Genomic DNA, 72,089 nt, shown 5'->3' with positions numbered 1-72,089 from the left:
AGCCCAGGGCCACTGCCAGGTTTAAGGATTCTGGGGGAAGGACCAAGGGCCCAGGGAGAGCAAAGGGCCCATGTCAGGGACAGGGCTCTCTTTCCAATAAGGCGCACTGGCACAGATGAGAATCCAGGCCAGGGACCAGGCCAAGGGATCCTGGCAAGCTAAAGGGGCCAGGAGGAGTGTGATGGGAAGGCACAGATGGGGGTCGCGGTGGGTGTGGAGAGAGGCAAGAGCCAAGACCCAATCCAGGAGCCCAGGCAAGGGACCCACATGACCGACTGAGGATGACGAACCCAAGGATCATGAGACCTGCGAGCACCATAGGAAAGCACAAGGGGAAGAGTATTAAGGAGCAGAACAAAGATGATGACACAGAGCAAGGGACATCCAGGGGGCACTCTAGGGGGCCCAAGCAAGGGGCCCCCGGTGAGACCCAACACGGAGTGATGCCATGCTAATACACGTGACACTGAGAAACACTGTCGGGGATCAGGTGAGCAGTAAGGCTCAGGGACTGGAGCACAAAGGGTATGGCTTAAGGAGGGCTAGGTTATGGTAGGGGCAGCATGTAAGGCGAGAGAGCAGGGTGGGAAGGGAGGGGATAACTCAGGGCTAGGTCGGTGCAAGTCCCACGTCCACTGCCAGGCGTCAAGGTTCTGGCGTCCAAGGGAACCCAGGAGAGAGGCAGGTCTGTGTTTCCCATAGGGAGCCTTTAGGGCATAGAGGGCAGCCAATACCACTCTGCTGCCCCAGAAGAATAGATCCTCAGAAGGACCTGGACTAAATGAAGGCCAAATGAGGGCACTGTGCAGGTATACTTGGCGTGTGGAGGTGGGGGTGTCTGTGGGGAGCCAGGACCCATTCAAGGAGCTCAGGCTAAAGAGAAGCCATGGGAGCAGAGGGTCTGGGCAGTGCCAGGATACCACAGCACAAGGAGAACAGAGAGTAGGCTCAGGAGGGGGCTGGGAAAAGGGGCCTGAAATTAAGCGAAAGGGACAGGGTCCTGGAGAAGGGCAGCCAGGAGCTCAAGCAAGGAGCCAGGCCCAGGAATGGAGAGCCAAGTGTTGGGACCTAGGCCAGTGTGCATGAAAAGGGATAGGGCTGGGGAGGGGAGAGAGGGGTAAAAGGGGTGTGGGCGGCACAGGGAGAGGTAGGCTCAAGGCCCAGGTCCACTGCTGGGTGTCAGGGTTCAGGAGCAGGGCCCTCGCTGATTGAGGGCAAAGGGCCCAGACAAGGGACAGGGCTAGGTTTTCCCAAAGGAAGCCCACAGGGCCAAGAGTCCAGGGCCAGTCTTCTGGCCTCAGTGAGTATCCTGAGAAAGAAATCAGGAAAAGCGGCCTGGCAGGGACAGGGATGCCAGGAGGGCCAAAGGAGGGCACATCTTGAAGGGCTAGAGATGTGGGTGGAATGTGGGCCAGAATACAAGCAAGGAGCCCAGGAAGGGACCTAGAGGAGGGCCCAGGCCAGGGGAGAACAGGGAAGGGTGGGGCTGGTAAGACGGGCTGCAGTAGGGTATTGCAGTACAGGAAAGCCAAGGGGAGCAGGGAAGCAACCCTAGAGAGGGGCCCGCACACCAAGCCCAGGGAAACCCTGAGTAAGAAGGGCCACTAGAGGCTCAAGCAAGGAGCCAGGCCAGGGAATGGAGAGTCAAGGGCCAGTGCTGGGGCAGGGGGCTCAGGAAAATGGACAAGGCTAGGGAGGGAAGGCAGGGGATCTGGCAGGGGGGAGGCAGGCTCCAGGCCTAAGGCCACTGCCAGGTGTCAGGGTTCCAGGGGCAGGACCAAGTGACCAGCGAGAGCAAGAGGCCCAGGTGAGGGACAGGGCTCTGTTTCCTATAAGGCGCCCTTGCCCAGAAGAGAATTCAAGGCCAGGGGACTGGGCAAAGGCGGCTGGCAAGGGAAGGGGGCCAGGATGAGGGGGATGGGAGGGCACGTCTGGGGGTCGTGATGCGTGTGGAGAGGGCAAGAGCCAGGACCCAAGCCAGGAGCCCAGGCAAGGGAACAACCCGACCAACCAAGGATGAAGGACCCAAGGAGAAGGAGACCCACGAGCACCAGGAAAAAGCGCAAGGGGAAGGGGAGTAAGGAGCGCGCGAGGATGAAGAGATAGCCGGCTTCGTAAGAATCACTGAGGGGAGAGTGCTAGGGGACCCAAGCAAGGTGCCCCCAGGTCAGACCCGACACTGAGCGATGCCACGCTAAACCACATGACACTGAGGATTGCGGTCAGAGGCTCAGGCGAGCGGCCAGGCCCGGGGACTGTAGCACAGAGTCAGGTTTTGGGAGGGCTAGCTTGGGGTAGGTGTAGCATGCAAGGCGAGAGGTCAGAGGAGGGAAGAGGGATAGGTCAGCCCAAGTCCCAATTCCACTGCCAGTCATCAAGGTTCAGGCAGCAAAGGGGACTCAGGCAAGGGGCAGGGCTTCACAGCCCTGCCCATAGCCCATAGGGAGCATTCAGGGTGCTGAGGCCGGCCAAATCCACTCCTCTGTTCTAGGTGAGTAGATCCTCAGAAGGACCTGGACTAAAGGAGGGGCAAAAGGATGCATAGTGAGAGGATACCTGGTGTGCAGAAGTGGGGAGCTCGTTTGGGAGCCGGAACCCATTTGAGGAGCCCAGGCTAGGGAGAAGTAGAGGAAGCAGAGGGTTCCGTCAGTGCCAGGAAACCACAGGACAAGGGAACAGAGGGGGCACAGGAGTGGGCAAGAAAAAGGAGCCTAAAACCAAGGGACAGGGACAGAGTCCTCGAGAAGGGCAGCTAGGGCCTCAAGCAAGGAGTCAGCCCAGTATTAGAGAGCCAAGTGCTAGCACCTGGGGCTGGGTGAATGAAAAGAAACAGGGCTGGGAAGGGGAGGGAGGGGAGAAAGGGGAGTGGGTGGTTCAGGGAGACAAGGGCTCAAGGCCCAGGTTCACTGCTGGGTGTCAGGGTTGAGAAGCAGGGGCCAGATTGAGGGAGGCCAAAGGGCCCAGACAAGGGGCAGGCTTCCATTTTCCCAAAGGGAGCCCACAGTGCCAAATGCCCAGGTCCAGTCCCTTTGCCCTGTTGAGCATCCTAGGAAAGGGATCTGGAAAAGGGGCCCAGCAGGGACATGGATGACAGGAGAGCAGAAGGAGGGCACATCGTGAAGGGCCAGAGGAAAAGGGTTGGTGGGGTGAGAGCCAGGACCCCAGAAAAGAGCCCAGGCTAGGGACATAGAGGAGGGCCCAGGCCAGGAGAGAATAGGGCAGGGAGGGGCCAGACAGGTGGGCAGCACTAGGGTTCTGAGATTCAGGGAAACCACCAGGAGCCGGAAGATGCTCAAGCCAGGGGACCTCAGTCTAAGCCCAGGGAACCACGGAGCAAGAAGGGCCCCAGAGGCTCAAGCCAAGAGCCAGGCCAGGGAATGGAGAGCCAAGGGCCAGTGCTGGGGCAGGAGGCTCAGGACAGTGGACAGGGATGCGGAGGGAAGATAGGATCCTCGCGCCACCCCATTCTCTCCTTCCCCTCGCACTTTCCCCTGGTGCTCGGGGTCTCCTGCTCTTTGGGTCCCTCATTCTCGGTCAGTTGGGTTGGTCCCTTGCCTGGACTCCTGGCTTGGATTCTGGCTCTAGACCCTCTCCACACCCACTGCAACCACACCCGTGCCATCCTGTCGCCCTCCTACTGGCCCCCTTCCCTTTCCAGGCCCCATTTTCCTGGTCCCTGGTTCTGGTTTCTCATCTGGGACAGGGCCACTTATGGGAAACAGAGCCCTGTCCCTCACCTGAGCCCCTTGCTCTCCCTGGGCCCTTGGTCCTGCCCCTGGAAACCTGACACCTGGCAGTGGCCCTGAGCCTGGAGCCTAGCTCCCCGCTGCCGCTCCCCCTGCCTTCCCTCCCCAGCCCTGTCCAATGTCCTGATCCCCCTGCCCAAGCCCTGGCCCTTGGCTGTCCATTCCCTGGCCTGGCTCCTTGCTTGAACCTCTGGTGGTTCTTCTTGCTCCATGTGAGTCCCTGGCTATGACAGCAGGCTCCTCACTGAGGCCCCTTCCCTGCTCCCCTTGGCTTCCCTGAACTGCAGTACCCTTGTGCAGCCCCGCCTTCTTGGTCCTGCCCTTCCCTTCTATCCCTTGGCATGGGCTCTCCTCTAGGTCCCTAACCTGGGCTCCTTGCTGAGGTCCTGGCCCCCATCCCACCCACACCCCTTTTCCTGTCCTTCATGCTGTGCCCTTCTTAGGCCCTCCTATCGTCCCTGTTCCTGACAGGGCCCTTTTCCACATCCCCTTCCCAGGATTCTTACCAGGGCCACAGGACTAGACCTAGACTCCTGGCACTTCTGGCTCCCTTGGAAAAAACATAGCCCTGCCCCTTGTCTGGGCCCTTTGGCATCCCTCAACAGGGCCCTGCTTCCGAACCCTAACACCCAGCAGTGGGCCTGGTTCTTGAGCCTTCCTCCCCTGCGTCACCTGCTCCCCATTCTCCCCTCCCTCCCCTGCCCTGCCCTGTCCATTTCATGCACCATGGCCCAGGCCCTCGCACTTGGCTTTGCATTCCTGGGCCTGGCTCCTTGCTTGGGCTCCTGGCCGCACTTTTTTTGGAGGACCTTATAACCGTCTCTTGATTTCATGCCACTTTTCCAGCCCCCTCCTGTGCCTCCCCTCTGTTCTTTGTGTGCTGTAGTATCCTGGCACTGCCAGGACCCTCCATTCCCCCTGCTTCTCCCTAGCCTGGGCTCCTCCAGTGGGCCCTGGCTTCCCACAGACTCCCCGCCTACTTCCAAAGGCTAAGTATCCCCTCACTGTGTTGGCCCTCCTTTGGCCCAGGTCCCTCTCTGAGGATCTACTCACCTAGGGCACAGAAGTGGAATTGGCTTGCCTCTGCACCTTGAATGCTCTCTGTTAGAAACACAGCCCTGCCCCTACCCTAGGTCCCTATCATAGCTATAAATTTGACACCTGGCAGTGGAGGTGGGACTTGCACCTACCTAGCCCTGAGCGATTGCCTCCCTTCCCTCCTCTGCCTTCTCACCTGGCATGCTGCCCCTACCCGAACCCAGCCCTCCCTAACCTTGACCCTTTGCGCTCCAGTCCCTGGGCCTGGCCACCCTTCTGAGGCCCTGACTGCATTCCATGTGTCCTTTGGCGTAGTGTGGCGTCTCTTGGTGTCGGCTCTGAGCTGGAGGCTTCTTGTTTGGGCCCCCTATCGCGCTCCCCTTGGTGGTCCTTGTGCAGCACCTTCCTCCCCTTCCCCTCTAGCTTTTCCCTGATTCTTGCATGTATCCTGTGCTTTGGGTCCCTCATACTGTGGGTTGGTTGTTCCCTTGCCTGGGCTCCTGGCTTGGGTCCTGGCATTCGCCCCTTTGTGCACCCAACGTGACTCCCCTCATTGGCCTCCCCTCATCCTCCTCCTGGCCCCCTTCCCTTGCCTCCTTTGCCAGGTCCCCGGCCCTGGATTCTCATCTGGGCCAGGATGCCTCATGGCAAACTGAGCCCTGCCCCTCGCCTGGGCCCCATTCTCTCCCTGGGCCCTTGGTCCTATACCCAGAACACAGACACCTGGCAGTGGCCCTCGGACTAGGGCCTGCCTCCCCACTGCTGGATCCCCAGCCTTCCCTCCCAAGTCCTATTCACTGTCCTGAGCCCCCTGTCCCAGCCCTGACCCTTGGCTCTCCATTCTCTACCCAGTCTCCTTGCTTGAGCCTCTGGTTGCCCTCCCTCTGCCATGCTCTGTGAATATGTCTCTGGGGTTTTTCTGAGGGTCCCTTACTGGGGACAATTCTCTGCTCCCCTTGGCTTCCCTGTAGTGCAGTACCCTAGTGCCTCCCAGCCTGCCCGGCCCTGACCTTCCCTGCACTCTCCCCTGGCCTGGCCCCTCCTCTAGGTACCTAACCTGGGCTGCTGGGTCCTGCCTCCAACCCCATCCACACCCATCCTGCAGACCTTTAGGCTATGCCTTCCATCAACCCTTCTGTCATCGTTGTCCCTGCCAGGCCAGCTTTCCTGATCCCATTTTCAGGATGCTCACCCAGGCCAGGGGACTTAACCTGGCCTGTTGGCCTTGCGGGCTCCCTTTTGGAAAATGTAGCCCTGCCCCTTGCCTGGGCCCTTTGGCACCCCTCAGCCCAGGCCCTGCTCTTGAACCCTGACACCCTGCAGTGGACCTGGGCCTTAAGCCTTCCTCCCCCGGTGCCACCTGCTCCCGTTTGTCCCCTCCCACCCCTCCCCATCCATGTCCCTTTTCATTCACCCAAACCCAGGCTCTCCATTACTTGGCCTGGCTCCTGCTTGAGACCCTGACCGCCCTTCTCGAGGACCTGTCCCTGTCCCTTGGTTACAGGCCCTGTTTACTGGCCCCCTCCTGTGCCTCCCCTCTGTTCCCCTCATGCTGTGGTATCCTGGCACTGCCCGGACCCTCTGCTCCCCCTGCTTCTCCCTAGCCTAGGCTCCTTGAATGGATACTGGCAGCCAACCGACTGTTGAGAGCCACAGCCAAAGGGGCCCCAGCAAACTTCCAGCTGCCAGCAAACTTCCAGCTGCCGGCTGATGATTGGCTCACAGCAGCCCCAGCAACATCTAGCTGATTGGCTCCTCTGAGGTGATGTTCATTGGGCTGTTTCCCTGCCCTTCAGACTGCCAGCTGATGATTGGCTCACAGAGGCCCCAGCAACATCTAGCTGATTGGCTCCTCCACGGAGCTGCTCACTGGGGGACTTCTTTGGCTCCGCCCATGCAACCCAGCCAATCGGCCTCAAGAACAGGAGGATTGTGGGAGGGGGTGAGGGTTGTGTCGGGGTGAGAGGCTTGTGGGAAGCCGGTGGTGGCAGTTGGGCTCTGAGGGTTTTTTCCTGAGGAGCTGTTTTGTTTGGCGTTTGTGGTTCTAAAAATAAAGTTAGTTTCTTTTGACAAGTGGCTCCTGAATTGTGCCCAGCCAGACTGCAGCAACCGACCCCCCCCCCCCCCGCTGCGACCTCTGCACGCCAAGTATTCCCTCACAGTACCCTCTTTTGTCCCTCCTTTGGTCCAGGTCCCTCTCTGAGGATCTATTCACCTGGGGCCAAGGAGCAGAATTGGCTGGCCTCTGTGCCCTGAATGCTCCCTATGGGAAACACAGCCCTGCCCCTTGCAGCCTGAACCTTGGGGCCTGGCAGTTAACATGGGACTTGCTCCAACCCAGCCCTGAACTATCCCCTCCCTTCCCTCCCCTGCGCCCTTGCCTTGCATGGTGTCCCTACCCCAACCCAGCCCTCCCTAATCCTATCCCTTTGTGCTCCAGTCCCTGGGCCTGGGCGCTTGCCTGAGCCCCTGACCATATTCCTCATGTCCCTTGGCATGGCATGGAGTCTCTTCGTGTTGGGTCTGACCTGGGGGTCCCTTGCTTAGGCCCCCCAGTGGGCTTCCTTCTGTCTCCTGGTCCTCGTGCAGCCCCTTCCTACCCTTCCCCTCATGTTCTCTCCTGGCGCTCATGCATCAGGTCTCCTGCTTCTTCTCATCACCATAGGTTGGGTGGGTCTCTTGCCTCGGCTCCTGGCTTGGGTCCTGGCTCTCGTTCCTCCACACACCCATCCTGACCCCCGACCGTGCCCTCCCGTCCCCCTCCTCCTGGCCCCCTTCCCTTGCCAGGCCTCCTTTACCAGGTCCCTGGCCCTGGATTCTCATCTGAGCCAGAGCACCTTATGAGAAACAGAGCCCTGCCTCTAGCCTGGGCCTCTTGCTCTCCCTGAGTGCTTAATCCTGCACCAGGAACCCTGACACCTAGAGGTGACCCAGGTCCTGGAGCCTGATTGCCCCCTGCTGGATCCCCTGCCCTCCCTCCCACGTCTTGCTCACTGTCCTGAGCCTCCTGCCCAAGTCCTGGCCCTTGGTTCTCCTTTTCTTGGCCTGGCTCCTTGCTTGAGCCTCTGCTGGCCCTTCTTGCTCCATGCTTTTCTGGGCTTTTTCTGAAGGCCCCTCCCTTGGGCCGCTTCCCTGCTCCCCTTGGCTTCCCTGTACTGCAGGACTCTAGCGCAGCCCAGACCTTCCCTGCTCTCCCCTGGCCTGGGCCCTCCTCTAGGTCTCCTGCCTGGGCTCCTTCCTCGGGTCCTGACCCCCACCATCCCCACACCCGTCCTGGGGCCCTTCAGGCTGTGCCCTCCTTTAGCCCTCCTGTTGTTTCTGTCTCTGCCTGGCTCACTTTCCTCATACCCTTCCCAGGATACAAACTCGGGCCAGGGGACTTGACCTGGCCTCTTGGCCTTGCAGGCTCCCTTTGGGAAAACGAAACCCTGCCCCTTGCCTGGGCCCTTTGGCTTCCCTCAGCCTGGCTCATCCTGACACCCTGCAGTGGACCTGGGCCTTGGGCCCTCCTCCCCTTGTGCCACCTGCTCCTCTTTCTCCCCTCCCGCCCCTCCCCATCCATGTCCCTTTTCATTCACTCAGGCCCAGGTGCTAGCACTTGGCTCTCCATTACTGGGCCCAGCTCCTTGCTTAAGCCCCTGGCCACCCTTCTCGAGGACCCTGTCACTATCCCTTGGTTTCAGACCCCTTTTGCTGGCCCACTCCTGTGCCTCCCCTTTGTTCCCCTCATCCTGTGGTATCCTGGCACTGCCCAGACCCTCCGCTCCCCCTGCTTCTCCCTAGCCTAGGCTCCTAGAATGGGTCTTGGTAGTCCACCCTACCTCCGCACTCCAGGTATCCCCTCACAGTACCCCCTTTTGCCCCTACTTTGGTTCAGGTCCCTCTCTGAGGATCTACTCACCTGGGGCAGAGGAGCGGAATTGGCTGGCCTCTGTGCTCTGAATGCTCCCTATGGGAAACACAGCCCTGCCACTTACCTGCATCCCCTTCGCAGCCCGAACCTTGAGGCCTGGAAGTTAACATGAGACTTGCTCCAATTCAGTCCTGAGAGATCCCCTTTTTTCCCTCCCCTTGCCATCTCACCTTGCATGGTGTCCCTTCCCCAACCCAGCCCTCCCTAACCGTGACTCTTTGCACTCCAGTCCCTGTGCCTGGGCACTTGCCTGAGTCCCTGACCATGTCCCTCATGTCCCTTGGCATACCATGGAGTATCTTTGTGTTGTTGCCAATGCTACAAATATGGTGCCTATACTTCAAATGAGAACTAGAGTGGAGTAATGAGCTGACCCTAGCAAAACTTCAGGAGATCTATACCAGAGTGGTACTATCTTATGTGTATATACCCTAATAGGTATTCTAAAAGGTCTGGAAAGCCAAAATCAGCTAGTTTCATTGTTCTTCATCATAAATAAGAGGTTTTAAGTCTCTGTAAAGAACTTCTAGAGTGACAAAACACAATACCCTGAAGGATTTGATACAAGTAACTCTTAACAAGTGAAGAATCTTTGAACTGACCAGGAGGAATAGAATCCAAGTATTTCTTGAGATCCATAGAAAGGAATTCAATAGAGAAATTTCCTGACTTGCAGTACTAGGAAGCCCTACCTCTTCACTTGCTAGTCTGATTTTCTTTATGGCTACCACTTGACCTGTTGTTTTGTGTCTACCCTTATATACAACTCCATAAGTACCTTCCCCAATTTTCTCTATTTTGGTATGGTCTTCCACAGTTACTCTATAGGTAGGGTAGATCCCAGCTTATTGTCCCATGATGACTACAGTGGCAGCTACCATGTTCATAACTCCACACTCAACTTCCAAGCACCAGCTTTGCAGCCAAGTGCCCAAGGTCAGTAGTTTTAATGTAAAATACAATGATGACCAAAACAGACTTCACTCACTTAGACTTTCCTATTTCTGATAGTAAGTCATCCCTTGAACCCCCTACTAGGGATGCTGCATTTAGATCACCACATAAAATTTCTTCACCATATGCAGGATATTGAATTTCTTCAAGCTATATGTTTGTCAGTCCCAGCTGTCCTGGAGCTCTTGGGCCTTTCATATACCTCCCATGATGTCCCTGGAATGATGGCCATTCCCAGGACTACTAATGGCATACTTGCATACTTGTTATATGTGTCATCAATGTCACATTGTGTGTGTGTGTGTGTGTGTGTGTGTGTGTGTGTTGCTGTGGATTGAACCTAGGGCTTCATTTATGCAAGGCAAGCATTCCACTACTGAGCTATATCCCCAAGCCCCATATCATGAATCTTGGTACTGATCTTAACATACCACATAGGCGTTTTATCCTATTTTGAGTATATGGTAATATACATCACATAAATATTGAGTTTAATAAGAAAGAAACTGCCTTGGTTTGGTGGCAAATGCAAATTAAGCTCAGCTAACAATAAAACCAACTAAGTGTTCAGAGACTTTATGGAAAAGTGCTTCATGCTACACTGTCCAAACATCAAGCAGTTTAGCTTCCGTGAGAGGGGCAAGACTAAGTTCTAAAGATCTCAGTAATATCCTCTGAATAGCATTAAAATGCCTGGCTCTAAAAATGTCTAAAATATCTTTCCTCCATCATCCACTCTGAATCTTCCCAACATTTCTCCTTCCATTATAGTGGAAGATATGAAGTTGGATGTTAGTAAAGCCTTTTGAATTCTTTCAGAAAGATCACAAAATTCTGTTTATTTGATTTATTCTTTATTGCCTCTATAATTCCATCCCTATCATGATTCCATAATTTGTCTCAATTGTTTTCTCTGAGAGGGAGCTCCTATTTCTCATTTTCTGTCTCTCTCTATATTAGGCTGCTTCATTCTACACTTCCATTCCAGGGGTGGTGGCACACACCTGTAATCCCAGCTAGTTGGGAGGCTGAGGCAGGAAGATGGCAAGTTGGAGCCCAGTCTGGGCAAACTTAGTGAGAAATTGTCTCAAAATAAAAATAAAGGGCTGGGGCTGTAGCTCAGTGGTAAAGTGCTTGCCTGGCACATGTGAGGCACTGGGTTTGATCCTCAACACCACATAAAAAATAAATATATTGTGTGTCCACCTGCCGCGTACAAATATTTTTAAAATAAACAAATAAATAGAAAGGGCTGTTGCTATAGCTTAGTGGTAGAGTGCTCCTGGGTTCAATCCCCAGTACTGCAAACAAAAACTATACTTTCATTAGGCAATTAATATCTCCCACCTGTCCCTATACCTATTACTAGCATCTCTTGAACTTATTTAATTACTTTTTTTTTTTCCACTGCCCGCCCATGTATTTCCTTTGAAGCTGTGCGCTCAGATCAGGGCATTCCTCCCAGGTACAGGGTGATGATCTCCTCAACCACCTCCCATTATGGGTTTTCTCCTTTCAAATCTTCTCATCTTCAATTTCTTTTTCCATTTATACTTGATCTCTTTTCTCTTGGCATTCCAATGTCATTTATTCTTATCTTAGTTTTTTCACTTTTTTGCTGCCTTTTATAATGATTGCTTTATTCAACCAACATATGTGGAAGAGGGCTGGAAATGAGGGTAGTGAAAGTCTGAATTTTAAGTACAAATGTAATTTTGAAAGTTTCACTTTATTGATTCATTGTGACAACCTCGAAAGAGCTCCCTCATAAAGAGGAATGAACAGAGTTTGGAGATGTTAGGTTACTTGGTCAAGCCCAGACAACTGGAAACAGATGGAACTGAACTTGAAATAAAGTATTCTTGGCATCATCTTCTGTGTTCTTTCCACTACCATGTTAACTTCTTTCAAGGTGAGCAAATAAGAGCCCTTCCTGCTGAATCTGTCTTATTTGTTTGGTACACATAGCAGCTGCTAGTTTGGTTTTTACATCTACATTTAAATGCCTTTTTTTTTTAGAGAGAGAGAGAGAGAGAGAGAGAGAGAGAGAGAGAGAGAATTTTAATATTTATTTTTTAGTTATTGGCGGTCACAACATCTTTGTTTGTATGTGGTGCTGAGGATCGAACCCGGGCTGCACGCATGCCAGGCGAGCGCGCTACCGCTTGAGCCACATCCCCAGCCCTTAAATGCCTTTTTATTGGGCCCACATTTGTCAATCTTCCAATGTTCCCTCTAACCCCTGTGGTCACCTTGAAACAAAGAATAAAACAAAGAATAAAAACTATTTCTTGACTTAGCTGCAGTTCCAAGGAAGCTAAAACTGGTATGTCCTCTGGCTAGCACAGCCCAGCTAAATCTACATATGTATATCACCTGGCTTTTGTTTCTATAAATTGTAACTGTTTCTGTGGGACCATGATAAACCCAGCCTAATTCCCTCTTAAGATTGGGAGCCATTTCATCACAAAAGCATGAAAAGTTGATTTCAGCTTTAGTATAAATTACTGTGATCTCTAAACTTGCTTGAAATGCCTGCCCATGCTTTGAACTCACCCATGCCTGGCTTTCCCTGGCCAGATAACGACCCTCTCTGAAATTCTAGTGGCGCCTCATAAATTCTGATGTTGGGATCTAAATTTACTCCCTACGTGCTGGACCATTAACCTACTACCTGCCTTTGTGTTATGCTTGTCAAAATCCTGTAATCTGTAAGTTCTTAAGACACCCCCGCCCCTTTTTGCAACTTTCTGTGCTTTAAAGCTGCGCTCCTAGAAAGCTGTGGGGCTGTTTTGTTCCCATGGGTTTTGGGAGAGACAGCCCCAGCTGGTAGGAATTACAAGCTTGCTTTAATTTGATTTCAATTGGAGTCGGTGGTCTTTTCTTTGTGACATGGTTTAACAACCAGCAGAGAAAAAAATCTTGCTGTTTCCCCCCAGTTTGATAAAACTGCATAAAATTCATTTTTGTTTTTTCATTGTTTGTTTATTTCTTACATGGGCAGATGGTAGGCAGGTCCCTTGGCTTGGCAGCCAGTAACAACGTCATATATATGTACACGTGTGTATGTGTGTGTATGTATATGTGTGTGCGTGTTGCAAGGAGGCAAAATTGCAACATAATGCAGTCAAGGAGAGAAATAAAGAATGTCTACATGCTTCTGCCCCTTTCAATGCTTTATTCACTCAAATTGCTAAATACAATTTCACTCTATAGGTTCTTAAGAAAAGGACAATCCTTAATACTAGGCGCTGCAATAGACATAATCAATTCACAGCAAACAATTCTAGATTAACTCTAAGCATCTGCAAACACACTTAATCATGACAGGCTAATGTCAGACATTCCCTCTGCATGCTAATTTCAAAAATCTTTAGCCTTAGGCTTTAAGTCCAGCAGATGCACACTCACTGAGACCATGGTGATCATGTCTGAGTGAACCAAGGCAGGCTTTTTCTAGTGTGGAGTGGACAACCAGTTGAGGAGGGGGTCGTAAGGAGGAGTTGTGGCTCTCACCATGGTCCAGATGAGGTTGTTGAGTTTGAGAGCAGTGAGGATGGAAAGAGGATCAGGAAGCGATGACAAGTGACAGGATGTCAGGTCCTCATCAGGCTCTCCAGCTTGATTGCATCCTTGTTTCGGCTGGCTGAATTCCTGTTCATCAGCTCTATTATTTATACTAAATTTTGGGCCTTTTGACCCCCACCCTTTCAATCTTTATCAGCTACCTCTGGATTTCTCCTTGACATCATTTATCCTGGGGTCAGAAACATCCAGCCTGCCAGAGGCTTCACTCTGTTTATCAGGGTGAGGGGAAGTAACTTGCTTGAGGCCATACTGGAGGGATCTGTTGGATGTGCCTGGTGAGACTGCAGGTTTCAAACTGGAGTTTAAAAACTGAAGTTGCTTAGGCTCAGGCCTAAGGCCATCCTCAGAGAGAGAGACAAACAGACAGACAGACAAACTTACTTTCCTGGCTCTTAAGCCCTGAAAGTTCCTTCAAACTCAGTATGGAATATCCGCTCCAAAAAGAAAAAAAAAGCTGAGCTAAAAAGTCATAGCTAGGGAGTGCACTAATTTTACTATAAGGTTAAAAAGAAGAAAAATGATTGAAGCTTTCCCTACTGTCAAAAGGATAAAAGGATGAGATATTTTTCCTTCTTCCTTTACTTTGAGGATTTTCTTGGGGGGAAAAATCTGTAATTACATTACTTCCTCTGTGTCTCTCTCTATATATAAAAGTTAAATAAGCTTCTGTCAGATACAAACATGGGATCTTTTTCTTAAGGTTCTGGGACACAACTTTGAAACGTCAATATCAAGAAAGATGGTTCTCCATCTCCTGTCACCAAGGAAGTTATCCAAAGTGGCTTGTGCCAAGATCTAAGAATCTTCTTGTCAAAAGGGAGGGGGGAGAGCGGGTGGAGAGGAGAGGGGGAGCCGGGGGGGAGGGGGAGAGGAGGGTGGGGGGAAAGCAGGGATGGGGGTGAAGGGGGGGAAGTGGGGGGGGAGCAGTGGGAAGCAGGGGGAAGGGGAGGGGGGAGCGCGGGGGGGGGATGGAGATAGTTTTGTTTTTCCTTTGGGTAAAGGCAAACAATTAACACGGCCAGCCACCCCAAGGGTGAACTACCAAAGAATGAGTGGCAAACGGTGCCCTCTTACAGGAGAACATGCACGTAATGGATTGCATCTGCTTGGCTACATAAAAGGTATGATTTCCGTCCTCCTTTGCAATCTCATTAATAGATCATTTGTGATGTTCATCCTAGTTTGGACGGATACTTATAGATTAATAAAACCCCTTCCTTTCTACATTTTTCTACATTTGTGATTTCCTGAGATGGCAGGAAATTTAATTTTAAAAATCTCCTCGACAAAATCCATTTATTTAAGTCCCCCACCAGTACAAGCCTGCCTCCGCTCCCATCTTCCCATCTGCTCTCACACTCACGCCGGGTCGTTGGGGCTGGGACCCACCTTGAGGCTCGCTGGGAAAAGGCGGTGAGATCACGCGAGAGCCACAATTCCCTGCGTTCCCTGCGCCCTCGGCCCGGCAGCGGCTTCTTCCGGTCTGCAGGCTTCGGAAACCGAAAGGACTGTGCCGGGGACACCGCGCCGAGACCGATTCACCTTCACCTGTGCAGAGCGCCAGCTGACCCGAGGAGGAAGCCAGGCGAGCAGTGGAACATGAACGGAAGGGTGGATTATTTGGTCACTGAGGAAGAGATCAATCTTACGAGAGGACCCTCAGGTATGTGCGGGACTTGACTCGGAGCAGGGGACTTGAGGGTGTAATTGCAGAGCAGACATTTGTTTTGCTAACCCGGGTTTACCTGGCCTCGGAGCAGGCAGGCCCTAACCTCGAAGTTTCCTGTAAGCTTTCAGGCACGTAGGAAAAATCTTGGCATCCTTCGTTAGTCAGATAACGGGTCTGAGGACTCGGCTTCATAATCCAGTCGGTTTACCACATGCGTTCACAGCCAGGAAGGGATTCTGTCAGCTAATGGTGCTAGATGAAACGAGAAAAGTCCTGTTTCTAAGCCAGCATATCGCGGATACCATCCCCTTCCTACCTTTGTGTGCTCGATCCCTGTTTCTGAGGGACCGGTTAGTTTTTTGCAAAACATCCAAACTTGGTACTACTCCAGAATTGTTCAGGGTTTTTAATTTTTTGCTCTTTCATTTACAAAAACCAAAACGCTATTTCCTAGGCCCCATCTTCAGAGTATTGGATTCAGTATGGATTTTGGTTTTTGTCTTTTAAACTGAACACCTCATGTGGTTCAGATATAGCCAGATGCTCACTTACCTCTTTTCCGTGACACTTTATTATGCTGTGCTTTTGACATGATTACAACTGCCTTTTTTGAAGTTGGTTGCCTTTTCTATAAGGCGGTTTAATTTTTCCATTAGGAGTTTTAGATTTAGGATTACACTACCTAAGGCCAAATCTTTTATCTAGCCTCTTACTAGCTTTGTAACTGATGCAAGCCTTAATTTCTCCTCTGTAAAATGGGAATGGTTATAGAATATACTCCTCTGTAAACTGGGAATGGTTATAGAATATACTCAGAGTGTTGTGAGAGTGAAATGAGTTAATCTCTGTAAAATATTTAGAATATTGTCTGACATATGTAAAGCAGTGTTTTTGCTACTGTTGTTATTGTTAATGGATGCATGGCTAGGTGACAGTTAAGTCTTGCCAAATACTGTATTTCAAGTACCTCTAATCAAGTACTCTGAGTTCTCTGAAATGTCCTTTCATTCTTTTCTCTTCTCATTGCCACTACCTAGAACCACCCGTCACCTTCTCTTATGTGGAATTTTGCAATAGTTTACTCACTACTAATAGATCATTCTTTATGAAACATGACTTTCAGAGTTATCCATATTTGTGTCTTCCATCCTGTTGTTTAAAAAAAAAGGGGGGGGGCAACAGGCAGTTGATCTTACATATAAGATCATATCATAACTTAATGCTTCTCCCAGATTAGATCCTTCCTAATCATTCAACATTCTACACAATTATAGATTGTATCTCATATATTGCCAAGGTCTTTGTTTTATCTCATATCAATGAAAAGATGGAATGGCTATTATCCCTTGTTTTACAAATAAGGAAATCTTGACTTTTACATCATACAGCTCTTATGGGACAGATTTAAGAATTGGATCCAGGTCTGCATGACTTAAAAATCAAACTCTGAAACACTAGAGATAATTTTATTTTGTTTTGTTTTTGTTTTCTCACTGAAATCTCCTCTCTCTACTAGGAGGTTTTCTTATTTTTTAACAAAAATGTATATTTCAGCCAGGTATGTTAGTTTTAGGGTGTGGTGGCACACACATGTAATCCCGGTGTCTCTGGATTCTGAGACAGGAGGATCACAAGTTCAAAGCCAACCTAAGCAACTCAGTGAGGCCCTGTCTCTAATAAAATACAAAATTGGGCTGAGGATGTGGCTCAGTGGTTGAGTGCCCCTGAATTCAATCCCTGGTGCCCCCCCCCATAAAATATATATTTTCTTTCTTTCTTTCTTTCTTTCTTTCTTTCTTTCTTTCTTTCTTTCTTTCTTTCTTTTTCTTTTCTTTTTTTTTTTTTGGCTAATGCTTTGTCTAGTGCATGACAAAATAATCAGTAAATGACCAAACTGATATATTAGAATAATAACATAATAGAATGTGTTTCAGTAAAAAGAACCAGCAAGAAGGTTTGTTTAAGCTTTTGCAAAGTCATAAACAGAATTCTCCAGTAGATAACACTTTGACAAAAAAAGGATGAGGTTGGACATAATGTGTTATAGTGATGGCTAGGAAATTAGCTTAGATACAATAAATAAGGGGAAGAAATAGGTGGAAAAACTCCACGGAACAGAAGAGCTCTGAAGATTAGTCTAAAGGTCAGACAGAGCATGGTGGTGCATGCCTATAATCCCAGCAGCCTAGGAGGCTGAGCAGGAGGACCAGAAGTTCAAGTCAGCCTCAGCAACTTAGGCCCTAAGCAACTTAGCAAGAACTTGTCTCAAAATAAAATATAAAAAGGGCTGGGGGTGGGGTGGGGAGAAGAATTACTCTAAAGGTCTTTTCAGAACAATCCTTAAGAATATCTAGCCATTATTTGGGGGAAACAGAAACGAAAGATAAGCAGACAGGTGCATCCCACTTTGTGGAGCCGTATGACTAAGTGGATTATATTCGAATAATTGTGAAATTATTTATTGAGGGAAAGACAACTAAGATGATAGAAATGTTAGTTTTAGAAGACACAAAATTAAAGTAAAACTTTAAAATTTATTTACTGTTTGTTACATGTCTACATATGATTAGGAATTTTTGATACTGAAGGACAAGAAATAATCCCTGTACAATAGGATATTTGTTAGTTAAAAGAAAATGAGGGGCTGGGGTTGTGGCTCAGTGGTAGAGTGCCTGCCTAGCACGATTTGTGAGGCCCTTGGTTTGATCCTCAGCACCACATAAAAATAAATGAATAAATAAATAAAGGTATTGTGTCTAACTGCAACTAAAAAATAAATATTTTTTTTAAAAAAGAAAGAAAATGAGACTAAGCCAGGCAGGGCAGGCCTGTAATCTAAGAGGTTTGGGAGGTGGAGACAGGAGGATTGCCAGTTAGAGCTAGCCTCACAAAAGTTAAATGCTAAACAACTCAGTGAGACCCTGTCTCAAAATAAAATACAGAATAGGGCTGGGGATGTGACTCAGTAGTTGAGTGTCTGAGTTCAATCCTCACTACAAAAAAAAAAAAAAAAAAAAAAAAGAAAGAAAGAAAGTGAGAATAAAAGTGTCACTGAAAAACAAAAATCAACTAAAGGTAAAAAAAAACCCTGTATGGATGAAGTATTGTTAATTACTTAAATTGCAAGCATTAAATGTTTCAATCAATAGGCAGAATGGAATAAAAAAGATCCAATGATATTCTGTTTGCAACAGATTCACATTAGAACTAGAGACACAAATAGATTTATAATGAAAGAATGAAAAAGAATATTCCATTCAAAAGATTGCTGGAATGACTGTACTAATTTCACACAAAATAGATTTAATGTGAAAAAATTACAAGACACTCAGGGGCATTACATAGTAAAATTTTTATTGGTTCTTTTTAGTTATACATGACAATAGAATTCATTTTGTTATAATTATACAAGCGTGAAATATATCTTATTCTAGTTAGGATGTACATGTGTGATGTGCATGATGGTGGGATTGATAATGGTGTATTCATATAAGTACATAGGAAATTTGTTTTGGATTTATTGCACTGTCTTTTCCTTTTATCCCCTCTCTTCCCTTTCTCCCTCTTTACCTTATCTACTGAACTTCTGTTTTCTCCTCTTCCCCCTTATTGTGGTTAGTATACACATATCAGCAAAAACATTCAACCTTTGGTTTTTGGGGACTGGTTTATTTTACTTAGAATAGTTGTCTCCAGGTCCATCCATTTACTTAGAAATGTCATAAAGTCATTCTTCTTTATAACTGAGTAATACTCCATTGTGTATTTATACCACATTTTCTTTGTCCATTATCTGTTGAAGAGCATCTAGGTTGGTTCCATAGCTTAGTATTGTGAATTGTGTTGCTATAAACATTGATATAAACATCACTGTAATATGCTGATTTTAAATCTTTTGGATTTAAACCAGGTGTGAGATAAATGGGTCAAATGGTGGTTCTATTCCTAGGTTTTGAGGAATCTCCATACTGCTTTCCAGAGTGGTTGTACCAATTTGCAGTCTCACTCAATGTGTGAGTGTACCTTTTTCCCCACATCCTTGCCAATATTTATTGTTACTTGTATTCTTGATAATTGCCATTCTGATTGGAGTGAGATAGAATCTCAGCGTAGTTTTAATATGCATTTCTCCAATTTCTAGAGATGTTGAACATTTTTTCATGTATTTATTGACCATCTGTATTTCTTCTTTTGGAAGTATCTGTTTAGTACTTTGCCCATTTATTGATTGGGTTATTTGGTTGTTTTAGTTTGAGCTTTTTGAGTTCTTTGTATATCCTGGAAATTAATACTCTATCTGAGGTACAGGTGGCAAAGATTTTCTCTCATTCTGTAGGCTCTCTCTTCACACTCTTGATTGTTTCCTTTGCTGTGGAGAAGCTTTCTATTTTGATATCATCCCATTTATTGATTATTGATTTTACTTCTTGCACTTTAGGAGTATTGTTAAGAAAGTCAGTTCTGAGCTGACATGTTGGAGTGTGGGCCTACATTTTCTTCTAGTAGGTACAGGGTTTCTGGTCTAATTTCTAGGTCTTTGATCTACTTTGAGTTGAGTTTTGTGCAGGGTGAGAGATAGGGGTTAAATTTCATTTATGTAGGAATTTCTAGTTTTATCAGCACCGTTTTTTGAAGAGGCTATTTTTTTTTCCAATATGTTTTTGGCGCCTTTATCAAGTTTGAGGTAACTGTATTCTTGTGGGTTTGTCTCTGTGTCTTCTATTCTGTTCCATTGGTCATCTTATCTGTTTTGGTACCAATGTCATACTGTTTTGTTACTATAGCTCTGTACTATAATTTAAGGTCTAGTACTGTGATGCCTCCTGCTTTGCTTTTCCTCACTAAGGATTGCTTTGGCTACTCTGGGCCTCTTAATTTTCCAGATCAGTTTCATGACTGCTTTTTTTTTTTTTTATTTATATGAGGAATGTCATTGGAATTTTGATGAGAATTGCATTGAATCTGTAAAGCACTTTTGATAGTATGGCCATTTTGATATATTAATTCTGCTTCTTCAAGAATGTGGAGGGTCTTTCCATCTTCTGAGGTCTTCCTCAATTTCTTTCTTTGCTATTCTGAAGTTTTCATTGTAGAAGTTCTTTACCTCTTTTGTTAGAGTAATTCCCATGGGACTATTGTGAATGGAATAGTTTTCCTAATTTCTCTTTCAGCTATTTGTTGTAATATAGGAATGCAGTTGATTTTGGGGTGTTAATTTTGTATCCTGCTACTTTGCTGAATTCATTTATAAGTTCTAAAAGTTTTCTGGTGGAGTTTTTTGGGTCTTCTAAATATAAGATCATGTTGTCCACAAACACATATAGTTTGAGCTCTTCTTTTCTTACTTGTGTCCCTTTAATTTCTTTCTTTTGCCTGATTGTTTCAGCTAGAGTTTCAAGGACTACATTGAATGGAAGTGGTAAAAGTGACCACCCTGTCTTGTTGCAGTTTTTAGAGGGAATGTGTTCAATTTTTCTCTGTTTAGAATGATGTCGATCTTGGATTTGTTGTATATAGCTTCTACAGTGTTTAACTATGTTCCTTTTTTTAAAAAAAAAGTTTATTTTTTAGTTCTAAGTGGACACAGTTTCTTTATTTCATTTTTTTATGTGGTGCTGAGGATCAAACCCAGTGCCTCACACATATTAGGGGAGTGCCCTACCACTGAGCCACAACCCCAGCCCATGTTCCTTTTTCCCTATTTTTACATAATAATTATTAAAAAATCAGTTCATCAGAAAGAATAATAACTGTAAACTTACATGCACTAAACAACAGAGTCCCAAAATACATGAAGCAAATGTTGAAGAATTGAAGGGAAAACAGATGATTTTACAGTAATAGTTAAATTTTAGTACTCCAGTTTTCAGTAATAGGACTATCAACAGATGAATAAAGAAATAGAGGACTGAACAACATTATCAACAAATAACAGACATACAGAACATTCCATCAAATAATGGCAGAATACCATTTCTCAATATATGATATTGGATTAACTAGACATTCATTTGCATAAGAATGAGTTTTATTCTTGCCTTATGCAATATATAAAAATTAAAAATTTATGAATACCTAAGTCCCTCTCTGATCTTATTTTCACCCTTCAAACCTAACCTCCACCTTGTATGTTCTTCCCTTTGAATATCTACTCTGATATGTCTTTACATGCACTTTGTAAACAGGTAATAGTTTTGTATTTACTTATGGGAAGATATTATGCTGTGAATATCACTATAAAACTCATAGAAGAAGAGATAGGAAAAATCTTCATGATTGGATTTGGTGATGATTTGTTGGGTATGACAGCAATTGCAAAGACAACAAAAAAAGAATAAGAAATAGGGCTTCATCAAACTTAAAAATGTTGTGCATCAAAGGCCATTATCAGGAGTATTAAAGATAATCTACAGAATCAGAGAAGATATTTATTATTTCTGATAATAATTAACAAGCAGAATATGTAAAGAACTCAAACTCAACAACAACAAAACAAATTAAAAATGAGCTAAGGACTTGAATAGACTTTCTCCATAGAAGATGTACAAGTGGCTGATAATCACATGAAAAACATAATCAACATAACTAGGCATTTGGGAAATGCAGATCAAAACCACAGTGGGATGCTACTTTACACCCACTGGGATGACTATTATAAAATAAATAACAAATCTTAAGAAAAATGTGGAGAAACTAGAACCCTATGCTTGCTAATAGGAATGTAAAATGGTACAACCACTGTGAAAAACAGTTTGGCAATTCCTCGTATCATAAAACATAGGATTACCCTGTTTTCTAATACTTCCACTTCTGTGTATACCCAAAATAATTGAAAGCAGAGACTCAAACAGATGATTGCATACCAGTATTCATAGGAGTATTATTCATAGTAGCTAAAATGTGGAAGTACTCCTAATGTCCCTTGACAAATTTTTAAAATTTGGTATATTTAATCAGTAGAATAATATTCAGCCATTAAAGGAAAGAGATTCTGATACATGCTATAATGTGGATGAACCTTAAAGACATTCTACTAAGTGAAATTAGACACAAAAGAGAATTATATTATTCCACTTATGAGATATATAGACAGAATACATAATAGAGGTTGCCAAGATGTGGAAGGAGGAGAGAATGAGGAGTTATTGTCTGATGGGTATAGAGGTGGGTATTTTTGTTTATTGGTTTTGTGAGTGTGTGTGTGTCTTTGTGAAAATTCTGGATATGAATAGTGATGGTTGTACAATATTGTGAATGTACTTAATGCCACAGAATTATATAATTAAAAGCCATTAAAACTATAAATTTTACATTAAGCATGTTTTACCATAATAAAGATTTTGTACCCAATAGTTTATTTGATGTCTGATGAAAATTAGTGGGATTGATTTTGTGGTAGAAAAAGTTTCCATGTAGACAGAAGGACAAACACAGTGTTTGTCAATCTAGTGCTCATAACTCAATTAGTGATTACAGTCCTTGATGTTAATTGACTATTTTGTTTCATATAAATTATTTCTAGATTATATCCAGAACAACAGGTTGAACGGTTATTTTACTTTATAACTTTAAGACTTTATAGTCAAGAATCTGAATGAAATGCAGGGTTTTTCCTTCTCTGACCTAAAGATAAGCAGTAGGGACCTACTACTATGACAAAACTCCAGTCTTTCTTCTGGAATATATTACTGATGGGGACTGTTCTCAACCACTATCTTAACATTGTTTTTTTTCAGAGCTAGCTCAAAGACCAGCTGGCTCCCAAGATAGCAAGCAGTGCTTAAAAGACTTTTCTCTAAAATAGTACATTTTTCCATAAGGATACAGTATGGCAAAATGGTTAAAAGCTTAGACCTTGGCATCAAACACTCTTACTTGGAGTTTTGGCTTCACCAAAAGCTTTGTGACCTTGTGACCTTTTGTAAAGTTGCCTAATCACTCCAAAACTCTTTTTTTTTTTTTTGGGGGGGGGTACTGGGAATTGAACCCAGGGGCACTTAACCACTGAGCCACATCCCCAGTTATCTACCCTCACCTCCTGACCCTCACCCCTCTCTGTTTTTTTTCTCTATTTTATTAGAGACAGGGTCTTGCTGAGTTGCTTAGGCCCCTGCTAAATTGCCTAGGCTGGCTTTGAATCCTCCTGCCTCAGCCTCCTGAGCCACTGGGATTACAGGTGTGTGCCAGTTGCACCAGCCTTCATAACTCATTTTTAAAATTCATCTGTATGGAAGTATAATGTATACTATATTACTTCATAGATATTAAATACTCAGCAAATATTAACTGTTGCTGTTGCTGTTGCCTTTACTTATAAATGGGCTCAAGGTCCAGACCTGTAGTCAGGAGGAGTCTAGAAGAATGTGTTTCTCATTTAGCTTTCCAAGGTTCTTCTACTAAACACACTTTCTTTTCCTCTCAATCCTCTAATGGTATCATTCTGTATCACCTGCAACCTTTCCTTTTTTGGACTGCTCATCAAAATTAGAGACTGAGCAACCCATTTTAATTTTGTTATATTTAAAAATTTATTAGCATATTATAACTAGAGTTCACTAAGCAATATTTTTCATTCACTCGGTTTTTTAAAACATTTGCTGAATCCCAGTCTTTTCTTTCTCCCATTGGCCTTCATCCTTTTTGGACCTTAGATGTTGAGAGTAGATTAATTATATCCTTCAGCTTCACAGCATACTATTGTCATCAGTATATCCGTCTCTGGTCTTATTTTTACCCCTCAAACCTAACCTCCACCTTGTATGTGCTTCCCTTTGAGTATCTACTCTGATATGTCTTTACATGCACTTTGTAAACAGGTAATAGTTTTGTATTTACTTATGGGAAGATATTATGCTGTGAATATCAACATGACATTTTAAAACTCTACCCATGTTTTTTTAAAATTATTTTTTAGCTGTTTTGTTTATATGTGGTGCTGAGGATCTAACCCAGGGTCTCACGCATGCCAGGCAAGCACTCTACCACTGAGCCACAACTCCAGCCCCCTATCCATGTTATTTTAATATGATTATTAGTGCTTCTAACTTTTAACTGTATTTTAATCTGTTTTCCAAAAGGTGAACATTTAGATTACTGCCAGTTCCACAGTACCACAAAATGTCCTGCAGTAAACATAGTTTTACATTAATATTTGTAGATGGGATGATAATATGTGTCCAAACTGGGATGATTTTGAAATTGAAAAGGAACACTTAATAACACTGGGGCAGAAGGTGTATACCACAACTTCCAGACAAACTAGAGTATGTGAACACCCTATTCATGAAAGATTTTTCTAGAGTATAGCTAATAATTAGAAGATATGAATTGGATAGGCTTTCTCCTTCCAGTTGTTTCAGATTGGCATCTGTTCCAGTTTGTTGATAAAATGTGCTGGATGATTGTTGTAAATTTAAAAATATCACCCTTGCCAGAAAATACTCCTAAAGGGGATTTCTAGGTCACAGGTTATAGACTACTTAATTTCTTTTTTTTTTTAAATATTTATTATTTTTTAGTTCTCAGCGGACACAACATCTTTGTTGGTATGTGGTGCTGAGAATCGAACCCGGGCCGCACGCATGCCAGGCGAGCGCGCTACCGCTTGAGCCACATCCCGGGCCCATAGACTACTTAATTTCAATAGTTTAAGTTCTAATGTAGTCTTTTCCTGTTTATAGGTGGGTGGACTTTTAAATCTGTCTAACCATTTTTCAGGAGTTCTCACATTTGTACTGTGTATTTATTCCTCCTCTTGCAGCAAAACTATATAGTTTTGGTAAGTAGCCATTACTAGTTTATTGATAACTACTCCTAGAACCTTACTCTAATATAACAACTACTGTGTGTTTTATAAAGAATTGTTTTCATATTTTATGTTATTGGGTCCTAGTACTACTCTTTGAGGTAGAGGGGGCAGAATTTTTAATCCTTGTTTTACAGAAAAGGAAGCTGAGGATCAGAGATAAACTGACTCACATTTCTGGTAAGTTATGGAGTTGAACTTGGAATCGTTTCTTTTATTTGCTTCTACGGTATTTAAAAGGGACAGGCAAAAAGATAAACTTCTGTTTGTGATTAAAAAAGGGATTGTCCAGTTTAGCTTTGCCTTATTCAGAACCTAACACAGTACTTGACATGTGATAAATAACTCCTAGTTTTTATTGAACAAATAAACTGGGGATTATCTAGGGATACTCAGGGTCCGAGTTTAAATTTTTATTTTAATTTTAATACTGGGAATTGAACCCAGGGACTCCTGTGCATTTGTATGCTAGGCAAATGCTGTCCTATTGAAGTATATCTTGAACCCCAGGTTTGAGTTGAAACACTGTTACTCAATGTTGTGGAGACTTCCATTTATAGTAGCAAGGCTTTGAGTTATAGATGAGCTAAGTTCTGTAAACGTGGATGAAGAGGGCTTTACATCAGCCCAAGAGTTCTCATTTTAAGTGGTTTGGTTCATTTATGACAGATGTTAGCAGTGAGTTATAAATGTACCTATATAATGTGATATTAAGGGGTGGGTAGTAGAATGTGCTTGTTTATAATAAGTCTCAGTAAGATTTCTTCTACTTATCTTCTTTTGGATACTGTTTTATTGCTTTAAATAACCTGTGGCAGAGTTCCTTCTCTTGCTAACTGTTGTAATGCATTTGGCTACTTAATACTTGCTTTCTTTTCCCAAGATCCCCAGAGACAACAGCATTTTGGTGAGACTCCAACCATACTGAGGATGTTGGATTTCATTGAAAGATTTTCTATAAATAGTTTGTCCCAGGATTGGGACAGGCTGATTGGCCTCATCCCCCTTACCCAAACCTGCCATTGTTTTGAAGTCATTTCAGAGCCTTCCATAATCTGGATCTGTCTACATTTTCACTTCATCTCAAGTTATCAGAACCTCCCTAATGCCCCCATCTTCTATGATACAAATTAAGAGTGCATCTTTCATCCTACCAACAGGGAAAACTTTTTAGAAAGCCCACGTATTTTCTCTTTTTAAGTATGTGTTTTTACATTTTCTTTATCCATTAATCTGTTATCTTAAACAGATACTTAAAGAGAGGCTAGTAGTATAAAGGTGTCTATGCCTATTCCTTCCAGTTGTACCAATGCATTTGTTTTTTAATTGTTTCCAAATTATTTCCTTTCTCTTTCTCTCTGTACTGTGGCCCTGAATTGTACCAACCAGTAGTAGTTAACATAAAGAAGCCCCTAAAGGAGTTTCAGAGTTTCTTTTTCCTATTTATTTTTTTTCCTTCCACTTTTTTTTTTTTTTTTTTTTTTTTGGTACTGAGGATTGAACCCAGCGGTGCTTAACCACTGAGCCACATCCCCTACCCCCCATCCCCGCTTTTTTAAAATTCTAAGTTGCTGAGGCTTGCTTTGAACTCATGATCCTTCTGCCTCAACCTCCCAAGCCACCGGGATTACAGGTGCGCATGGTGGTGCCTGGCATCTCCACATTTTTTATTGTTGCATTATAGTTCTACATATTGATGGGATTTGTTGTTGCATATTTGTACATGCACACAATACAACAACATAATTTTGCCAATATCATTCCCCTGCATTCCCCCCTTCCTTCCCTGCCTTATACCCCTTGGTTGCTTTCCTCTACTGATCTTTTGATTTTTAGGGGGTCCACTCTGACCTTTGATTTCCTTTTTCCCCCTCTAGTTTCCACATATGAGAGAAAACATACAATTCGTAACTTTCTAAGTTTAACTTATTTTACTTAACATGATGGTTTCTAGTTTGATTCATTTTCCTACAAATGCCATAATTTCTTTTTTCTTTATGGTTGAATAAAACTCCTTTGTTATATATCACATTTTCTTTATCCATTCATCTGTTGATGGACACCTAGGCTGATTGAATAGTTTGGCTATTTTGAATTACATCTTCTTTTCTTAAATGCATAGGTAAAATCCCTTTATGACAATGGTTTCTATAGAGTGAAATTCTTTCTACAGCTTAGTGGTTGGTCCATGGAAACGGCACTTTGTTAGCTTGCTAGCTTTGTTAGCTCAGCTAGCTTGTTAGCTTGCTTGCTTTCTGTATTTTATTGTAATAAGAACAGTTAAATCTACCCTGTTGACATATTTTGAAGTGTCTGGATCTGTCTACCTTTTCACTTCATCTCAAGTTATCAGAACCTCCCCAACACCCCCATCTTCTATGATACAAATTAAAGCTGTATCTTTCATCCTACCAACAGGGTACTTAATATTGTATTATTAAGTGGGATTTGGAGGGGCTGAGGTCTCTCACAGCTAATGTGGGCAGTGCTGGAATTTGAACACATCCCTAGCACTTCCTTACATTGCATTTTGTGTGTGTGTGTGTGTGAGAGCAGCTTTCAAAGTTAAACTTGTGTCTATCTGTAAGCACAATGTTCTATACCAGATCTCTAGAACTCATTCATTTTGCATAACTAAAATTTTATACCCATCCAAAATAGTTAAACTCATAGAAATGAAGAATAGAATAGTGTTTTCCAGGAACTAGAGGTTTGGGAGATGGGCAGTTGGTAGTCAGTAGGGAATCAGTTTTATCTAAAGTGAATAAAATTTGGTCATGACTATACCCAAATATGTGGTTATTTGTACTTGAGATTAAAAACAAAAAAAAAAAAAAGGGGGGGGGGATTTTGGTTCTATGTCTACCATGAAGCATCAGTTACCTTTCTGGTTTTGAGGTTTCCTACCAACACCTATCCACTGTCCTCCTCCCATAACACAAAATGGAAAATAATAAATGAAATTCCCAAGATCACTTCTTCCAAAACTGCCATATACAAATTCTCCAGAATCTTGAGAGAAGTATGGAGGGGAAGTTATGGTTGGAAATCTCTTTCTCAATTAAGAACAATTCATTTCATAATTGGTTAAAAGCTTAGGTTCTTATGAACGCAGCTAATCCTGTTACATTAATACTAGAAATGCCAGGAATGCCATCAACAGGATCAAAATCAAATGTGAGCAGAATCACTTAACATCTTACAGGAATGACTATATTCTTTAATTGTATGTAGATCTTTCTGAATGTATTCAACAGGTCATCTTATCTCTGTGTTTGTATTTTCAGTCCTACCTGACCTGAGTGGGCAATTTGGTATTCTTGACCTTAACTCTTGAACTTAACTGACCTTGCTTATGACTATTGTAGCTGCCTCACAGTCTGACTTAACAGCCTCTCCTCCCCTAGGCCTTTTCTCTCTCTTTACTTCTCTAATCCCTTTTCTTTCTTCTTCACCCCCATCTCCTTCATTCCTCCATGATTTTCTCAGGGCTGGGCTTCAACATCGTCGGTGGGACAGATCAACAGCATGTCTCCAATGACAGTGGCATCTACGTCAGCCGCATCAAAGAGAATGGGGCTGCCGCCCTGGATGGGCGGCTCCAGGAGGGTGATAAGATCCTCTCGGTGAGAACTGGCTTCTGCCTCCTTTGCTATACTTTGCTCCGTAGTTCTTAGGTCCTACCCTAACCCCTTTCTTAGAAAGATTGCTGCCTACCTTTTTGGATCTGGAAATATCCAGATTATATAGTTGAATGGGACAAACCTTGCTCAGTCTTCCAGCTCTACCATTGGGCTTGGAGGATAATATGATCTTTGGTTGATAGACATGGCAAATTAAACCCATAATATGAAGTTACTTGCCCAAGTTCCAAAAATCACAAATCAGAGAGAGGTGAAGGACTGGTGTGGGGAAGAGATTTAAAACCCACAATTTTCATCATTTTTCCAATATTTTATCACCTCTCTTTTGCTAAAAATTAAAAAATGAATTTGTATTTTTTTGGGGATTGTTAGCCTCTATAAATTGATTTAGTTTCAAAGAAGAAAAGCAGGAATTCAGTGTATTTTCTTACCCATTATAGACTCGAGCTCTTTCTTACCCATTATAAAGATGAAAAATTGGAATGCAGTTTAATTTTGCTATCTTATCAACTGTGCTCCCATTTCTTCCTGCTAACCCAGTATCAAAATAAATTAGACTTAGCCTATAGTAAATCAGAATACTGGCAAAATAAGAATTTTAAAACTATTAAAATGCACAGCATGCATCTGGCCTCACTTTTCATTTCTGTTCCCCATCATTGGCTATAGTATCACAGTATCTCAGTTGTGAGAGGTAGGAAGGTTAGGTGATTTTTTTTTTTTTTTTGGTCTGTTTTTGTTTTGTTTTTTGGTGATTCTGGGGATTGAAACCAGGACTTTTTGCATGCTAGACAAGCACTCTGCCAACTGAGCTATATCCTCAGCCTGGTTAGGTGATTTTGTAGATTTTTTTTTTTTTTTTAGTTAAACTCCAGGGCTAGCTAAAAAATAACCAGCTAATTACTAGTTGTAAATGATACAGTTGATTGTTATAAAGAATGGAAGAGTGTTGTGGGGGGTAAGTTTTACATTCTTTGGAGTTAGAGGGGGCTTCAAAGGGCTAGACATAAATAAATAGAAATTTGAACTAGTTTCGTTCTTTATGGAAAAAGCCCCTACTTTCTTCTTCACTTGGGCCATAGACTATGAGCCCATGGTCTGAAGAGGAGAAAACTTTTTCTTTCTCTTGTGAATGAGGCACAAAGGTTAAGTTGGGAAGAGGCTGAAATAGATGGATGTAATTTAGGTTAAGAGAAATCTTGATTAAAAAATTAGTCTAAGAGACTTAATTTTGAATCTGCCTCTATAAGAAAGGTATATCCCTTTAAAGACTTTGTTGTAGCTTTGTTTAGAACTTTCCCTTTTGAATTATATCTCATGCAGTTCAGTTGAATAGTGATTAAAGGACATATGTGGGAAGTCTCCTGCTCCTCTGAGTTATTAGATACTTCTTTGCATTTCAGCCCATTTTTTAGTAATATGTGTAGGCAGAGATACAAAGAAAAGAGAATGTCCACCTCTTCTTCGCTTGATATCTGAATATTCAAGAGATCAGGCTCAGCAGTAGTTCTGAATACCTCTTCAAGAAAGCTTTATGACTCCACTTAGTCCCCAGAAAATCAGAACACATAGCTATTAGAGATATCTAAATTAACTCAAAAATGTTTTTTAAAAAATGTGTCCTAACTGATCCAGAATATAAATATAATCTCATGGATGGCTTTATTTCAGTCCATCTCACTGTTTTTACTGTGTCCTAGCCCATTAAACTTCTCCTAGGTGCTGTTTATTAACCTTGTAAGATGGAGACAGGGACAATCTACCTTTCATCTCAAATGCATATTGAAGAGTTTAGAAGCACATGATGTCCTATGGCTCCCCAGAGAAAGACATCCTAAAAACTGTGAATCAACTTGGCAATGGTACAGTAAGGAAAAAGAGTGGGTGGTTAAAATAAAGTTATAGCATGTAGGTAGGATCTATGTGGTTTAGTAATTTGAAACACAAATCACAATCTCAACAGGCTCTGTGGTTAAAGAAAGACTTGAATAATAAAGGTGTTAAGAAGAGAACTAACTATAGTATTTGAAAAGCTTTGGTTAAATGTAGATCATTGCAAAATGAAAACAGTGAGAAGTTTTTAAGCATTAAATGACAAGTAGCATTTTTAGAACTTCAGACCTAATCTTTTTTTTAAAAAATATTATCTTTATTGGCTATATGATATTTCTTTCTTTCTTTTTTTTTTTTTTTTTGGTACTGGGAATTGAACTCAGGGGCACTCAACCTCTAAGCCACACCTCCAGCCCTATCTTGTAAAATTTATTTAGAGACAGGGTCTCACTGAATTCCTTCATTCTTTGCTAAGTTGCTGAGACTGGCTTTGAACTCTTGATCCTCCTGTCTCAGCCTCTGAAGTCGCTGGGTTTACAGGTGTGTGCCACTATGCCTGGCAGACTTAATCTTGTTTAATATTATAATAACCCTATGAGGTGGATATTAATATTATAATAACCCTATTTCGCAGCTAGGGAAACTGAGGCTTGATGAAGTCAAGCAGCTTGCCTAAGGCCACACAAATAATAAGTGTTGGGGAACTAAAACTGTGGTCTGTCCAAACTTGAAGTCTCTGTTCTTACCTTGTGTGCCCGTATGGTCAGTTAACAGTAGATGGTAATCATACGCGTACTGAAATTAGTCTTTCTCTGGAAGATGGACTTATTGGAAGGCCTCTGAAGTTTTAAAATAGGGCTGGGGGTAGTGATGGATAGTGAGAGATTACTATCAAAGAAAGAAAAGTAGATGATTAAAAAACTCAGCTTACCTAACTTTAAAATTTATAGTACATAGGATTTTACTTTATCAAAACACATGTTGAAAAAGAGAAGGGAAAATGTCAGGGGACAGAATGCCGGAAATAGAAAACAGGTATGCAGGAAATAAGACAGAAAAAGATGGAGACATGTAAGAGGAAAGGGCAGCATATTCTCTGTAGCTAGGCCTGCATTCCTTTGACTTCAATTTCCCATCTAAGTTTGCTCCAAAATTTTCTCTGTAGATCCCTTAAGAAACACTGTGGAACAATTTCTGTTACCTCACTCATCCATGGCATCATATTCCCTTCTCTATGCTTAAGTTAACTTATTAGGCCATAACCATGAAATGGTTTCATCTGTTTAGCTTACTTCATCCTATGTACTTACATATTCATTTATTGTTGGCTTTGAGGTCTCTATGAATGACTTTAAATTATTAGCACATATTTCCTTAAATTTTTTTTTTTAGTTGTAGATGGACACAATACCTTTACTTTATTTATTTTTATGTGGTGCTGAGGATTGAACCCAGTGCCACACACATGCTAGGCAAGTGCTTTACCACTGAGCCACAATCCCAGCTCCAATATATTTCCATTTTTTAATGGATTTTTCTATTCTCCTGATATGGGTTATTTTTCCATGTTTTAAAATGTGCCTCACTTTTTTCTAATAACTTTTGTGAGATAATCAAATTAAAAATATGTTCCTTGGCACACATCCATTTTAGATAACTAATAGAAGTATCATTCAGTGACCTGTAAATTTTTTGAGTTATTGATTATCTTTTTATTCTTTCCAAATAATACCCACATATTGTCTTGATTTCAAGTTCTAAAATTGAATAATTGCATGGTATATCATGTAGTGCCCTCTTTTCTCATCAAAAAGTAAAATTTAATTTTTTATCATTGCTATGTATGATTTCAACTAAAAAAGAAGAAAATTTTAAAACTAATCAATGTTAAATAATTTTTTAAAGGTTGTGTTGTATGGGAAACAAAAATAGTTATTAGTAATGGAAGAAAAGACCTGAAGTTAACATGAAGGCTGGAAATTCCTTCCTTATTTATTTATTTAAGTGTGTGTGTGTGTGTGTGTGTGTGTGTGTGTGTGTATGTGTGTGTTGATGAGGATGGTTTCCATGTGAGAAGGTTACCATGGAAGCTGGAGAAATTTTCTTTTTTGCTTAAAAGTAAAACAAGAGTAAACTCTCTGATGTTTCTTATTTCCTCTGCGTAATGAAAGGAGGTAGATAGCTAATAATAGTGGATCTTCTGTAAATTCTCAATATTTTTTATGAAATTCAGGGTGATGCAGCTGGTTTATTACACTGCATAGATGCATGCTCCTCTTTAACCAAACCATTTATAAAACAAAATAGTATAGACTGGGCCATTAGCCAACTGCATTTCATATTCTGTTCAAGTACAAGTCAATTGGGTGAAAGAAAGAGTTGGTTAGTTACCATTTATCAATTATTGTACTTGATGGCCTTTCAAGCATATGTTGGGGCTGTGGAAAGTTACAAAGAAGATGAAAGTCTGGTCTCCATTTAGATTAGCAATTGGGGAATGACCTAGCAGAAACCCCATCTAGTTAGCTATACAGACATTGAAATATATATAGACAAAGTACCTCTACAGAAGAGTCTCTCTTCTTTTCTCTGAATCTCTAGCACTGAGGCTTGTTATAACTGGCACAGGTTAAAGATCTAACTTAGTTGTTCAGTTAGTGAATCTTTCCATTATAACATACTGACTCTTTTGGTTGGGCCTGACTAATTGGATTTAAATAACTTTTTTTTTTAATTCTCTCAACTTTGACGAAAAAAGAGACAAAAATGTGGTTTCAGGATCTTGATAAAAATATCCACAGTATTGTCTAAGATTGATGCTCATTAAATTGGGCTCATTCTTTCTTTATGGCCCCACATCTATCCTGTAGTGAGAGCTCCTGTTTTGGATTATCCTGAGGCAATTTGAAATTCTTAATCATCCAAGAAAACTAATTTTAGCTTAGTTTATTTCCTAAAGCAAAAATAGGAAGCACATCTAGCACAGTAGTTTGCCAGTAGTCAAAGTTAAAGCAAAAATTTTGTGTTAACCCATCAGTTATTAATTAGAACACCACCATCCTGATTCTCCAAATAATTCACTTGGTAAATATTTTTAGTACATTGTAAACTTGTTATTGGGTTCAATAAAATTTAATTATGCCATGAGTTAAGGAAGCAGCAGTAGCAAGTTAACAATTCTGAGATTACTTAGCTGAGTAGCTCTTGGTATTAAAAGTGACATCCAGCTGGGTGTAGACCTGTAATCCCAGTGGCTCTGGAGGCTGAGACAGGAGGATCATGAGTTCACAGCCAGCCTCAGCAATTTAGTGAGGCAGAAAGCAACTCCATGAGACCTGTATCTAAATAAAATACAAAATAGTTCTGGGAATGTGGCTCAGTGGTTGTGTGCCCCTGAGTTCAATCCCCAGTATCCACCCCCCCCCCCCCAAAAAAAAGGCAGTCCAAGAACCAGCAGTCTAATTTCACCTGGGAATGCAGAATCTCATTCAGACCTGTGAATCAAAATTACATTATAACTTTCCTGGTTGGGTCTCTGTAGTTTAAGAACTACTGTTGTAGGCAAGTATTTTTCAAAAATTTAAAATTATGTCCTATAATAGGAACTACATATACTCTATATTCATCAAATTGGAATAAGCATATATATTTGAAATAAAAGTTTAAGAAAACTACTTTTCTGTATGTGATAAAATCCGGTATTTTATGTTTTCTTCTGATTTCGTTTTTTAAAAATTAAATACTCTCTTGACCCAATGGATTGATTTTACAACCTTCTGTACTGGGTCTGCAGACTCATATTTGAAACTTCAGTACTTCAGTAAATGGAAACTCATCAATAAAATCTGTAGATGCATGGGATGTGTCTTAAATAGGATAAGTAGTCTAGGAGTGGAGACCAGTTGAAAGACTATTGGAGGTAGTTTAGATTAGGATTCGCTCAACTTCAAAATCACCCGGAGGTTGAGAGCTGTTTTCTGTATTAGTATGTATGGTGATAAAGAAAGTGAATTCTGTAGATATAAGTTTCTAAGCAACTAGAAACTATAAAATATTTAGGAGAGATAAATATTAGAAAGCAAATTCAGATTTGTAGTAGAAATTATGTTGTCAAGGAAGAAAATCATAGTCATGACTTGTTTTATGAGGTTAGTTTATCTTGGGTGAAGGATGAAAAATATTTTTTAAAAAAAGAAATTTCCTTTGCATTTCTAGAATTTCTCTTGTTTTAAAGGGTTTTATTTTTGGTGCTGGGAATTGAACCGATTTACCACTGAGCTCTATCATCAGCCTTTTTTTATTTTTATTTTTGAGACAGGATCTCACTAAGTTCAGGACCTTGCTGAGTTGCTGAGGCTAGCCTTGAACTTGTGATCCTCCTGCCTCAACATCTTGAGTCTCTGGAATTACAGGTGTGCATCACCACACCCAGCAAAAGGGTTTTATTTTTAAAATAGTAGTTAGAACAATTCTTTTATATTAGAATACATTTAGGCTTTACTAAGAGGCTGAGAGGCCTAATTGGCTTTTGCCCTTTATAGTACCTTCTTTTGCCTAATATCATCAATGTCTTTCTTCCTTGTTAGCAGGAGGAGGTTCAAATGAGGGCCAAGATTGTTCACTGAATCATTGGCAGATAGAGCTATTATTAGACTCCAGACCTTTCAACTCTGTGATACTGAGATTGTTGTCAGTCAGTCTTCCTGCAGGGCATACTTGTAGCCAAACTTCAGGAAAACATGATATTTCTTATGTTCAAGTGTTGTACAAACTGCTCTTCAGGTGTTATAAGGCTTATAATGATGAGTTGAGATACAACTACTTCAAGTTACTCAAAGTAGAATGTAAAATGACATGAGGCAGAGTTCAGTTTGAGCTTAAGAGAATTATATATTACGGAGATCCAAAGAAGTAAACCAGTCACATCTAGTAGTGAAATTATGAAGACTTTGTCCATGAAGTGGCATTTAGCTAAGTTGCATTTTTAAAATTTTAATTCTACTTTAGCATATACAAATGAATAAAAATACTAATATTTAAAGACCTATGTTTTATGCATGTGTAAAGTTAACATTAAATACAGACAAAACTATAAAATCTAATTTACATCATTAATGAAATAGTGAAATGTTGCTGAAATGAGATCCTTGTTTACAGTGTAAATTTGTGCAGGTCAGAGTTTTAAAGTGAAGGTTTGGGGGCCAGGATGGTTGAGTTGGAATCTTTGCTTTGTTACTTCCATTATATGTGCTCATAGATGAGCTGATAGTTTCTCTGAGTTTTTGCTTTATCACTTAAAACATGGAAGTTCCTAATGTAAAAGAACCATTGTGAAGATTAAATGAGTTAATGTAGGTAGAATGACTAGGAAGCCCCAAACATAATGATAAATGTTAAATAATTTTTCCTGGAATCATTACTGAACATTATGGCAAAGATTATTTTAAGCTCAGTATTCCTACCATGAATGTCATGGAGTGATCCAATTATTCCACTTGAATTCATATTATTGTGAAACTTTGCTGTTGAGACTAATTTGGAGCTGTGACATCATTTGACATTTGCTGACAGGACTGCATTATTAACTTATATTTTTGTATGCTCTAATAGAAAATACCTATTTTTTTTTTTAACAATGAGAAATATAGTTAATATATGGGCTAGATTACATAAGTGGGCATTCTCACTACAGTCAGTAATCTCACACCTATTCTCTCCCCTGGGAGTTAACTAGAAAACTGAGTCATTGAGAATTCATTGTAAAGTTTCTCCCATGTGGCCTATCTCCCCCACTCCCAAAAAAGGCATAATCAGAAGTTGTCTTGATAATGTGAAATCAAGGTCCGTCAACTAGAAGAAAACCCTGTATGTTTAGTCTATATTATAGGTAGCAGGACTGATCCTTTTTTTTTTTTTTTGGTATGTATTTCTGTTTATTGGCTAATATGAAATGTTTGCACAGTATCATAAACCAAACACAACCCTGCCAATATCCACATATGCATATCCAATATCCACATATGGCTCAATATTTAACAAAATCTCTATAAATAACTCATTCATGAGGAAAAGGGTAATTTAAATGAACTTACAATCTATATAAAACACTGAAGAACTTGGTAGTGATGTGGGGAGTAGGAGGGAAACAGAAGGTTTGATGATCTCAGTGTGGCAGGGCAGTGTGTTGGAGAGAGTAGTGCTGTAGTATTTGACACCCTTACACTTGGATTTGAGAACCTTGGAGGAAAAAGTTCCTTTCACAGACTACCTTTGGTCAAAATCCAAGTCAACAAAACTCCTACTCTTTGCCAGCAAACACTGCAGGACTGATCCTTTTAAAGATCAATCTTGAAAGATAAGTAGAATTTTGGAAAAGGAAGTAGCATTTAGGTGATGAATATAGCTTCAGCATAAATATGAATGTTTGTTTATGTTTTAGGTCCTAGGGGTCAGTAAGCTATGCATATCTTGGGCATAGGATATATAAAGGAAGAGAGAGATTAAACTGAGAAAGTGGGTTAGAGCCTTTTCCTGGAGGACTTTGCATACCAGTTTGAGAAATCAAGTATGCACTCTCCTTGCTCCCCAATTTTGTTTTTGTGTCTTAAACAGCAAAATGGTATTAACATTTTAGTGTGAAGGGATGGTCGTAGCAATGAGAAGGAAGTCAGGAAATTTCTGGTTTTGTGGGAAGTTACCAAGAGGCTTTGGATATGTTGAATTGAGGTCTAGTAGAGCATTGGGGTCAAGTATAAGCATTCAGCAGGAAATTGGCAAATCCCAAAGTAAAAGCAGAATAAAAATTGAGAGTTATCTTATAGGTTATGGTTAGAATTGTGAAAGATCATCATGAGAGAGAAGGGTTGAAGGACTCACAATGAAGAATGCTAATTTACTTTAAGAAGAAGGAAAGGGAGAGGAATCAGAAAAAGAATAATTTAAGGACTAAGAGAGCTAAGTGTACATAAGCCAAGATAGGAGAAGATTACAAAAGGAAGGAGTTGGTCTGAAGATTGAGAAAGAGTTGACAATTGGAAATCACTGCTGACCTTCAAGAGAACATGTTCCTCCCGACTTATATATTATTAAATTATAAAGGAATAAAGAGTGAATGGATTCTGAGGGAGTGGAGGCAGTGCTTGCAAACAGGTCTTTAAACAGTTTGGCAATGAAAGACCAGGCCAGGCATGGTAACACATGCCTGAAATTTCAGAGTCTTGGGAGGCAGAGAAAAGATGATTGCAGTGTAAGGCCAGCCTCAGCAACTTGGCAAGATCTTGTCTCAAAATTAAAAAAAAAAAAAAAAAATTAAAGACCTGGGGATGTAGCTCAATTATAAAGAATCCCTGGGTTTAATTGTCACTATCACCAAAAAAAAAAAAAAAGACGTGAAGAGGGTGGTAGTGAATTGTAAGAAATAATTGTATTCTTTATAGAGGAGAAATAAAGCAATTGAGAGGAGAAAATAATAGAATATGAACAAGTACTTCACTAGATGGTTTATCCTTGATAAAGGAAATAGATCTAATTCAGAAATTAGGGGAAAGGAGCAGTGAGAGGATATCAAGAAACTGAAGAGGATGATAAGAAAAGGGGGAGAATGTGAGAAATCCTCACTATTCTCAAAAAAGATGAGATGGGAATCTGCTGAGAGGAGAGAAGATTTGAAGGGGTTTTGATGGTGGAAAAGGTGCGGAAGAGTTACTGCTGTATATTTCTTCATGGGTTTGTTTGATGAGTAGAGTGTTTTAAGGATAAGCCAGACTCAGCTAATGTGTATCTATCGTAGAGTTACTATCTTTCTCTATGAATATTCAACTCAGTGATGACAAGGAAAGTAGATGTAGTATGTTGCCCAGGACTGGGAAGATGTCAGAAGATCTTGGGGACAACAAATTCTAATAATTCATTAAGTGCTTGGTTGAAGGTACAAATGCAACCGTGAAGATGGGTAAAAGTACCAGTAAAATGCGTAAAAAAGTCTAGATTCTGAAGTTAAAGAGGAGATCCACTAGAGGACTAGGAAGTATAAAAAGAGTAGAAATTGACAGGTTTTTATTAAATTTTTAATAGTTTTAAGTTGAAGCATATCTAATGTTAAGTCTTAAGTGTGTGTCAGTCAGTTGGTAACAAAAGAGGAGTGGAATTGGAAATTATAAAGAGAATAGACAGCCCGAAGGGCAAAAGTATTGGTAAATTTACCAAGGGCATTAGCAGGAAATAGAATGCTATGAATCTCTTGGACAAGAAAGATTGTGACAAAGGAGATGAGAAAATTGAAAAAGTCAATAGCTTGAGCTTCAGTCAAGCCAAGGATGGTTGGTGAGCCAGGGTGGTAGAAGAGTAGCATATGTGGACCATAGAATGCAAGGATATTCTGATTCTCCTTCCATTATTTAAAAACTAGCCCTAGCTCCTGTACTCACTAGTCTCACACAGCTTCAATTGTTGCATCAATGAAAGCAATATAAAAATGCTGTTTTCTTTACAGGATGAGAGAATTAAGATAACATATACAAAGCATAGATAAATATGTAAATATTCTTACTGCTATTGTTGTTGATAACACTGATGTGTACAAAAGATCTGTAATCTTGTACAAAAGATCTGTAATCTTGTACACATTTTACTGTGCTGTGTCACTGGGTACAGCATAGGATAGATATCACTTGTGGCCAGTGTCACTCCTAACCATAAACAGTATCAATTCCAGTATTCCTCACATCATTTACCTTTAACTGCCAAGAGTAGCCTATGTTTAAATGCCCTTTTTAAGGTTTGTATCATCACAGAAATATGGTGTTTAGTAAATTTGAGGATAGGAATGTCTATGGAATCCAGGAAAATTAGTCACAATAAAGTAAGCCCAAGAGAATGTGCCAGTATAGATTTATATCAGAATAAATTGTGGGCTGGACGTGGTGGTGCACACCTGTAATCCCAGTGGCTTGGGAGGCTGAAAGTGAGACACTAAGCAACTCAGTGAGACCATGTCTCTAAATAAAATACAAAGTAGGGCTGGGGATTTGGCTCAGTGATCAAGTATCCCTGAGTTCAATCCCTGGTATCTATCAATCAATCAATCAATTAATTGTGGGAGAGTTTCATAGAATTACGTTTCCAGATTTAAAATTGATAATGCTAAGGATTAAGAATATCAAGAATAGGGTTATAACCTCGAAGATTGTTTAGTTATAGGCTAATTCTCTAGGAAGACATACAAATATAGTAAAAGAATCCCAAGTGTCAAAACAGGAAGGCATAGAAGCTGGGAAAAAGGAGAACCCATTTTATTTTTATGTAGGTTCTCTTCCTATGGCCCACAGAACCTTAGCTGTAGGAAAACAACTTTGAAAATGGGGGGAAAAATGACTCTAAGTAATTTTTCCTTTATTCCTAGCCCTTTGAACTTGCCCTGAAAGAGTTGGGTTTTTTTTTTGTTTTTGTTTTTATAGCTTTGGCCGTATGAAAGTAGATTGTTGACTTATGAGAGTTAGCTGTCTGCTTCTCTTACTATTCTCCCTCACTGTTTTTGACAGGTAAATGGTCAAGACCTAAAGAACCTGCTGCACCAGGATGCGGTAGACCTCTTTCGTAATGCAGGCTATGCTGTTTCATTGAGAGTGCAACACAGGGTAGGTGTCACTTGCAGCCATTGGGTTTTTGCACCATCCTTGTGAGTAAACCTGTGGGTGGGTTTGTGTTTTGTTTTGTTTTGTTTTCTGTCACTACTTTGAAGAACTTGTTTGGCACAGGCAGGAGTTCTCTGGTTCTTCTGTTTGTCATCAAAAGAAATTCTGAACAGTTTGCTTGTAACCCAGATCCTACCTTCAAGGTAATGTTCTTTAAAGATAAAGCTTAATAGTCAAATTTAAATAATTGGGGGGAAAAGAAGCATATACCTGCCCTGGAAAAATCTTGTTTATAAAACTCTGGACTACAAAGATGGTGTGTTTCCTGGATCCCTTATTTACTTTCCCTATCACTGCCATGAACCCTTCTCAACCAACTTGATGACTCTTGACAAAAGCTATCATGCTCAAAGGGGAGTTCTAGGAAAAAGGAAATGGAATTCAAAATTGGGTTAAGACAATATCTGTCCCTCCATCACTTTTTATTTCCTAGTGATTATAATTTGGATGATGAAAATGAAGGGTACTTTTTAGACAGTTCTTCCCACAGCACCAAGAATTTCTAAGTGTATTCACAGTACAGGTTCACTGTGCCTTTTATTCCTTCTTAAATTGGTATATTCTTTGCTTTACCTAGTGACTGAGTAAAGAGAGGCTATAGAAGTTTGAGAGAAACTAGTAAAAAAAAAAATGGAGAAGGAAAAACACAAAAGCTGAGCTAGTAGCTAGTATTACAAACAGAATGTGAGTATGATGGATTAGAAAGCAGATTGATAAGCCTGGTGTAGTGGCACAGGCCTATAATCCCAGGAGGCTGAAGCAGGAGAATCACAAGTTCAAAGCTAGTCTCAGCAACTTTAGCGAGACCCTAAGCAACTCAGTGAGACCTTGTCTCTAAATAAAATACAAAAAAGGGCTGTGGATGTGTCTCAGTAGTTAAGTGCCCCTGGGTTCAATCCTTCAATCCTCGGTACCCACCCCAACAAAAAAAGAAAAAGTTGATAAGAGACAATATTGGTCATCCACTGCTTGTGCCTTGACTCTTCTGTATTTCTAAAGTATGGGAGAGTTTATGTAGTAGGTAAAGGCAATTAAATATAGGCATATACTTAAGATATAATTAGGATTCTTTTCAAAGGTGTGTGGGAAGTGGTTTGCAATGTTCACTTTAAGGACATTTATAAATAACTCCTAATACAACAGATCCTGCTGTTCAAGGGAATTGGCCCAATCCTAAAATACATGTCTTCCTATTGAATATACCCTTTCAGAACATCAAGAAAGAAATGAAATGTGTAGAAGTGGGATAGAGGGTATAAAAGGTAGTTTGTGTGGTCTTACCTTTCAGATGGAGGGGTTGAAGTTTCATAGGTTATCACAAGGAGGTAAAATCTAACTGAAACAAGATAGCACCATAATTACTGCAAGTTAATCATTAAAAGTTGATATTCAGAAGGGCCACCCTGAAAAAAATGCAATAAAGAAAGATAATCCAATCTCAAAAGGGATATTTAGGCACTGAGAAATTATAATAACTAGTATATAATTTATTATTACTCACTTACCTCTCATTCTTTAACCTCTCTTCCATATAGGTTTCACCTTAGTGTTATAAATTAGGGCATGAAGGACAAGACCTCATCTTAGGAGGAAGGGGGTACCTTCCAGGAACTGAAAAACATTTCCAAGTGATGGCATTGCACCTTTGTTTACATTTCCTTGATCTGCTCTTACTGCATTCTGATGACTAATAATCATATAAGCAAAATTCCAAGGAAGATATTCTCCTTCTCTCTTCTCCTTCTTAGTAATATCCAGGTTCCTCACAGGATAAATAGGTTTCATCTCATAACTCCATTTTCCTGATATGAAACACATGCAGTGAGATGGAGGCAGTACAGAAACTGAGTACATCTGACTTGCCCTTGGGGAACCCTCAGGCCTATTTTTTCCTAAAACATCTGTGTCTACGGTGCATAAGCTCAGGACAATAGGAAATGCTTGAGTTTACCACTTTGGGTGCTCTACACACTACAACCCTGGGTGATGTGTCAACATGACATTTCAATTGTGGTAAACACTCTAGTCACTAGAGTTAACATTTTTCTTTCCCTTCCAGTTACAGGAGCAGAATGGACCTATAGGACATCGAGGTGAAGGGGAGCCAAGTGGTGTTCCCATAGCTATGGTGCTGCTGCCAGTGTTTGCCCTCACCATGGTTGCAGCCTGGGCCTTCATGAGATATCGGCAACACCTTTGAAAGTCTTACTGTCTTCTAGTGCTCCCAGTGAACTTACATTTCTTTTCTCCTCCTTCCCTGCTGTTGTCCTGTATCTTTCCCTCTCTGCATAGCCAACACATGATTTAAAGTGACTGATTCCCACCCAGAACCTTGCTATTCAGAAGTTCCAAGTCTTCATATTCTAATGGGAGAGTAAAGGTATTGTTTGAAGGAAAGCTGAAGAAAAGACTTGCTTAGAACAAATGAGGAGTTATATATTTTACTAGGACTGCTAATAGAAATTCAGCTACCACCCAAAGATGGAACGGTGTAGTCTTCCTGTCATCATGGGTCACACCATTTTATTAGCTGCCAAGTCTTGAAGGCCAGCTGTATGACATAAGAGGAAGAGAGGATTTTTCTTTTTTAATGATCTTCCTTGGGAAGTACTTGTGGCCTTTATTTAATTTCTAAATACATTTTTGGTGCCTATATTGGACATAGGAGACTAAGAAGAGCTTTTTACTTTTTTAAAAAAGCGAATACATATATATATAATACAGATACATATGCATATATGACAGTATAATATTGATACCTTATGGAAAATTAAAGAGGTGAGAAAACTGCTCTGTGGTTTCTAGATTTCTGTATATAAGGGCTAATCTTAATTGAAGAACTTTTAAACAGCTATTTGCAGAACATATGTAATGGGAAACAGGAAGATGAACTTTCAAAGGGCATGCCTAATCAAAGTCATTTAAAAAGTAATAACTAAAGCAACTAATTAAAAGTCAGAACAATATTTCTTTTCATACTAGCTATGATGAAGTAGAGGTAAATTTGGTATGACAGCTCAGCTCAGGTCAATCAGTTCAAAAAACTTTGAGGTATAAAGATAAATCTTAGCAATTTGTGGCTATACTAGTGGCTTTTTTTTGATATCTCACAGTACTGTTAAAAGATCAGTGGGGATGGTTGTGGTCAAGGATATGGCGGTGGGACCAAACCAACCCATCAAGACAACTTCTGAAAGGACAAAAGATAGTGCCTTCGAGGAGGCATCTGAACCCTCTCAGGCAATCTACCAATCTTTTTGGTTTCTAGTAACAGGAAAAAAACCTGAGAAAAGAACTGCCTCCTGGACAGGATAGGCATGAAATCAGCTCTGTTTCTGATTTAGGGAATATGAGAAGGCCTGAATTACTAGCTTTTTGAAAGGCTCCAAACAATGAGTGTGGCTTTTAATACATTAAAATAAGCCATTTTTCAGAGACTGGGAGGAAATGAGTTTTGTTTGTTTTAGGGTTAGGGATATTTGATGGCTGTTTCCTGGGGAAAGCCTGGAAAGAAAATATGGATGAATGGATGCTAGGGAATACGGGGGATATTGGTGACGTGGGACCCATCTTATTTAAGTGTTGGTTTTAAAGCACTGAGAATAACTGAACTAAAGCTTAGCCTTAGAAAGTCATTTCCATTCTCCAAATATACCAGCCAGACTGGAAGCTTTATATCATTGTGACTTAAGATGATGAGGAATTTTCCTCAGGTAATAAAATGTATCCAGTTTTTAGTATGGACAAATTAACAGTTATTTAATAAATATTGGTTGGACATCAGCTTTGTTGAGATGCTTTTACAAAGAAGTGAAATATTAACTTTCATCCTAAAGGGTTTTTTGGTTCCAGTTGGGAAGAGAAAGCTTTAAATGGAATTAGACACATAAACAGGGGAGTGTAAGTTGGTGTCAAGTTTATATTTCAGGAAGCAAAAGAAAAAAGTTAGAATTGAAGCACTTGAGGAAAGGGCACAAGTTAAGGACTCTTAAATAAGAGTTCACAGTCTAGTTAAGAAAATTCATAAATAGATGAAAAGTTTATTTTCAGATTAAGTAATAATTGAAAATAGTAATGAAAAGAAATAGGACCATGGAGAACATGAAGCAGCAATGAAGATCTACAGGTGGTCATCAGTTTTATTTTCTAGAGAGTTCAGAAAAGGAAATCTGTCTTTTAATGGCATCGGACTAGAATGGAAAGGGAAGGCCTTTTAAAATAAAAAGTTCCAGTAAGGCCTTGCCTCTGGATCAATAATTGACATAGGGAGAAACATGCTTTAAACAATCCTAACTTATGCCTTCCAACCTGAACTATTCAGTACTTTTTGAGACTCATTGTAGGTTCCATAGAGAAAAACCAAACAGTATCCAGTTATTATTTTAAGCAGTCCACCATGAAGGCCCAACTTCTAGTGCTTTTCCTATATCTGATGGCAAGGCATTTGCAACTACTTCTATAGTGGCCTGTTTAACCTCCCAGGATTCACCTCAGGGTTTAGACATTAATTCATGAAAGACCTTGGGACATACAAACTGAAGCAAATGGAAAGCAGAAAAGAGATTTGCTTTTTTACTTGTTAGTATATGTAAATAAAAAGCCACCTATCCCATCATCGGTAGTTTTGCTTTGTGGTAATAGGGATTCTTATGCACTTATATTACAGGTTTTCTTGGAAATTAAATAGCATTTAAAGACCAAAATATTAAAGTTTGATGCAGGTATTGCTATTTATTATGTTGTTCTAATTCTATGGAAAACAAATCATTACCATGGATGAGGTATCAGAATTCATTATATGTTGTAAAAAAATTCATATTCTTTATAGATTGAACCTAATATTCCTAATACTTAATACTGTTTTTAATATTCCTTCCACCTAAATTATAATGAAAGCTTTGAAAAACGGGATGCAGGTATTTTTAATGCCTTGTACTTTAAAATATTTCTCATACTTGTCATGATTATACATGTAATTTTCATTAGATGGGCTGCTTTTCCTGTGAAGCATTAACTTCTGTGCAAACATCTTAGTGTAATCATTGGTCCATCTAGCTATGTATAATGGAAAAAGGAAGTTAATATTTGTTTTTGCATTCTGTGCCAGGAACTGTACCAGTGGTGCTCAAAGGGAAGTTTCTGGACAAAAGCATCACTACTGGGAAACGTTAGGAAAGCAATTTTTAGGCTTCATTCTAGACCTACTGAGAGGCTCTGAGTGTGGCAACCAGCAATCTGTTTTAATAATCCCTCCAGGATACTGATTGGTACACTATTTATGTCTCACAGCTCTGAGATCTGAGTATTGCTATAAAGAGACTACAGATTAGAGAGTATTTTCCTAAGATTATAGAGGTGGTAATAACAGGATTTAAATTTAGGATTTCAGGTACCAGCATCAGTTATATATATGGCAACCAGCAATCTTAATAATCCCTCCAGGAGACGAATTCATGCTTAAGTTTGAGAGGTTACCACTCTGTATTAGTAGTTTTCCTTTTTTCTTGGGTGAGAATCACCTGGAGAGCTAGTGAAAGTAATTATGACCAGGCTATACTTCAGAGCAACATACAGGGCTAGGACTCAGGCAGCAATAAAACAGGTTTATCAGGCAATTCCGGTTACAACCTAAGTTGACAATGTTCTTTGGCAATTGGATTTAGACACTGTTTAAACTACTAAATTACCTACAGGCTTTACTCTTGCCCCAAACCAATAACTTCCCTTGGGCCATTTCAGAACCTGATATAGATGTGGCTTAAGTAGAACATTCTTTCACTCCTGATGTGTTAATGAGAAACTATTCCACCTCCATCAAAATGTATGATTAGTGTTTCAGTTCATGCATCCATTAAGAACCAAATGAGGGATTCCATCTCTTGGGTCCCCTTTCTACTGTCCTTTAATAAAGCTTCTACTTTCCACTCTAAAAAAAAAAAAAAAAGAAAAAAGAAAGAAAGAAGAACCAAATGAGAGAATATTGAAGCTAAAAAGGAACCAGAAGGATTATGGAATGAATTTGCCTTAGAAATAAGGAAATCAATGTTTAGAGAGGTAAGCTAATTTAATTTGGTCAAACTTTTTTTAAGTCTGTTGCAGAGGTACCCTATAAAATATGTAAAATATATGTTGTAGATGGACACAATACCTCTATTTTATTTTTATGTGGTGCCAGGATCCAACCCAGTGCCTTATGCATGCAAGGCAAGTGCTCTACCACTGAGCCACAACCTTGCAGAGGTCTCCTTTTTCTCTCATCTTTTCCTTTTGAATGTGTCCACTGATTGCATATATAAAAAGTCCTTTTTAATTTCAGTCCTCATCCATCTTCTCTCTTTTGAACTTTGAATGAAGACCAGAAGAACTGATAGCTGAAGGGTTTTAACAAGCATCATGATTGGAATGGGAGATTTCATTGAACAATTTGAGAGACTTAATATTCACTTGGATGTGTTCTTCTAATAGTGCTAGAGACATTTAGTGTTTGGTGATGGATGTTGCTTTTAAATTTAAAAATGTACTTAAAAGAAATGAAACAAAGAACTATAGACTGTCAAAAGTGAGAAGTTGAGTTCCTATAGTTTATGTAGAGCCAATAAAGATTTTGTTCAAACCATATTCTGTGGAGATTTATCTTTGAACAGATGAGGATTTTTTTCTTCATTCAGCAAATAACTAATGAGTATTGCTCTGTTAGATGCTGAAGATAAAAAGATAAACTATTATTTTCTAAGCTGAAACAGTTCAGCATCTGACAGTGGGGATGTTGATGTTAAATTATCTAATATTTACCTAGAAATTGACAATTGGATTTTGAAGCTCTCTACCTTTTTTCCTACAATAGGTTTAATCTTAGCTGCTATCCCAGGGCACACCCTTTTTGCTGTTCCTCTTTTTTGGGAGTGTATCAGGGGCTGAACTCAGGGGCACTCAACCACTGAGCTACATCTCCAGCCCTATTTTGTATTTTATTTAGAGAAAAGATCTCACTGAGTTGCTTAGGGCCTTACTTTTGCTGAGGCTGGTTTTGAACTCCTGCCTTAGCCTCCCCAAAAGCTGGGATTACAGGTATGCACCACCATGCCTAGTGCTGCTCCTCTTTTAACTGCAAATATTTTTGAGACCAGCACTTGCATCCAAAAGGACAATCAGGATCAAAAGGAAGACATATTTTAAGGAATCTGTTCTGGTTGGAACCAGATTCTTAATTGCTATATTCTCTTGTTTAGTGTTAGTATTTACAAAGCATGTGATCTACTTACCTGCTGCACTTGATAGCATTAAATTATTAAAAAGCATTATGGCTGCTAAGGAATCAAGTTATAACAAACATTAATGCCTGTTCCTAAAAAATTTCCTTTTTTTTTTAATGTTCTCTATTTTCCCAGGAAAAATAGGGAAGGGAAGAGGGCTGAAGTAGATTTTCAAATGCAATGTAATTATTAACCAGCAAGGTCATTTACAAAATAACTTTGTAAATTTATTGACAAATCACAGGAAAATAGGTGATCCTTCTTCCTTGTTTGAAGATTCTCAAATGAAGACACAGAACTGAATCCCATTTTAATGCTGTATCTGCAGTGCTGCTTTGATTGTGAGTTTCTTATTACTGGATACTTGTGAATTTTACCTTCAAGCTATGATAGTTCTTAAGAAGTTATTTTCCTCATGAGCCTTGTTTTGTTTCCTTTCTTCTTTGATTGTCATGTTACATTGCATTTCTGGATGTACACAGCAGTTCGTTTTTCAAATCAAGTAAATGTCAATGTAAGACCGCAATATCTATTTCTCTATAGATTAAATGTGTTAATGAGGCTATCAGATTCTATGATAATCTCAAGCTTTGCTATGTGATATCAGATATAGCAAATGAGATAATACTATGTCTAACTATGCCTATTAAGTGAGCTATGGCATTCAATAAAAACTTGAATTTGTCAATGAATCTTTACAATCCTTTTCATCACCTTATTTAGGAGACTGTTGATTAAATCTCCTTATTTTTCTGCTACCTTCTTAGGTTAACACTTCTGGCAGAACAATGGAAAGAGGACAGAAATCAGTGGTCAATTTGAGGCTTAACTTTAACATAGGAGATAAGGAATAGAACATTCATGTACTGCAAATAATAAAAATTGGCAAACAGACTAACAGTTATTGAGCTCTTACCAGCATTGCCGTTATTGTTCTAAGTCCTTCACATGTATTCATTTAAGTCTCATGACTCTATAAGATAATTGATATTTTATTGGCCAAAGCAAGTCATAGCCAAGCCTGGAGTCACTGTGGAAGGGGGACATCAACCCCACCTCTTGGTGGAAGTAGTGCAGACTGTGGGCATTTATGATCCACCACATTAAGAAACTAGACTCAAGGAGCAAACTTTTTCTTTCTTTTTCTTTTTTTTTTTTTTTTTTTTTGGTACCACTGAGCCACATCCCTGGCCCTATTTTGTGTTTTATTTAGAGACAGGGTCTCACTGAATTGTCTAACGCTTGCCATTGCTGAGGTTGGCTTTGAACTTGCAATTCTCCTTTCTTAGCCTCCCTCCTGCCTCAGCCTCCTGAGCCGCTGGGATTACAGGCGTGCACCATCACGCCAGGCACAAACATTTTTTCTTTGAAGAGCCAGACCTTGAGTCTTTGTACTTGTGAAAGCAACCATGGACATATATTTAAGCAAAAAGGTGTAATTGTTCTTGTAAAACTTTATAGTCATGCATCACTTAACCAGCACACATTCTGTGCATAATTATCTAATTTTGTCATTGTTGCAAACTTATGTAATTATGCAAACCTAGAAAGTACAACTATTTCTCCTAGGCTACAAATTTACAGAGCATATTATATACTTCATACTATAAGCAATTGTAACACAATGGTAAGCATTTGTATATCTAAACATGGAAAAGATAGAATAAAAATGCAAGGTGACAGGAATTTTTCAACTCCATTACCATTTTATTGTGCCATCATCCAATATGTATTGTGTTGTTGACTCAAATATCATGTAGTATGTTACTGTAGTTCCCCAAACAATAGTCTTTGTTAATTTATTGTTTGAGGATCAATGCCAAAACCTATTGCAGATTGAAACTGGCCTTAAAGAGTAAAAATGAGAGAAGTTTCCCCAATGTTGACTCCTTTGAGCCCCAATTTGAAAAGCATTGACATTTTCTAGAGTAACTCTTTTTAAAAATCTGTCCTCTAAGAAATAGGAACCAGGGAAAGTCCAACAATTTTCCCTATTGTAATTTTGGAAGAGGTGAATTGTGACCATTTTTAGACTTGACTGTGGGCTCTCATCATGGCCAAAACACTATTCAGGATTCAAGGATGCACACAATAAAAGTAGCTATATTGACTGTATAAGTCATTTCTTTTAATGCTTAAAATATAATCAAATCAAATTATTTCTCCCTATTTTAAAAATAGGGGAAAAAAGAATTTATAGAGAAAAGTTTCTGTTTCCAGTTAATAATTATGTTTTGAGAGTCAACATTTGAAACTAACACCAGAACTTTCTGAACATGTGCTATGTGAAGAGCCGTGAAATTTCGTTGTGATTGCACAGACCACCATTTACTTCACTTTTCCATACTGCCATTTTCTCCATGTCTTAGATCAGTCTACTTTTTTACCCCCACCCCCAATATCCCAAAATCCTATTTCTGGGGAGGTGGATTTGAGACCTACTCTCCTGTCTTCACATGTGGTCACCTTATGAATAAAACTCTTGTTTTTTAAAAAACTTGTTTCAGTTATTGGTATATTGTATGAGAGCAAAATAGGCCTGGTTCAGTAATATTATTTGATTTTTGAAGTGGTTACTTGAAGAAGTGATTACTTTGAGGTATCAAGTTCTAGTTTTTATTAGAATAATGTGCTTTTTGTTTGTTTTGCAGGAAACTGTGTACAATGATAGTTGGCCAATCTATTTTAAAGCTAGTGGTGGACAACAAATGATATTCAAACAATATAAAATGCACATATATAGACAGGCCATTTTTTTTTAATGGTTTCCTTTTCAAAAAGTTTGAGATTAAAGTATACTTGCTCTGGAGTCAAACATTTATATTTCTAAATTGTTTTCTGGAAATTAAAAAAAACTGCAATAAATAAAATCCTGTTTCACCCTTGATTTGTATCATGAAAGCACACATTCGCCTTCCCAAGAGAAAACCATCTTTAATATAGTTGACAATATTTAGACAGAAAAAGCTTTCAGATGAAATTTTAGGCCTATAACAACCGGAAGGCTAGAGTTCCTGCTTTGCCCCACCTGATGAAATCTACTGTAACTTAGGTAGTAGTACACTTTGAGACACTGCACTCTGAAATCCTTACAGAGTCATTAGTCTATACAGAAGAGATCTCTAGCACTTTTGTGCAAAATAGTTAACCTTTTATTCTCTCTAAAATGAAACAGAACAGGTTTTTGCTTGGTTTGGAAATCACTAACGGTATTCTTAACTATGTAGTATGTTATAAGAAGCTTTTACCATTTAATTTATTTTTTAAAATTATAAATTATGATTTAGCATTATCAGGAAGTCATGAAAGACCAAAGTGTATTAGGCATGGTTCCATTTATCCCTTAACTTATACCCCATAAAAAGTAATATGGCAATAGAGGATAAATTCTAAAACTGTAATGGTTGTGATCACTGTTACAAGAGGAATGTGAACTGAAGGAGAAACAGTTGATTTTCTAGTTGAATAATTTCAAGAACTTGATTTTAATTGGTTTCAAGTTGAACTGAAGTCTCAGCTACTTTAATGATAGCTATAGAAATTAGATTGGGGAGAATGACTAAAATATTATATCTTTTGTGGCATATTGACCTTGAAGGGTTAGAAAAACATTCAAACTTTAGTTCCAGTTTCTGGAAATGTAGCAGAAGTCATCTACACTGTGATAAAATTTGAAGCCAAAATAAAAATTGGATTTATTTAGGGAAAGCAGAGCAGTGGTTTTCACAATATAGTCCCTGGACCAGTGTCTTCAACATATCCTAGAAAGTTGTTAGAAAAGGAGATTTTCAGGCCTCATCCCTTGTCTCCTGAATCAGAAACTCTGGTGATGGGGCTCAGCAGTTTGTGTTTTAGTTCTGTAAGGGATTTTGAAGCACACTGGGCTGGAAGAAGAAAATGGAAAAGCACTAAAGATTCGAGTTTAAGGTTTGCAAGGCTAGACAAGAAGTCGCAGTTCAAAAGGATCCTTGGAAGTGAAATAGCCCGAGTAGAAAGTAATCGATATTTTCAAATTCTACAGAAAGGTTGGTTCTATGTAGGATATTTGTATACAAAGTGTGGCCTTGTACAAGCCTTTAAACCTTGCTGAGTCTCAGCTCACTATAAAATGAATCATGCCTCAAATCTTAGAATGATTTTCAATTAAATTGGATAGTAGGTATTAATGGCATTACAAATCCAAAGATTCATGAAGTAACTAGTCTTTCCATACAATAGCCATGAATTTTGGACGTAATTTGTAAATTAATTCAGTGCTAAAATTCTCAAAAAGGACTAGTGTTTTCAAAGTGCTCCCATGTACTTAAGTGCTGGTAGAGCAGACATTGGTATCTGCTATATACCTGGAAAACTTTTTTAGACATCAAGACTATACAAGTCCTCAGGGACTGGCATGGGTGGAAGAGATTTCTTGTATCCCAGATATAAATTTTTATATCTTCCCATGTGTGACAGTTAAAATGGTTGAATCAACTTTTGACTGTTTATGAACACTGGAAACACAGAACTTGTTATATTTTTGGGGAAAGCAACAGATTCCATACTGATGAGAAATTTGTTCTTTTGGGGGGTGAGAATTATAAACTGACAACAAGTTATCACTTATTCTGATTTTCCAGATGGAGAAACTGAGGTATACAGTAGTGATGTTTAAGGTGAGCATTATGTATAGACTAATAGTTTACCACAGAGATAGTGTGACTTGATAAGTGCTTAAATTCCTCATTGCCTCCAAATTTGTGCCCTGACAATCTGCCAGGATACTTGAAATTCCTGCTATTATATTTAAAGTTATTCCTTCAAGGTTATCAAAAGTATCAGTGAATGCTTACATAAATGAACAAACAAGAGACTAGAGACCTAGGGTCACTTCAGTTGGATATGTGCCTTATCTGAAAAGGGATTATCCAGAATATATGTATATAATTTATAACTACTATCCGGGTGCAGGGCTTTGATAGAGTAGGATCCAGTGGGTAATTTTTATGTAGTGAATTGGTAGAATAATGACTGGAGTTTGGAACATCCGTCTTGTCTTCTAAGATCTGAGGTAAAGTGGGAAAAGTAATAGATTTGTATAAACTAAATGCTGCATGAATTTTGAAATATCAAAGGGAAGTGAAGCTGGGCATGATGGTGCACGCCTATAATCCCAGTGACTCAGGAGGCTGAGGCAGGAGGATCTCAAGTTCAAGGCCAGACTCAGCAACCTAAGTTACTTAGTGAGACCCTAAAATTTTAAGAAGGGGTGAGGATATAATTCAGTGGTAAAGCAACTCTGGGTTCCATCCCCAGTAATCCCGTGCCCAAAACAAAACCAAAGGGAAGTAAATAAAGTGAAGATTCAACTCTGTGTTATATACTTAACAAATTCTCTAATCCTGCAGCCCCATATGGTCATGTCTGCACAGAGCTGAGTTAAAAGACAAGCATACACCAACCCAAAATACAGTATAAAGAAACACCAACATTAAAGGAGATCCTGTTCATAAGCCATAGCAACCCTGTTTATAAACCCATTCCTTCAGTTCTAAATTCGGCTCCAGACTTTCCCCACTAATCTACATAATTTCCTATTTGCCTGTATAGTTTTACTTAACCTTTTATGCTAAGGCCTCCCACCTTTCTACTGCTTCAGTCCCCACATTTGCAAATTCTCTTTTCCATAGTCAAGTGGGGTGAGGCAAAGAATTAGCCAACAGTCACTTTATACCTTGTCCTGATCACTTCCAAGTCTCCCTCAGCTCAATGCAAATGATGCTTCTCTCCTCAAGTTTCATATTCAAACTGGAATATTATTCCCATTCTCCTGTTTTCACCTTGCTTATATGCTAGTCCAAGTGATAATTACCTAATATGCTAAAAATGATAATACAGTGTGACAGTTCTGTGTGATATTAGTAAAAGATTACTGGAGCTCTGAGGAAGGAATGATTTACAATGGAGAGTAAGAGAGACTTTAAAAACTTGTGTTCTGGGAGCTGCATACTGAAGACAGAAATTCATGGAATACTCAAGAAATAGTATGGCCTTCAGGATGAAATATGGAGTGAACAGTGGCAGGCCACAGTCACATTAAAAAGGTTCTTAAATTTCTTGCTAAGGAAATTGAAGGAACACTTAAAGCAGAATCTCATCAGATTATGTCTTCAGCAGTGTGAAGAATCTTTAAAATTTGACCCTAGTCCTATAGACATGGGAGTCACTGGAGGAGCATAAAGGTAGATCTGGCATTTCTCCTCTGGAGAAATTCATTAGGGGGCTGCTTTAGTAGATGGAAAGATGATAACCAGGAATGTGTCAGTGACAGGGGCAGATAGAAAGATTTCAGGAATAGTATGGGAGACGCTCATTGCTCTATGTCATCTGCACTCATTGCTGAAGCTTTCTCTGATTAATTCTGGCAAATGTCACCGTGGTGACTTTGTTCCCTAGGCTAGCTATCACAGTACTTTAGAGATATATTCATTTATGTGCTCATTAGATCTCCAATTTCTTTAAGACGGGAATATCTTTTCATCTGTATTCCTATAGCCTTTCAAGGGCACGCAAAAAGGTATTGTCGTGGTTGAATCAGTGGAAAATAGGCTTTCATAAATGACTGAATATTGGAGGCTATCCCACAGGTCCAGCATTAGCATTTACATTTCGGTGAAACTTGGTAAAACAGCGATTACATTCAATCTAAACTTTCTAGCGATTTATTTTAAAAACTTAAATTTTATAGGTAGGCATAGACTATAGAGTATTAGCTTCAAAAAATGTTTTTTTTTTCTTCTTTTCCTTACCTAAGTTTATCGAGTGACTGTGCCAGAGAGTATTCCAAGACCCAGAATATGTGAGGTACTGGCCTCCACACCAATTTGATGGGGATCAGGAACCAGATTCAAGTCCCTAAGCTCCTTCAACGTCACGGAACTAAAGCGGTGACTCCCCCGTTTCCGGGCGGTCGCTGGAGTGTGTTACGATGAATCGATTAGTTCTGCCTGGTAGGACCGGAAACCAGATAGCGAAGGAGAGATGGTGAGGCTGGAACGCCTTCCTTTGCTCAAATTTACGAGCCTTCACTGGGTCTGAGCGGAGGGGCGTCTCAGCGAACTGGAGAGTTCAATCATGGTTGCACCAGCAGTGTTGCGTGCCTTGCGCAAAAACAAGACCCTTAGCTACGGAGTCCCGATGTTGGTGAGTGGATTTGTGGGCCCGAACTCTGGCGAGTTCCCGGTTGGTTGGCTCCAGCCTGCCGGAGTCTACACGGAAGTCCGACGGCCGAGATTGGAAAGGAGTGGACTAGCGACAGGTTTGAGAGCTTTCAGGCAATGGTTTCCTCGTGTTCTTGCCCCGGTCATAGTAGGCTCTCCGGTCCCGCTTTTCTCTGGTGAGCGGGGTCTGTGCGGCCTCTTTCCATCGGGAACGCGATTGTTACTGTCCCCATTTCTCGGAAAACTGTATCAACCAGAGTTTTACTCAAGCCCGGATGTTAGCTTGTTTCAAGGGTTTGGTGATGAATCATATAAGATCTTGTGAATAAAATGTTCAGTACGGTGTCTGCCACCCGGGACACCCCTCAAATGGTCACTGTGTTTAGTTAATGTTTCTAAAGCACTGTAGCTTGTATGGTTGCTTTGAATTCTGCCCTGAGTTCCCGTAATGCCACGAGGATGAAATTCAAACTGACAGAAGACCGATCAGAGCTGGAATCCCGACAGCTACTTTTATTTGCTGTTGAATCGTGGACAAGTTATTTCGCTTCAGCAAACCTCTATGTTATAGTACATGAAATCACGTAAGTCAAGCATATGAAGAAAAGCCGCTTTAAAACTACAGAATAGTTTAATACTTTGGTATGGATATTGGCACAGGTGAACTTACCAGCTTCTGCTGTTAAAGCAGGACTAAATTTCATCTTTAGAAAATTTTTAATATGCTTTTAAAAGTTTAAAGATAACTGTCTTTGTAAAAATAACATAGTAATTACATTGCTGTAGGTTATAGGGCATGTATATAAAAATGTCCTCTGCCATTTGAAAACACTGAGATTGTGGTCACTGACTTTGAGTCACCAGCATGTTCCTTTGGAGGCCAGTTTGAGTTTCTTACTTTTCAAAATTATCAAAGAAAGCCAAGGTCATAAAACCACTGCATACTGAAGTACTGTCCAGGGTTTTTCTCCTTTGTTTTTAGTTCATGAACTTGAAAGTACTTCAGTAGCTTTCGTCCTGAGTATATAACTGTAGATTGCTTTATATGTTTGTATTGGCCCTAAACATGTAAATAATTTTGTAGAGAAAAATGCTGTATTTAGGGTTTTTGTTTTGTTTTGTTTTGGTACCGGGGAATTGAACTCAGGGGCACTCTTTCACTGAACCACATCCTAGCCCTCTTTTGTATTTTATTTAGAGACAGGGTCTCATTGAGTAGCTTAGCACTTCGACATTGCTGAGGCTGGCTTTGAACTCTTGATTCTCCAATCTCAGCCTCCTGAGCTGCTGGGATTACAGGCATACGCCACCACATCAGCAGTATTCTTCCTTTTTTTTTTTCTGTGAGCATTTTTAAATTTTATTTATTCTAATTAGTTATATATGACAGCAGAATGCAAGACAATTCATATTACACAAATAGAGCACAATTTTTCATGTCTTTGATTGAACACTATTCGTGTTTTCATTCATGTACTTAGGGTAATGATGTCTGTCTCGTTCCACCATTTTTCCTACCGCATTCCCCACCTTTCCTCTCCCTCCCCTTTACCCTATCTAAAGTTTGTCTGTTCCTCCCATGCTCCTCCCCATCCCCATTATGAATCAGCATTCTTATATCAGAGAAGTAATTTGGCATTTGGTTTTTGGGGATTGGCTTACTTAGCATTATATTCTCCAACTCCATCCATTTACCTGCAAATGCCATGATTTTATTATCTTTTAATGCTGAGTAATGGTCCATTGTCTGTATATACCAAAGTTTCCCTATTCATTCATCTACTGAAGGGCATCTAGATTGGTTCCATAATTTAGCTATTATAAATTGTGCTGCTGCAACATTGATATGGCTGTGTCCCTGTAATATGCTGTTTTTAAGTCCTTTGGGTATAAAAGGAGGAGTGGGATAGCTGGGTCAAATGGTGCATCCATTCCCAATTTTCCAAGGAATCTCCATACTGCTTTTCATATTGGCTGCACCAATTTGCGGTCCCACCAGCAATGTATGAGTGTGCCTTTTCCCCACATCTTTGCCAACACTTATTGTTGTTTGTCTTCTTAATAGCTGCCATTCTGACTGGAATGAGATGAAATGTTAGAGTAGTTTTGATTTGCATTTCTCTAATTGCTAGAGATGTTGAACATTTTTTCATGTGTTTATTGATTGATTATATATTGGTGAAGGTGTTCCTGCACCCACTGTCTTGACAGGGTCTCAGCATGGGGGGATGCTGTGGCAGGGCCACACCATCTGGAAACTAGAACCATGGGGAATGTTAAGTGTTTTGTTTATGATACTCATGATATGGATAATAGGGCATATGTCAATCAATAATAAAATTATGTGTTGCCTGAGATTGCAGGAAAATTCCCAGAAAGAGACTAAGGATACAAAATTAAGACATGCCACAAGGTGTGTTTCAGTATCTCTCAGGATACAAACAATAGTGTTATTCCTCAAGAAATTCACAGGGAAAAAATTGCAAATTGAGGTTCCTGAGAAAAGCTTAAGAGTTTATACTAAGCCATCTGTTCTAAAGCCACAACCTGTGCGACATACATTCCCCCCACCAACAGACCCCTCCTTTGCCTTACACAGGAATTTATGATGAGAATGGGAAACACATAGTTAATATAAATGACAAATGGGTTGAGGTGCAAAGCCTACCCTTTAGTTAAAGATTACAAAGATATAAGAATTGGTGTACTTTGACCAAGGATCCAGGAAACTCTTTAAGAAAGCAATTAAATAGGTCATATGAAAAAAGGAAATTACCTTGGAAATTAAAAATAAAATAATGTAAAATTAACAGTAGATATATTTTAGAGGCATTTCAGAGTAGTAGGGTTTTTAAGTAATAAACTTTCACTATTTTAAGTGCGTTTTACTGGGATTTTAGTTTAGAAGTAAGAAAACTTACCATTTATCATAAGTATGCTTAAAAGTTAAAGGTTAATGAAATAATTATAGGTATGCTTTAAAGTTAGAAGTTAATAATAGGTCCGGAGACATGTAGTCTAGTTGGGTAGCCTAGCACCTAGTGATTGAGGTGAAAATGTAAAAGCTTAATCATGATTGGCTAAGGTTACAGGAAAATATTTTAAACAATGTACATAATATCTTAGGTATCAATGTATGTCAGAAAAGATTGTAACTCTTGAAAATTATATAAGTCAAAGAAGTTTTGGGCTTTGAGGCTATTCATTAACTACCTGAAAAAACACCTGTAAAAAAGGTATAAAAATAAAGGCCCCTTTAGGGGCAGCAGTTTTTTTCTGGAGGCTGCTCTTAACTTACAGCCTGCCATCCCATCTCGCCATCTTTTGCCAACGCTACTCCTCCTTCAGGACCCCTGGATTCCCACCGGGGCTGGACCCCAGCAGTATATCATCTTCTGAGAAGACTCTGTTCAGGTCCTTGGCCTGTTTATTGATTGAGTTATTTGGGTTTTTTGGTGTTAAGGTTTTTGAGGGCTTTATATATCCTAGAGATTAGTGCTCTATCTGATGTGCTTGTGGTAAAGATTTGCTCCCATTCTGTAGGCTCTCTGTTCACCTCACTGATTGTTTCTTTTGCTGAAAAGAAGCTTTTTAGTTTGAATCCATCCCATTTATTGATTCTTGGTTTTAATTCTTGCGTTACAGGAGTTTTATTAAGTTGGGGCCTAATCCGACATGATGAAGATTGGGGCCTACTTTTTCTTCTATTAGGTGCAAGGTCTCTGGTTTAATTCCTAGGTCCTTGATCCACTTTGAGTTGAATTTTGTGCATGGTGAGAGATAGAGGTTTAATTTCATTTAGTTAATGTGTATTTCCAGTTTTCCCAGCACCATTTGTTGAAGAGGCTATCTTTTCTCCAGTGTACGTTTTTGGCTAGACAACTCATTTGAGAAGTTTTACTCCAAATAGAAATAAAGAAATAGATGGTGGGAAAGTAAGATCGAGAAAAATTTGTTAATAAGAAGGAGAAATAATAGCCTTTTATGATGATTCATGAAGAACTGAGCAAAATTTTGATGATACAGAAGAGGAGAAAAGTGATTAATCAATATTCTTTAGTAGATAAGAGAAGATGGAATCCAGTACAAAAATGAAGATTTTAGAAGTGTGGATTTTAAGGTAACAGTGGGTGGTGCAGTACAGTTCATATGGCAAGTCCCAGTATTATGATAGACTTTACAACCTCAGGGCACAACCTTCCACAGAACTGTCACTTCAGGTGGAAGCTCTGGGATTTTCAAACTAACGGTTGCTTCTGAACAACTCGTTACAAATTCAGGTGTTCCCTGTACTCCCTCTTGTTCAGTATTGACTATAATGACACAGAACACAGGTGAGCTCTATTCTCACAATTGCTATTTCCTTATAAAGTTTATTAATTAGGACTAGTCAAAAGAAGAGACACATAGGGCAAGATCTAGGAGGGTCCTGAATGTGAAGCTTCTGTCCTCCTTTGTAATCACAGCATGTCACCCATCTAGCACGTGGATATGTTCACCAATCAGGAAGCTCAACCAAGCCTCAGTGTCCAACTTTTTTCTTGGGGTTCATTATCTAGGCAGGAATGATTAGACTTTGTGTTTAGTCTCCACCTCTGTGCTCCCTTTCCTGGAGGTTTAGAGGTCAGGTTGATATCATTAAGCGCAAAGCCATAGCCTTCTAATCACTCAGTTGATCTTTCCAGCATGACCAGTCTCTCTCTGTTCTGAAACTGTCTAGGGGCCCACCTTGCATCACTTCCTTAATGTTTGTGTCCCAGCATTCACCATAACAAAGACAGTCCTATCACTCAGGAAATTCCAAGTTTGAAACAACTTCCAGAAACCTAGGACAAAGACCAAATTCTTTCTTATGCATTATGTGGGTTCTGTGAATGAATAAGTCCAGGAAAGCAATGGTATCCTGAACTAGGGTATTAGAATATAATATAGTAAGAAATTGTCAGATTCAAGAAATATTTTGAAAGTAGAGATAACAAAATGCAGAGATGAACTAGATAGGAGATATGAACTAGGAGCTTAAGATGACAACAAAGAAGTTGACTTCAAGAAATGGGTGAAAGTAATTGACATTTACTGGGATCATAAAAGTTGGTTAGAGGTGGGTTGGGACAGAAAGAAGGTTGGGGTAAAGATCTTTTATGTTTATTTGTATATACTTGTTAGACTTTGAAGAGAAGTTGTCAAATAAGAAAGCAGGTATTCAGTTTGGTATAGTAGTTCCCACTAAAAATATACATTTGGAGGTTTGGGCCATAGAGGCTATTTAAGTCAGTGGAAATGGATAACATCACCTAGGGTCTCAATGTTGGTTGATAATAGGCAGAAGGAGTGAAAACACTTAGCCTTTGGGGGTACTCCAACATTGGGAAGATAAAAGGAAACTGAGAGGAAGTAAGAAAACTAGGGGTATGCATTCTCATATTGAAAGTAAAGGGCAAAGTTACTTATGTGATGAATTTCTTACATATTGACATTGCAGGTATTATCCGCTTAACATATAACAGATATTTTTTCCTGATTTATTGTCTTTTGTATTTATGTTCTTTTTGTTTTATTTGTCAGGGTAGAAGTTTTAAACTTTTATGTGGGTACATGTATTGGACTGAAAAATTCATGGCTTCAATGTCTTGTTGATACTCCCTTCAAAATTGTAAGAGCTTATAATTTATACTTTTTATATTTAATTCTTTAATCAGTAGTATAAGTACAATAATATAAAAAGTAAGATAGGAATCAAACTTTTTTCCAAATGGCTAGACTTTTGCAGCTTTAGAATGGAAGATTAAGGCCAATTAGATTTTTAGAGGAGATGGTAAAGCAGCAGTGACAATTGAGGGATTTTTAAAAACTTCACCAAATTCTAAAAAGTGTGGCATATTTCACAGGATTCCTTTATCACTAGATAAGAAAATGAGAGAATATTTTCCAGTTGGCTTATTTTGCAAAATCATAAAATGGAAAGAATCCTGGACGTAAAGAAATAGGTCAGAGTTGTATTCCATGTTTACCATGAGGAGTCATGTTAAAAGAAAAATTTCAGGACTAGGGTTGTAGCTCAGTGGTAGAGCGCTTGTCTAGCATTCATGAGGCACTGGGTTCAATCCTCAGTACTGCATATAAATAAATAAATTAAGGCATAAAAAAACACAATACCATTTTTTTAAAAAAGAAAAACTTAAAGGAAACAAATTTTACAGTATTTGAGCAAACAAAGTTCATGAATCAGGCAGCATTTAGAACCAGAAGAGGTTTGGGAATTTCCCTTCTTTGACCTGGGCAGTGAGTATTTATAGACAGAACAAGGAAATGAAGTACAGAAATAGCTTGATTGGTAACAGCTAGGCATTTGCTTTATTTGAACATGGTCTAATCAAATTTCTGTTTACCTACTAAGTTAGAGTGATAGGAATTCTAAGAATAGAAACAGCCTCAGGCCAAATTTAATATAACAATGGGCTAATCATTTAGTTAGCTGGGTTTTTATTTTTATTTCCTCATCTGTTAAATGGGTTTTCCCCCTTAGCAGATAGGTCTGTTGTAAGGATCAAGTAATATTTGTTTGACATGACATAATTTAAACTATAAGACCAAGTACAGGTTATAAGGTGCTAATTTTGGTATTTGATAACAATGTAAATTTTTCCAGGACTGTTACAGTAGCCTCCTTTGTCTGAGGTTTCACTTCTGTGATTTCATAGTCAAATGCTATCTGAAAATATTAAATGGTAAATTCCAGAAATAAACAATTTATGTCTTAAGTAGCTTTTATTATAGTATATTATCATAACTGTTCTATTTTATTATTAGTTATTGTTGCTCATCTTTTATTGTGCCTAATTTATAAATTAAACTTTATTATAGAGATATATGTATAGGAATAAACATAGTATATGTAGGGTTCAGTATTATCTGAGGTTTCAGGCATCTGTGGAATATCTTTGAATTATATCCACTGCATCAGTTCTGAAAGGAGGACTAACCTATAGAATCTGTAGTCTGTCTCTGCTGTTGTTTAGATAAGAAATTTGTGCATAAAATCTACTCTTCTATTTTGTTTAACTGTTTCCTTTCTTTGTTTTAGTTGCTGGTTGTTGGAGGTTCTTTTGGTCTTCGTGAATTTTCACAAATCCGATATGATGCTGTGAAGATTAAAGTAAGAATTGTAATTGGAATTTTACTTGTGTCTGTGTATATGTATATTTTGGTTTAGAATTAAATGTTCCGAGTATTTAGCAATCTAACTTTGTCTTGTTTTTCAGCCAGTATTCAGTCTCTCTGAATACCTCAGCACTTTCTTATTCTTTTTTTCGGTATTGAGAATTTAACCCAGGGGTGCTTTACCACTGAGCTACATCCCCATCCCTTTTTATTTTGTATTTTGAGACAGGGTCTTGCTAAATTGCTTAGAGCCTCGCTAAGTTGCTGGGGCTGGCTTATTTATTTATTTAGGTACTGGGGATTGGACCCAGCAGCACTTAACCACTGAGCCACACATCCAGCCTTTTTTTGTATTTTATTTAGAGGTAGGGCCTCACTGAGTTACTTAGGGCCTTGCTAAATTGCTGAGGCTGACTTTGAATTCGAGATCCTCCTGCCTCAGCCTCCTGAGCTGCTGGAATTATAGGTATGCACTGCCACACCTGGCCTTTATTCTTTAAAATATCATTAATAATCACATGGAAGTGATTGATGTAAAGAATTTAGTAATCTTTCTGTCTATTCACTAGGAAATTTGAGATATCATTAGCTTTCTCCCATACATTGGTTTAGTTGTTTTTAGGATTTAGAAGGGACTAAAGAACATGGATCAAAAATCTTCATTTTATTTCTCCAATTAAAATTAATTATTTAATATTAATAATTGTATTAATTATATTGATACATATCTTTAGTAATTGATACTGAAAGAAAGGAAAAATTATCTTTTATTATAAGTAAAGATACCTGCCTTTTTATAATGTCTACTTTGTGCTAGGACTGTACTAGCTCCTTCATTTTACATGTGAGGAAAATGGGCTTTCTAAGACTCAGAAAACTTAAGTATCTTGCTTGAGGTCATGTGACTGTATTGGGGTACAGTTAGGATCACCTTCTATTATTACACATATACTATCAAATCCATGCCAGGTGTTATATAAGAACTCTGGCACAGTCATTGAGAAGTATGTAGTTTTTATTTGTGCCACCTATTTGATATGGGAAGCTTTTTACAAGTAATGTATGTATATCAATTTTCAATTTAGAAATGTCTCTCTTGCAATGGAGTAAAGAGGATGGATGGGGACAGGGAGAGCAATATAGAAGGGAAGAGATTGCTTAAAGAGATTTGTTAGGACTCTGTGGTATCAGAGTACATAAACAATAATGGTACCCAAAATAAAGCATTCGCAATGAAAATAAAGAAAAATGAATGGGTTCCAGAATAAATTATAGCATCAAATTGATTGTATTTGATACACAGTGTGATGTATGTCATATGAATATAAGAGTAATTCTAAAATGTTTCAAAGTTTTGATTTTGAGGATTGGATAAATTGTGGTGCTAGTTATTCAGCTAAGAAGAGAATGTGGGAGGTTGAGATAAAAGGAGAGGCCTAGAGTGTGGGGGCAAAATAAAGAGAAGAATAATTAAGGTCAAGACAATGAGGTTGATTGAAGTTTAGAAGGTGATGTCAATTGAAGTCAAGAGAATAAGGTTAAAAGAATGAGGTCAGGCTTTCTGCATGGGAATGCTGCTGAGAAAGTATCATACTGCCATCTTGTCTAAATCAGAGTTCCCTTAAGAGCCCGGACAGCTGCAGAATCTATTCTTTGGAGGGCTAAGCTTTGAAACAACTGATGAGAGTCTGAGAAACCACTTTGAGAAATGTGGAACACTCAAGAACTGTGTAGTAATGAGAGACCCAAACACAAAGTGCTCCAGGGGCTTTGGTTTGTCACTTATGCCATAGTGGAGGAAATGGATGCAGCCATGAATGCAAGACCACACAAGGTGGATGGAAGAGTTATGGAACCAGATAGAGTTGTCTCAAGAGAAGATTCTCAAAGACCAGGGGCCCACTGAAAAAGATCTTTGTTGGTGGCATTAAAGAAGACACTTAAGAACATCACATCTTCAAGATTATTTTGAACAGTATGGGAAAAGTGAAGTTATTGAAATCATGATGGACCGAGACAGTGTAAGGAAGAAATCCTTTGCTTTTATAACTTTTGATGACCATGGATAAGATTGTCATCAGAAATACCATACTGTGAATGGCTACAACTGTGAAGTGAGGAAGCCAGTGGCTAATGCTTCATCTAGCCAAAGAGGTCAAAGTAGTTCTGGAAAATTTGGTGGTGGTCATGTCATGGAGGTGATTTTGGTGGAAATGACAATTTTGGTAGTGGAGGAAACTTGAGTGTTTGTAGTGGCTTTGGTAGTGTCCATGGTGGTGGTAGATATCGTGGCAGTGCCGGTGGCTACATTAGATTTGGTAATAACAGAAGCAGTTTTAGAGGTGGTGGAGGCTACAATGATTTGGGCAGTTAAAACAATCATCAAATTTTGGACCCATGAATGGTGGAAGCTTTGGAGACAGAGCTCTGGACCTTATGGTGGTGGAGGCCAATACCTTGCCAAACTGAAACCAAGGTGGCTGTGGCGTTTCCAGCAGCAGCAGTAGCTTTGGCTATGGCAGAAGGTTTTCATACTGCCAGGAAATGAAACTCAGCAGGAAAGGAGAGCCAGAGAAGTGACAGGGAAGCTACAGGTTATAGTCAGCCAAGCGCAATGGTGGCGGGGCCTAGCTGCTATAAAGAAGACAGTACTCATTAATAATCATGTTTATGGGCAACAAAACTCAAGGACTGTATTTGTGGGACTAATTGAATAACAGATTATTTTAGTTTCTGTTGTGTGAAAAGTGTAAAGTATTCCAACAAAGGGTTTAATGTAGACTTTTTTTTTTGGTGACCTATGCTATTGATTGCTAAATGTAATAGTCTGATCATGATGCTGAATAAATGTGTCTTTTTAAAAAAAACAGTGAGGTCAGGTCTATATGTAGGAGAAGGATGAGAGCGCAAGGTTGAGGTGAGAAAGATCAGAGGACAAGGGCAACTGAGATTGAGAGGTTGAGGGTGGTTGATATTGTGAAGTCTAATTCACATGAAAACCAAAGAATTCAGTGTTTGGTTGAGGCTGAGTTCAAATGCCTTAGTAAGGATGAGGTAGGCTGATGTTGAGAGGATAAATTTGAACCTTAAGGGTTGAGATCATAAGATTAGTTGAGATTGATGGTAGTTGTAAGGATTGAAAGGTTGAGGTCAATGGGGATTTGGCTAAGAGGGCAAAATTGCTGGGTCCAAGGCAGATTGAGACTAGGGTCTAAAGGACAAAGTCAAGTTGATTTTTTTTTTTTTTTTAAATTTGTTGTTCCAGGTATCAAACCCAGGGCCATGTGCATGCTAGGCAAAGTGCTCTACCACTGAGCTACATCCTCAGCACTAAACAAAATCAGTTGACAAGACCAAAGGAGAATGAGTTCAGTTGAGAAATTGGGAGAAGGAGAAAGAAGACAATAATGGTATGGAGTGACCAGAGATTGTAGTTTTTGCTTGAGACTGTAATCATTTTCATACTGAAAATTTGGCATCCAATGACAAGAAAATTCCTGCTTTTCAGTAATGGGTATTGAAAGTTGAGAGAAAAGTAGAAGACCCACAAAAACAGTAAGAGCTGAAAGGAGCATCTTTTCTTTTTTAGTGTGATGTATATATGGCAGTTTGTCTGCCATCCGTAGGGGCTGTTGTTTTTTCTCCTGAATACTGATGGTAACAGTCATGGATCTACGATAATGAATCTTCCATTGTTGGATCATTCCAAGTGATATAAGTGTGCAGTTTAAGTAAATTGTTTTCATACCTTGCACTTGTGAATAGTAACAGTCTTTGACTTTGCCTATCTATTGTGCTTTGTAACAAGGTAGTGGCTAGTTTAATTTTTAACATTATCAATATTGTTTTCTAAGATTTAGATAATGGAAATGAGAACAATTAAAATACTCCTGTGAATGTGATCCAGACATCACTGAAAAAGAAAGCTAAATAAATCTGTTATTTTAATGACAGATGAAAAGAACACATATAATTGGATTTAGGAGTTAAATAACCAAAACAGAGCATACAACACAATGCAAAAAAAGAATTAAAATTGGGCATATTGGAGACAGGGATGTGAAAACACATATGAAGACTGAATCTCACATATCCAGGGTGAGACAGGCAAGCAGGCAGGTACATATGAAATCATTCATAAGTTTATTTATCTCCCCCCAAAATAAAATACTCAGTGTAAAATAGCAGATGCTCAATTGACTTGTGCAGACCATGCTAATAAGAACATTCATTTTCTACTGTCATATATAAACTAAAAAGAAAAATAATTTTTTTTTAAAAAAAAGAACATTCATTTTGTTTTCCTTGATTGACCTATAAAACTGGATAAAGTTACTTTTTAAACTTTTTCCCCATTTTTTGGTACTAGGGATTTAACCCAGGGGTGATCTGCCACTGACCTACATCCCTAGCCCTTAGTATTTTTTATTTTCAGACAAGGTCTCACTAAGTTGTCCAAACTGGCCTTGAACTTGCCATTGCTTATCTCAGCTTCCCAAGTTGCTGGGATACAGGTGTGCACCGTAGTAGCTAACTACATTTTTCTTGAATCGTTTTCTGATTCAGAGATTAGAACTAAAATATCCTTGGGTGAACAAAAGAGGAAATTTTAACACCAGATCTGTTTATCCCCTACTGTATAGAGCTGATTCTGTAGAATCTGACCAAGCATTATGCTTTCTGTTTTGTACCAAGTGATGGTCTGAGTGATAGCAACACAAAATGTTTACCATAATTCTTAAGTACTCTGATTTGGAAAAAAAAAATGGAATTTCAAATTGTCTTCTGATTTCTTTGAAAAATTTAAATGAAATCATGTAAAAAAAATTGTCAGTGTCTTATAAAATGTTACTTTTGCCCAGTTTTGTCTCTACTTCTTTTATGGGACTTCACTGAGATGCGTATTAGACTACTTAAATATATCTAACATTCTTCTATTTGGCTTCTTCCCCTCCCCAATTTTTTTTTTTTTTTTTTTGTATTTTGATTTGTATATGTTCTGTTGTTTCATCTTCTAGTCACTAAACCTGTCTTTTGCTTGTTCAATCTCTTATTCCTTGACTGAGGTTTCTTACTATATTTTCTTACTTCTGAACTGTATCATTTAATTTTTATTAAAATTAATAAATTAAAGTATTGGGGCTGGGGATGTGGCTCAAGCGGTAGCGCGCTTGCCTGGCATGCGTGCGGCCCGGGTTCGATCCTCAGCACCACATACCAACAAAGATGTTGTGTCCACCGAGAACTAAAAAAAAATAAATAGTAAAAATCCTCTCTCTCTCTCTCTCTCTCTCTCTCTCCTCTCTCACTCTCTCTAAAAAAAAAATAAATAAATAAATTAAAGTATTAAAGTATTCCATTACTTTGGAGAAATCTTCAGTGGTACCATATTTTTATCCACTTTCTCTGTTAATGTCTTAACATATATGAATTGTAGTTACTTCAAAGTCCTTTTTCCAACATATGGATCGAGATTAGATGTATAGCCAGAAATATGAAAAATTGTGTTCTATATGTGTAATATGAATTGCAATGCATTCTGATGTCATATATAACAAATTAGAATTAAAAATATTAGTTAAAAAGATTAGATGTACTTTTATTGTCTATTATTTTTTGTTTTTTGACAGTATGACTATCTTTGAACATGCCTTTCGATTTTTAAATTTAATTTTTAAATTAAACATTAAATATTGGTCATTGGTTATAAACAGCTGTAGAGATAGTGTTGTTTTCTTCCAGAAAGGTTGCTTTTTTGTTTTGCTAGGCATATAGAGTGGGGCAGCAGTCCCCCTAATATCTGGGAGTGATCCAGGTCATGGCTTGGTTGTAGTTTAAAATTATGACTTAGTCTTTTTCTGTTTTTCCTCACACCTAGGATGCAGCCCTATATGACTTTCAGTTGGGACTTCAGGATATTTAGCTTTTACTTTTCAGAGATTTTCCAGCCTATTTGTATAATCTTAACTTATGAGTTTAGAACCTCTTTGAGGAAGATCACTGTTCTGAGTTCTTTTATCTCTATTTTTGTTGTTAGAGGCCTGGATGATGTCTTTAACCCCATCAGCAGCCATCTATCTGGTTTCAACCCTTAACTCTTATTCTATAGCTCTACCAGGTTTGGCATGTGTGCCCAAGGACAAAATGGACTTTCAACCTCAATTCTCAGTTCTTATGAAATCCTCCCCGTAAGTGGGTCTTTACTTCTTAATCCCCAAGAGACTCAGGTCATATAGTTTTCTGGTTTTGTTGCAAATTACTTTGACATCAGTGGACACATTTTTAATCATTTACAAAAAAACTAAAGGCACAGGAAGATGGTTGATCAAAATGTTATATAATCTACTCTTTATGCAACATTCTAGTGGAATCCTGGATATACCTCTAGCTTACTAATTGTTCTTAGGGTCTGTAGAATCATCACTGATCAGCTATACCTTTTAATTTAATTTATTGTTGTTTGTTTATTTTAGCAATCATACTCTTCTAGAAACTTTTCCACATACAAGTAACATAGCATCAGCTCCTGTGTACCATTATGGAATCTTAATATATTTATAGCTATCTCTTTCTTTCTGGTCTGCGGAAGGTGTTATTTTTGTGTAACATAATTTAGGTTGGTGGTTAATAGTGTGACCTCTCAAGGCAAAGGGCCAATATTCTCTGCTAAGCACTGCATTTTTGACCAGTTATTCCAATTCCCTGTGTCCTATTTTCCTTACATGTAATTAAAGAGATATAGATAATACTTATAGGTTTTATGAGGATTAAATGAGATAGTACATTTCAAAATGCCATGCACATAACAATGCTCAATAGATATCAGCAATTGTTAGTTGTAGTGGTGATGGTAGTACTGCATTAATATCATTTTGTGACTGGAATGGATGGATGGTTGAGGTTTTGCCATGTGTTTTAAGTTGGCTGTATTATCCCAGTCATCCCTTCTGTAACTTTTAAAAGTGGAAATAGACTATAACAAATTTAAGTAACTTATTGTTCTTCTTTCTTTTCTCCAGATTGATCCTGAATTGGAAAAAAAACTGAAAATGAATAAAGTATCTTTAGAGTCAGAGTATGAGGTACACTATGTTAATACTCTATGTTTTGAAACTGTCTGCCTTAAGATAAACTTAAATTACTAATACAGGAAAAAAAATATTTATTTTGAAATCTGGTATTTGATAAACTACTTGGGACCAGAAGTGTTTCAGATTTTGGAATTTTTCAGATAGACTCCTGATTGAGCATCTCTAATCTGAAAACTCAAAATATGAATTAGTTTTCTTCTTCCCACCCAGACTCTCCTTCTTCCCTCCCATTCCTCTGTCCCTTTCTTTTTTCTGTGCTGGAAAGCAAGCTGACTACCTCAACACATGCTGAGATATACCCCAGCCACAAAAATGAAAGTTTTAAGCATCATATCAGTGCCCCAAAAGTTTCTGATTCTGGTTCATTTTAGATTCCATATTTTGGGCTTAGGGATGCTCTTTATGTAACAGTTTGAAAAGAATATAAAGGTGGATTCATATTTCATACTCATATTCATATTTCATACAAACAAATTCCACAGAGGTCACAAATTTTAAAATAAACAAAATATGAAAGGTATTAGGAAGGAAAAAATTGCAGATTTTCTTTTTTGTGTTTTTAAGTCATAAAAATTCAGCCTAACAAAATGTTGTACATAAAGTCCCAAGTTAAATAAGAAATTCTAAAAATGTTTTTATCTTATGGCTAAGTAATTTATTTAAATATGGAAAGCATCTACATCAATGTGTAAAAGTTCAACAACTCAGTTGGTCAGTAGGAACATGGGCAAAGCATGTAAGGAGTTCAGAGGAAAGGAAATACATATTTTTAAACATATGAAGAGATGCTCAACATACATAATAGGTATGTCAGTTAATTAGGGTTATAACAGGGTGTCATTTTTCCACCTAAGTGATCAGCACAGTCAAAAAGTTTAATGGCACATTATGTCATGGAATATGGTAAGGGAGTGTGTTCTTCGTCTTACTTGGTTCAATTTTTTGTTTTAATTTGTTCATTTTTTATTAGATCACACTTTCCTGTTTGTATATCTGGTCCTATTTGGTTGAGAGGTATATGTGATGAATAATATACTGAAGAAACTTCTTATGTTTTTCATTTTACCAGACAGTTTAATTATTGGCTGATCACTTCGAATTTGATTTGTGCTTTGTAAGGGAGAATCTTGGAAAGACTACTGTTTCCTATGCCCCTGTAACTTGATTTGGAACTTATTCTGCAGTCTCCCCAGAGGCTCTTGTCAGGGTTCGGTTTTAAATTTTTTTGGAGTGAACCTAAAATGGATTTTGAAAAATGCTTACTTCTAAAGACAACTTTTTAGATGTCTTACCTGTATGTCAAGGTAGCAGCAAGATAATAAGGAGACATCTCCATTCAAGCAGAGCTCAAAATTCAGTATTCCTAACACTACTTTTTCTTGGCATTTCTTGAGTCTGTTCCACACTCAGTACTGTGGCAGTTGGATATTAAATGGTAAGTCTTGAGTGATCTTGCCCAGCGCATGTATGCAACCTGTGGTTCATCCACTTTGCATGTTTTGCAGAATTTCTAAGAAACTTTTTCTCCCAAAGATCTTTAAAGACTGGACACTCTTAGGTGGATTTGTTCTGCCAACATTGCCTCTTATTTAAGAATGATTTGAAATTGTCTTATGCATATATATCTTAAGTTAAATGGATACTGGCCATTACTTTAGAAAATCTTTTCATATCTTTAGAGCATATAGACTCCTGATTTTAAAAAAGCAATGTTTTCATTCACTCATTCGCTGTTTTTTGGCCCAAAACTGTAACTCACTACTTGAATATCTACTAGTACTGTGCCAGTAGTGATGCTATGAAGTGCTTGTTTTGGAGTAGATATTCCTTCTAGTCCTTTTAGAAGTCATAAAATTTTTAAAATAAAGACTCCACATAGAACATTTGGTTCTACCTTTTCATTATTACTTTTATAAGAAATTAATTCCCTAAAGGTTTAAATTACTTGCTAAAAGTTATGCAGATAGTTAGTGAAAGAGTAATGCTTAGAATCCAAATGTCAAGATAGACTTATCCCGTTTTCCCCATCTTTGGATATAAGTTATTCTGTGTTCTCTCAACCTGTTTTTTTATCTTGCTCACTTATTCCAGAATGATCAAAGTTAGCAGTTATGTAAAAATAACTGTCAGAGTGGTAGTTACTAGAGGAGGGAGGAAATGTTTCTGATCTTTTATCCTACCTTCATTTCTATGTTTGAGAGAGACTTAATACTAAACAAAGATAGGATGCCCCAAACTGTTGTTGGAACAGTTTTGATTGCTCAAAAAACTTTTGTTTATGGTAACTATGGGAAAAGTCTTTTCATTCTTAAGCCCAGGCTCAAATAAATCATCTTGATTTCTTTTCTTCCTTATACAATATTTTAGGGTCTCTACCTGTGTTCTTCTCTCTTTTTAACCATCACCCATGCTAACCCTTTTAGTCTTTTATGTTAGATCAGCATTCAGATTTACACTTGTTTTTCCAGTTTCCTCCCTTTGTGCTCTTAAAAATAAATAAGGTGTGTACACTCTTTCTGTATTAGTAGTTTTATTATGGGGGAAAGATAGGCATTAACACCAATGTCTATCAAAAAAGCTACAAATCCTAAGAAACATGGCAGTTTTTCAGTTTTTATGCTTGCTTTTTCAGTTATTATTTTTACAGTTGATTATTTGCTAGCAATTTAATTAAGTGCCTGTTGAATTCTTTCTATTCATTTGTTCATTAATCAGTGATGTCCTAATCAAACCTGCAGGGCTCCTGCACTAATGTGTATTTTTTAACTTTTGTGATTCTATAGAAAATAAAGGACTCTACTTTTGAAGACTGGAAGAATATCCGAGGTCCGAGACCTTGGGAAGATCCTGATCTACTCCAAGGACAAAATTCAGAAAACCTTAAGACTAAGACAACATGACTATTCTCTTTTGTTTGTTTAAATATTATCAACTGGATACACTTCTGATCCAGTGGGAAAAAAGTTCCATACCTGCAGAAACCTGGAAATAAGTAATCTTATGGCAGTAATCTTGATTAAAAAGTCAAGAACAGATCTTTATACTTTGCAACTAATCCATTTGCAAATGAAGGTATCAGTGGTGAGCACATCTATATACCTTTCAATAAAAATGTGAATATTGTTACCAAAGTGTGTCATGTATTTCACTCTGCAGCTAGCCACTTGTATTTCTTTTCTATCAGCCACTAAGGCAATATTGTTTTTTTAATTTTTAGTTTTTGGTATTAGGGATTGAACCCAGGGGTGCTCTGCCAATGAGCTACATCTTCAACCCCCTTTTTTTTAATTACTATTTTTTATTTTGAGACAGGGTCTTACTAAGTTGCTGAGACTCATTGAATTTCTGAGACTGACCTCAAACTTGTGATCCTCCTGCCTCAGTCTCTGAAATTGCCAGGATTACAGTCAAGTGCCACCATGTCTGGCCTAGAGCAATAGTTGCTACTTCATTCTGATTCCTAATGAGAATGGCTTGGATCCAAATTCTCAAAGTAGAATCAA

The 72,089-nt window shown here is 39.4% G+C and overlaps 2 protein-coding genes and 1 pseudogene across 3 annotated transcripts; all 3 read left to right on the top strand.

The window, feature by feature from the left end:
- The first annotated feature begins 14,710 nt into the window (after positions 1 to 14,710).
- On the top strand, positions 14,711 to 45,852 carry SYNJ2BP (synaptojanin 2 binding protein). The gene is made up of 4 exons (XM_081293490.1): positions 14,711 to 14,902; positions 28,203 to 28,339; positions 39,730 to 39,825; positions 41,942 to 45,852. Exons 1-4 carry the CDS (start codon positions 14,839 to 14,841, stop codon positions 42,080 to 42,082), a joined length of 438 nt encoding a protein of 145 aa, XP_081149616.1. The 5' UTR covers positions 14,711 to 14,838; the 3' UTR covers positions 42,083 to 45,852.
- An 8,341-nt stretch (positions 45,853 to 54,193) lies between these two features.
- Positions 54,194 to 71,717, top strand: LOC308648623 (cytochrome c oxidase assembly protein COX16 homolog, mitochondrial). The gene is made up of 4 exons (XM_081293491.1): positions 54,194 to 54,317; positions 61,419 to 61,490; positions 68,515 to 68,577; positions 71,370 to 71,717. The coding sequence occupies exons 1-4, from the start codon at positions 54,249 to 54,251 to the stop codon at positions 71,484 to 71,486; spliced, it is 321 nt and encodes a 106-aa protein (XP_081149617.1). The 5' UTR covers positions 54,194 to 54,248; the 3' UTR covers positions 71,487 to 71,717.
- Positions 62,469 to 64,191, top strand: LOC308647865 (heterogeneous nuclear ribonucleoprotein A1-like; annotated as a pseudogene). The gene has a single exon. The product of its transcript is annotated as a heterogeneous nuclear ribonucleoprotein A1-like (transcript).
- Positions 71,718 to 72,089: the final 372 nt, after the last annotated feature.

Source organism: Spermophilus citellus (genome assembly GCF_964194105.1).
Source record: "Spermophilus citellus genome assembly, chromosome: 4".
NCBI lineage: Eukaryota > Metazoa > Chordata > Mammalia > Rodentia > Sciuridae > Spermophilus > Spermophilus citellus.
The sequence above is the reverse complement of the archived record's forward strand: the minus strand, read 5'-3'. Positions and strand labels throughout refer to the sequence as shown.

Bases quoted from the DNA above. Each gene is read 5' to 3' on its own strand.
- SYNJ2BP (XM_081293490.1), top strand. From the start codon at position 14,839: ATGAACGGAAGGGTGGATTATTTGGTCACTGAGGAAGAGATCAATCTT. The intron at 14,903-28,202 runs GTATGTGCGGGA...TGATTTTCTCAG, and splicing joins TCTTACGAGAGGACCCTCAG to GGCTGGGCTTCAACATCGTC. The intron at 28,340-39,729 runs GTGAGAACTGGC...TGTTTTTGACAG, and splicing joins AGGGTGATAAGATCCTCTCG to GTAAATGGTCAAGACCTAAA.
- LOC308648623 (XM_081293491.1), top strand. From the start codon at position 54,249: ATGGTTGCACCAGCAGTGTTGCGTGCCTTGCGCAAAAACAAGACCCTT. The intron at 54,318-61,418 runs GTGAGTGGATTT...TCTTTGTTTTAG, and splicing joins GCTACGGAGTCCCGATGTTG to TTGCTGGTTGTTGGAGGTTC. The intron at 68,578-71,369 runs GTACACTATGTT...GTGATTCTATAG, and splicing joins CTTTAGAGTCAGAGTATGAG to AAAATAAAGGACTCTACTTT.